At 45.4% G+C, this 71,716-nt stretch overlaps 3 protein-coding genes across 3 annotated transcripts in view; 2 read left to right on the forward strand and 1 right to left on the reverse strand.

Annotated features, from left to right (window-relative positions):
• Nucleotides 1-12,467: 12,467 nt before the first annotated feature.
• Nucleotides 12,468-35,347, reverse strand: LOC308260244 (uncharacterized protein; the record flags this gene model as incomplete). Its single annotated transcript, XM_080691553.1, has 8 exons — nucleotides 12,468-13,428; nucleotides 19,214-19,342; nucleotides 21,588-22,525; nucleotides 27,985-28,080; nucleotides 29,583-29,710; nucleotides 30,418-30,590; nucleotides 33,307-33,365; nucleotides 34,415-35,347. The coding sequence occupies 8 exons, from the start codon at nucleotides 35,345-35,347 to the stop codon at nucleotides 12,468-12,470; spliced, it is 3,417 nt and encodes a 1,138-aa protein (XP_080547679.1).
• A 15,674-nt stretch (nucleotides 35,348-51,021) lies between these two features.
• On the forward strand, nucleotides 51,022-51,966 carry LOC308260590 (olfactory receptor 10T2-like; the record flags this gene model as incomplete). The annotated part of the gene is made up of 1 exon (XM_080691979.1): nucleotides 51,022-51,966. The coding sequence occupies one exon, from the start codon at nucleotides 51,022-51,024 to the stop codon at nucleotides 51,964-51,966; it is 945 nt and encodes a 314-aa protein (XP_080548105.1).
• A 15,175-nt stretch (nucleotides 51,967-67,141) lies between these two features.
• LOC308260245 (uncharacterized protein) overlaps nucleotides 67,142-71,716 on the forward strand; it is a gene marked incomplete at both ends in the record, with an annotated part of 10,014 nt that continues 5,439 nt past the window's right edge. The window contains 2 exons of the mRNA XM_080691554.1: nucleotides 67,142-68,076; nucleotides 69,822-69,877. Of these exons, the coding sequence (XP_080547680.1) occupies nucleotides 67,142-68,076; nucleotides 69,822-69,877 (991 nt within the window). The remainder of the gene's footprint in view (nucleotides 68,077-69,821; nucleotides 69,878-71,716) is intronic.

Raw genomic sequence — 71,716 nt, forward strand, 5'->3', positions numbered from 1 at the left:
GCCTACTAGAGGTACCATAGAATATTTTATAATGATAAAAGATTCAATCTAGCAAGAAGTCTTAACAAATGTAAGCATAACCACAGAGCGCCAAAACATGAGTCAAAGACAGACAAAATGGTGGTGGGTGTGCTGGTGCCTACTTGTGATCCCAGTTCTCAGGAGGCCCAAACAAGAGGACCTCAGATTCAAGGCCATTCTCAGCAACTTAGCGAGGCCCTCTGAGACTTAGTGAGACCCTGCTTCAAGGTAAACAATGAGATAGGGCTGGGAGTGTAGTTCTGAGGTAGAATGCCCCTGTGTCCGTCCCCTGTAACACACACACACACACACACACACACACACACACACACACACACTGAGCAAAATGCAAGGGTGAAATACACAGTTCAACAATGATAGAGAATTCCATATCTCATTTCCTGTAATTGATATAGCAAGAAAATAGAAAACCATCAAGGTTGTATAAAACTTCAACACCACTACTAACTGAATAAACCTAAACTTACATAGACCACTCTATCCAACAGAGAGTACACACATTCTTTTCAAATGTGCATAAACCATCCTTGAAGATAGACCAGTTATTAAAACATAAACCTCAAATTATGAAGGACAGAAATTATGCAAAGTATACTTTATGACCCATACTAAAATAAATTAGAAAGCAACAATAAAATGACAAAAATTAAACTATGTACTCCGTGGATGAAAAATATATCAAATGAAAAATTTGTTTGGTATGCAACTAACGCAGCACCTCGAGGCCAATTTGTAATAATAATAAAATCTAAGCTTAAAAAGAAGAGAAATTCCAGTCAGGCATGGTGGTTGCAGGACTGTAATCCCAATATTTGGGAGGCTAACGCTGGAGGATTGCAGGTTTTTGGCCAGCCTCCGCAACTTAGTAAGACTCTGTTTTAAAATAAATAAGGCTGGAGTGTTGGGGGGAAAAAAAGACAAAAAAAGAAAAAGCTATCTCAAGTTAATAACCTACCTGTATGCCTTAAAAATTACATAAAAATTAAATTCAAAATGAATAGAAAAAAGAAAGTAATAAAATAGAGATAAGATTAAAGAATAAAAATAAACAATGTTGGCAAACCCAAAGGCTGATTATTTGAGAGGATCTACCTAACTGACAAATATTTAGCTAGATTAAACAAGAAAGAAGAAAGAAAAACTCAAACTGATAAAATCAGAAATTAAAAAGGAGACATTACCGCTGATCTAGAGACAGACAAAGGATTCTAAGGGGCTATTCTGAACAGTTTATGTCAACAAACTGGATAACATAAAGCAGATAAATTCCTTTAAAAAGTACTGATACTAAAGAATAAATATAAAGTATAAATAGGTATATAAGCTGAACAAATATCGAGTTAATAATCAAAGAATGATTCACAAAAGTGAGCGCAGACTCAGATGACCCCATGGGTGAGTTTTTACCAAGGATTTAAAGAATTGGCAGCAAACTTTCACAAAACAGATGAGGAGGGAATACCTTCCAACTCTCTCCATGAGACCGGCACATTCTCTATCGCAACGCTGCTGTGTAAACCACTTTTAATTTTAGTAGCGGGGCTCAGAGGTGAGAGGCTGTACGAGCGTTGGAGTTGGACGTGGACTCCTCCAAGTCTCTCGGGGGTGACCAGTGGGTCACGAGTCCTCCCTGTTAGCACCTGCCCAGCCATAGCTGCAGAGCCGGGTGTGAGCCTCAGGGCTGTGGCAAAGACGGAGGTCTGCAGTCCAGCCTCTGAGGTCGAAGACAGAACTGTCCCCTGGCGAGAGATCCAGCTCTCAGATCACCTCACAGGCCCACACCAGAATCTGCCGGAGACCGAGGCAGCAGGACCACCTCTGGGGACCCAGCTCTGTCTCCCCCAGGTCTCAGTGCATGGCGGGGGCGCTCAGACTGGGGCTAAGACAGCTGAGAGCCGAGTCTCGGGGCCCTCCTGGGGGACCGAGGTTGGCAGCCTCCTCTGAAGCACTGGCCCACTGGAGGATGGCTTTGGTGATGGTAACAAAGCAAAACTGGGCTGTGGCCAAATCCAGAGGGAGACGGGACCCTCTCTAGACACGGATCCTACTGCTGAATACTGTCAGCCAGGATGCAGTCTAGACTCAGGTCTAGATGCCATTTTTCCCAAACGGCCTTCGTGGCCATGGTCTTGGTCTCTGCTGGGGCTTCACAGGCTGCAGCAAGAACCCCAGGGGCTCCCCAGAGGTAGTGGCATCCATGCATGGCTGCAAAATCATTGTCCTGGTGGAGCATGAGTCGGACGCTCCCACGCCTCCATGGCTCTTTTACTTTTTCACTCCCACGATTATGTTTTATACAGTTTACTGGTGCATCACACGTAAGCATTATAGTGAGGTTCCATGTGTTAAAAGCCAGGCACGGTGGAGCACGCTTGTAATCCCAGCATTGGGGAGGCTGAGACAGGAGGATCACGGTTCGAGGACAGCCTCAGCTACTTAGTGAGGCCCTCTGCAACTCAGTGAGACCCTGTTTCAAAATAAAGAATCAAAAATAGGGCTGGGGGTGTAGCTCAGCGGTAGAATGCCCCTGGCTTCCATCCCCAGTAATGCAAAAAAAAAAAAAAAGTGTAATGATGGAGATATCTATTATCCACCTTCAAATATGTTGATTGTTTCTGGGTAGGTGAAACATTCGATCCATCTACAGGTTACCATGGAGATGAGAGGAGCAAGGGAGGAAGGTATACTAAAGCAAGACTTCATAACACTGGCAGGTGCTTGCCCCGCAGGTCTCCTATTTCACAGTTAGGCAAGAAAAACGCTGCAGGTAAGACTTTCACACTGTCGTGGTGGTGGGAGTGGTGCCTTGGGTCCCTTGGCTAAGGACTAATTTTGTCTCACACGGATCATTTTGTGGGGGACCTTACTAAACTGTGTGGGAGTCGTGAGCGTTGAGCCTTCTACACAAACTACAGGACAATGTTTTCCTTATCCTTCACTAAAGAGACTAAAATCATTCTTTAAGTTGCAGAGTGTGGTGGTGCACGCCTATAATCCCAGGACTTGGGAGGCAGGGACAGGAGGATCACAGGTTCGAGGACAGCCTCAGCAAATAGTGAGACTCTCATCAACTTAGTGAGACCCTGTTTCCAAATAAAAATAAAATAGGGCTGGAGGTGTAGCTCATAGGTAGAATGCCCCTAGGTTCAATCTCAAAAAATCATATATATGTATATGCATATATTTATTATTAATTAATATATAATTTAATATATAATTAATATATAATTAATATATAATTTAATATATAATCTAATGTGCATCTCTATGCCACCTTCTTTTCATACACTTGTCTTTTATCAGCGCTAAGAAACCAGGTGGGCAGACTAAAGGTCACAGGATAATTGGAGCCTTCCTAGGGCTATCAATGGTCAACGAGGCCTCGGGCCGAATAGATCTAATTTGATCTCAATTTGCCGTGTAAAATAACTCCACTGGGGGGGCTATTTCCTGTGCTCCCCGGCTGGCAGAATCCAGCGAAACCCAGCATCCTGCAGCCCTTTCTATTTTTCAAAGATTGCATTCTTTGACTCTTTTTTTTTTTTTAACCAGTGACATCACAGAGGCCCAAACTCTATTCCTATGGCCTCTGCGGAGAGTTCTGAAAATTATCCCCCAAAGCACCACTGTAGAACCTTTTCTTTTCTTCTGTCTCTTATTAGTCATGGCCTCCACACGCTGGCTGATATTTGTGGGTTTTTTTGTTCAAAACCCCAGGGAGTCATTATTGCCAAATTATTTTTGGAACACTTTTATATTTATCTCACTAAGCAAAGGGGATGCAGAAAACGCTACAGACCCAAAGCTCACAGGTCCAACCGGGTGGAAAAGAAACAGAGGGGGGAAGATTGGCATGGTCATTAGCTGGTTTTCTCTCTGGGGTTCCCTGCCAGCTCCTTAGAAGCTGAGAGCTGGGGAGCATCGAGGGGCATGAATATGGACAATCTGGATTTACAGGTTACATGGGGCTGTCTTTCTGAGTCTTTTTGTGTAGGGGAAGCTTTTTTCCTTCTTCTTCTTCTTCCTCAGACTTTACCAGGATGAATAAAGCCTCCCCCCTCCCTCTCTCTCTCCCTCGCTCCTTCCCTCCCTCTCCCTCTCTCGTTTGTGATACTGCAGATGGAACCCAGGGGCTTTCTACTCTGGGCTACATTCCCAGACCTATTTTATACTTTATTTGGAAACAGGGTCTCACTAAGATGCTGAGAGCCTCACTAAGTAGCTGAGGCTGGCTTGGAACCCGTGCGATCCTCCTGTCTCAGCCTTCCAAGCACTGGGATTCCAAGCATGCGCCACCACACCGGGCTTGATTCTTTATTTTGAAACAGGATCTCGCTGAGTTGCAAAGGGCCTCACAAAGACTAATAATAATAAACAAAAAGGGAAATAAAATGATGTATTTTGAGGGTGAAGTTACTTTTTTTTTTTTTTTTTTGGTGGTACTGGGGTTCCTGGAAACCCTTCTACCTCTGGGCTACACTCCCAGACCTATTTTACACTTATTTATTTGGAAACAGGGTCTCTTAAGCCAGCACACCTGCGCGATCCTCCTGTCTCTGCCTCCCAAGCGTGGGGATTACAAGCACGCACCACCACGCCCGGCACAAATATTTTTGAAATATAAAACCTTAGGCGCGCGGCGCACACCAGCCGGGGCCCGGGTCGCGGGACCCTGGGCCACGGGCCGAATTGCATGTAGCACGCCAGACCCCTGGAGAAACCAGGCCCAGTAAGTGGCTGGGTTCTGGGCAGGGGTCGTGCTCGGGGCATGCCAGATGGGGCCCGGGTCGCGGGACTCTGGGCCCTGGGCCGAAATGTGCATAACACGCCAGACCCCTGGAGAAACCGGGTTTAGTACCCTGGGTTCCGGGCAGGGGTCACGAGGAGCACGCCAGCTGGGGCCCGGGTCGTGGGACCCTGGGCCCCAGGCGGAATAGGGCAGATCACTCTGGACCCATGGGGAAACCAATAGGGTTACAGTGCTACTGAGTGCCTGATCCCATACCTCCTCAAACCACATATACTGTCTTCTCTTATTAAAAAAAAAAAAAAAGGAACAGAAAAAGAAAAAGAAAAATATCGGAGAGGAGGTAAGAAAGCCGTTATGGATGCCAGGACACTGGAGATGCAGATAAAACTTATCTAAATGCACTGGAACTTATGGAAAAATTCGCCGTGAAAGAGGACTGCTATTTCTCTATATTGTTAAGAATCTCAGACATCACCTGTAAGGAGAGAGTTTACCGGAGACCAAGGAGAAATGCGATGTTGAAAGAGTTCTCCGCGATGGTGGTGGAGACTTGTATTCAGGAGAAGCAGAAACCGGATCCTACCAACTTTATTTTTTTGGAGAAATTACACCAAATGTCGAATGCTACCATTACGCATGCTTAGGAACACTGGACAACATTCAGAGTGGAAAAAGAGCCTGGGAAGGATTTGAAATGGTGGAGGCAGTGGCAGTGCCAGTGGCCAATACTCAGGGGAGGCAGAGATCTGATACATTACACCTGGAACCTTTGAAATAATAACCACAGAGACAGTGATCGGAACCTGCTGAGGGGTTAGGCGGGCGCTGGGACCAGTGGCCAACATCGGAGCTTGCTGTGAGGCAAGGCCACTACTGAGGCCTCCGTGGCCGGGATTGGAACCTGCCGAGGGGTTAGACCAATGCTGGGGCCAGCGAGGCGGGCATTGAAGCCTGCCATGAGGCAAGGCTTGTGCTGGGGCCTCACAGGTCGGGTCCGGAACCTGCTGAGGGGTTAGGCCGGTGCTGGGGCCAGTGAGGCCGGCATCGAAGCCTGCCATGAGGCAAGGCTGGTACTGGGGCCTCCGAGGCCAGGATAAGAGCCTGCCAAGGGGTTAGGCCAGTGCTGGGGTCAGCGAGGCCAGCATCGGAGCCTGCCGTGAGGCAAGGCCGGTGCTGGGGCCTCCGAGGACGGGACCGGAGCCTGCTGAGGGGTTAGGCCGGTGCTGGGGCCAGCGAGGCCGGCATCAGAGCCTGCCATGAGGCAAGGCAGGTACTGGGGCCTCCGAGGTCAGGATAAGAGCCTGCCGAGGGGTTAGGCCGGTGCTGGGGCCAGTGAGGCCGGCATCGGAGCCTGCCGTGAGGCAAGGCCAGTGCTGGGGCTTCCGAGGCCGGGATAAGAGCCTGCCGAGGGGTTAGGCCGGTGCTGGGGCCAGCGTGGCCGGCATCGGAGCCTGCCGTGAGGCAAGGCCGGTGCTGGGGCCTCCGAGGCCGGGATAAGAGCCTGCCGAGGGGTTAGGCCAGTGCTGGGGCCAGCGTGGCCGGCATCGGAGCCTGCCGTGAGGCAAGGCCAGTGCTGGGGCCTCCAAGGCCAGGATAAGAGCCTGCCGAGGGGTTAGGCCAGTGCTGGGGCCAGTGAGGCCGGCATTGCAGCCTGCCGTGAGGCATGGCTGGTGCTGGGGCCTCCAAGGCCAGGATAAGAGCCTGCCAAAGGGTTAGGCCGGTGCTGGGGCCAGCGAGGCCGGCATCGGAGCCTGCCGTGAGGCAAGGCCGGTGCTGGGGCCTCCAAGGCTGGGATCGAAGCCTGCCTTGAGGCAAGGCCGGTACTGGGGCATCTGAGGCTGGGATAAGAGCCTGCCGAGGGGTTAGGCCAGTGCTGGGGCCAGCGAGGCCGGCATTGGAGCCTGCCGTGAGGCATGGCCGGTGCTGGGGCCTCCGAGGCCAGGATAAGAGCCTGCCGAGGGGTTAGGCCAGTGCTGGGGCCAGCGAGGCCGGCATCGGAGCCAGCCGTGAGGCATGACCAGTGCTGGGGCCTCCAAGGCCGGGATCGGAGCCTGCCTTGAGGCACGGCCGGTACTGGGGCCTCCGAGGCCAGGATAAGAGCCTGCTGAGGGGTTAGGCCGGTGCTGGAGCCAGTGAGGCCGGCATCACAGCCTGCCGTGAGGCATGGCCGGTGCTGGGACCTCCGAGGCCAGTATTGGAGCCGGCCGAGGGGTTAGGCCAGTGCTGGGGCCAGCGAGGCTGGCATCGGAGCCTGCCGTAAGGCAAGACTGGTACTGGGGCCTCCGAGGCCAGGATAAGAGCCTGCCGAGGGGTTAGGCCGGTGCTGGGGCCAGCGAGGCCGGCATTGGAGCCTGCCGTGAGGCATGGCTGGTGCTGGGGCCTCCGAGGCCAAGATCGGAGCCTGCTGAGGGGTGAGGCCGTAGCTGGGGCCAGTGAGGCCGGCATCGGAGCCTGCCGTGAGGCAAGGCCAGTGCTGGGGCTTCCGAGGCCGGGATAAGAGCCTGCCGAGGGGTTAGGCCGGTGCTGGGGCCAGCGAGGCCGGCATCGGAGCCTGCCGTGAGGCAAGGCTGGTATTGGGACCTCCGAGGCCAGGATAAGAGCCTGCCGAGGAGTTAGGCCGATGCTGGGGCCAGCGAGGCCAGCATCAGAGCCTGCCGTGAGGCAAGGCCGGTACTGGGGCCTCCGAGGCCAGGATAACAACCTGCCGAAGGGTTAGACCAGTGCTGGGGCCAGCGAGGCCGGCATCGGAGCCTGCCGTGAGGCGAGGCCGGTGCTGGGGCCTCCGAGGCCGGGATTGGAATCCTGCCAAGGGGTTAGGCCGGTGCAGGGGCCAATGGCCAGCATCGGACTCTGGCATGAGGCAAGTTCACTCCTGCGGCCTCCAAGGCCGGGACCAAAGCCAGCTTAGGGGTTAGACCGGTGCAGGGGCCAGCGAGACCAGAACTGGGGCCTCCCATGAGGCAAGACCGCTGCTTGAGCCAGCGAGGTCTTGATCAGTCCACTGAGTAGCCAGGCCACTACTGGGACCATCAAGAGTGGGATCGGTACTTGAAACGCAGCATGCACAGAGAAATATCGCAGGAAATATAAATCAGACGCTTCTCTTAATCAGCAATAACTAGGAGGAAAAGGGCAACAGGAAGAAGTTGAGCTATAGAAAGGGCCCTATAGTGAAGTAACTAATGTGACCAATCAGAGGGTATGTAATACTGGAGGACAGAGCCTCTTTAAAACGCAGGAGGTACATAAACAAATGTATCAAAGTAAATCACCAAAGAAGCGTGGGATGGAGGGAGGGGGAGGGGATGGGATGGGGGCTGGAGGAGGGCTAATTGTATGATGTGTGCTTGTATATCCTCTCAAGTCTTGTACTCCAATGTGATTGATATATGACTACAATGCACCAATTTAAATAATAAATTAATTTAAAAAAAGAAATATAAAACCTTAAAGAATAAAATGAAAACAAAATTGTGTGTATCTAATGTTGGAAGACTTTTTTTTTCTTTTTGGTGGTACTGGGGACTAAACCCAGGAGCATTATACACTACAAGTGTGCACAATCACACCCAGCATAAACTATATATTTTAGTGGGTGTCTTTTATTGCCTACAGACGATGTCTCTATGTCTGCTTAAAAGATGAAACATTAATAAAGGAACTTCACACTGTACATCTGATGGCAGGAAATTTTTAGAAGCAAATATAAAGAAAAGTTAATTTAGCCGTGATTTAGGAAAGTTTTTTTCAGACAAAACACATAAAGCACTAAATATAAAAATAATATAATTGTGTGGTGGCGCACGCTTGTAATCCCGGCATTCCAGAGGCTGAGACAAGAGGACCATGGTTTGTGGGCAGCCTCAGCTACTTAGTGAGGCCCTCTGCAACTTAGTGAGACCCTGTTTCAAAATAAAGAATAAGAAATAGGACTGAGGGTAGAATGCCCCTGGTCTCCATTCCCCGAAAACACAAGAGAGAAGGGATTTCAGACGGAGGAGGAGAGAGACCAGCAAGCCAAATGGCGAAGGGGTTTGGGGATGGGACGGGGGATGGGAAAGAAAGCCCGCCCAAGGGATCGTCAAGTACCTATGTCCACGCATAAACGTACCATTACCAATCACACTCTGTGCGCAGGTTTGCGTAATCAAGATGGACCAAGAAAAGTTAAAAAAAAAAAAGAGTTGTATGGTCAGAGGCCAACACAAGAGGGCGCGCGAGGACCACAAATCTGGGCTGTTTTCAAAGTCCAACTCTCCTTCCCACAGTACAAGAGAACCAATCTCAAATCCGGCATGGTGGCGCGCGCTTGTAATCCCAGCCTTCGGGAGGATGAGACAGGAGGATCGCAGGTTCTTGGGCAGCCTCAGCTACTTAGTGAGGCCCTCTGCAACTATATATATAAAAAATATATTCACTTCAATTTCTTTTAACGTACTTGAAAACACCAGACTAAGGTTTTCTTCTGCATTGCTCTTCAAGGCTCTTGGTGTTCGTATCCTTGGATAGAGCACTCTTTATTATTAATATTATTATTATTATTATTATTATTATTATTATTATTATTATTTGCAGTACTGGGGCTGGAACCCAGGGGCATTCTACCTTCAAGCTACAACCCCAGCCCTATTTTTTTTATTTTTTTGGTGGTACTAGGGTTCCTGGAAACCCTTCTACCTCCGGCCTACACTCCCAGACCTATTTTTATACTTTTCTATTTGGAAACAGGGTCTCTTAAGCCAGCACAGCTGGCTTCGAACCTGCTCGATCCTCCTGTCTCTGCCTCCCAAGCTCGGGGATTACAAGCATGTGCTACCATGCTCGGCTATTCTTCTTCTTCTTCTTCTTCTTCTTCTTCTTTTTTTTAAATCAAAGTCTCACTAAGTTGTGGAGGGCCTCACTAAGTAGCTGAGGCTGTCCAGAAACCACAACCCTGTGTTAGCCTCCTGAATGCTGGAATTACAAGCATGCGCCACCACGCCCAGCTCTGGTGTCTGTGTTTTTGACAAATGCACAGAGATACTGCAGCTGTAGCCTGCCTAGGAACTGCTGAGCAATGGTCGGGGTGTTTCTCTTTCTTTGTTTCTTTGGTCTCCTGCATGAACTCATGAACTCATGAACTCACAGTCAGACCTCGCCATGGGTCTGACAGTGCCCCGTCAATTAGGGGCAGTGTTTACTTGAAGCCTAGTGTCTCCAGATTCTCACTATACAGCTGCAGCCATTTACCACAGAGATGCCCTCCTGATCTGTTCTGTCTTTCTCATAATAACCTCTATGGGACACACTTGCGCAATGTGTTTGCAAATTCTTGTTTACATGAGATTTTGTTTTGTTTTGTTTTTTGCCAAACTGGGGATAGATTCTACCTCTTGGCTACACCCCAGCCCTATTTTTTATTCTTTATTTGAAACAAGGTCTCATTGAGTTGCAAAGGGCCTCACTAAGTAGCTGAGGCTGTCTGCAAACTTTGATCCTCCTGTTTCAGCCTCCCAAATGCTGGGATTACAGAGAGAAGGAGGGGAGGAGGAGGAGAGAGGGAGGGAGGGAGGAGGAGGAGGAAGAGTAAAGAACAAGGAGGGAAAGAGGAGGAGTGGAGGGGAGGAGGAGGGGAGGAAGGAGGGGAGGAGGAGGGGAGGGAAGAAGGAGGTGGTGAGGGGAGGAGGAGGTGGTGAGGGGAGGAGGAGGGGGAGGACTCCTTCCTCACACTCCACCCAAGGCTGTTCCCAGGCCCTCTGGGTGACCCAGTTGCTCTGTGTCTGGCCCATTTCTGTTGGGCCCCTTTCGCAGGTGCACTCCCAGCCTTCTCCCTCTGCTCAGAGCCCTGTCAGTGGCCCTGCTTTTCTTCTGTGGTTGTTTCAGCACCTCCGGGGCTCTCTGTGGATCTGCTTTCAAATGCGCCCTTTCTTGTGGTTTCCCTGCCCCACCATCACAACAGAGTAGAGTCTCTCTGTTGACTCACACAATTTATACTTAGCATTTTAAAAAGAAGATGCTGGGACAGGATTCCAAGTCAGTTGTGCTAGAAATAGGACAAATATATACAATATAAGGAATATAGCAAAAAGCCAATCAACACAGACGAAGTGGAGAATTTTAATTCAGCCCTAGGAAACCCTGATAGGCCACGGACAGGTAAAGCAAACCATGACACAGTATGAATAAAGGAGTTTAAACTGAAACAATAAAAATTCAAACAAGAACTAGAGCCCACAAAGTGTTCATCTGGGTGAAGTTTCTTCACCAGGCATAATTCAGACCGAGCCAATAATAATTTATGGTGGCGCACACTTGTAATCCCAGCGCTTGGGAGACTGAGACAGGAGGATCTACTGCACAGGTTTGAAGCCAGCCTCAGCTACTTAGTGAGGCTCTCAGCAACTTAGTGAGACCCTGTTTCCAGATAAAATATAAAATAGGTCTGGGAGGTAGAAAAGCCTCTGGGTTCCACCCCTAGTACCACCAAAAATAATAATAATAAAAAATTATAAAAATACAACCATGTGGATCACATCATATCACTAATGTCTAACAAAAGTAGAAATAAATAACAAAAGTTATTTTAAAGGTCAGCAAGGAAATATCTGTAATAAACATTTCATTCTTGAAAGTATTTGGTTAATAAAAGAGAATCGCAGCCAGGCGTGGTGGTGCATGCTTGTAATCCCAGCATCCTGGAGGCTGAGACAGGAGGATCTCAGGTTCGCCACCAGCCTCAGCTACTTAGTGAGGCCCTCTGCAACTCAGTGAGACCCTGTTTCAAAATAAAAAGAATTAAAAATGGGTCAGGGGGTGTAGCTCTGAGGTAGAATGACCCTGGGTTCCATCCTCAGTACCACCAAATAAAATAAAATAAAATAAAAAAGAGAATCACAAAATCTACTGGGGTGGAAGGCAGAATGGAGAAGCTGCCAGTCTTCCTTGCAGAGACATGGGGCGCCTTCAGGCCTTGATGACTCAGCCAGGGGTGGGAAGGAGCCTGACTCCAGCTTGCAACACAAGAAGGCCGGCCAGAAACAGGAACAGAGGTGCTCATGTCAAACATGAGAGACATTATTTGTGATTTTTAAACACTTTCATTTGAAAATCATATTCCGACTTGACAGAGAAGAACACAGATTTATCACACCTTGGGAAAGGAAGTCACTCACAGAGATAGACTTTGATTTTCTTTATTATTAAAAGGAATATTAGAGCCGGCCCGTGGTGGTGCATGCTTGTAATCCCAGCATCCTGGAGGCTGAGACAGGAGGATGGCAGGTTTGTGGCCAGCCTCAGCTACCTCGCGAGGCCCTTTGCAACTGAGTGAGACCTGGTTTCAAAATAAAGAATAAAAAATAGGGCTGGGGGTGTAGCTCGGAGGTAGAATGGCCCTGGTTTCCATCCCCAATACCGCTAAAAAAAAAAAAAAAAAGAAAGAAAGAAAGAAAGAAAGAAAGAAAGAAAGAAAGAAAGAAAATCAAAAAGGAATGGGGGTGTAGCTTGGAGGTAGAATGACCCTAGATTCAATCTCCAGAACCAAAATAAATAAATAAATAAATAAATAAATGCCCCAAATGTCACACCATTCATTCAACATCACATAAGCAGGATAAATAGACTAATTACCCTCATGACTTAAATAACGAGTAAATATAAGAGGCCGCGATGTGTATGGTCTGTCTAAAGCGTCTGTTTATACAGTCTTCAGGGAAACCCCAGTCCTTTGGATCACTTTCCGAATGGCTCTCTGAACGTCTCTGTTGCGCAGGCTGTACACCACGGGGTTCAATAGCGGGGTGATGATGGTGTAGGTCACCGTCACCAGCCTGTCTTTGCCGGTTGAGTATCTGGCCGAGGGCCTCAGGTAGACGAAGGAGGCGCAGCCGTAGTGCACGACGACCACGGTGAGGTGGGAGGCGCAGGTGGAGAAGGCCTTCCGCTTGCCTTCCACCGACGGGATGCTCAGGATGGTGCGGAGGATGAAGCCGTAGGAGATGCAGATGAACGTCCAGGGTACCACAAGCACCAAGACCCCACAGCTGAAGATGACCAGTTCATTGATGTGGGTGCCAGAGCAGGCAAGGCGGATGACCGGCGAGATGTCGCAGAAGAAGTGGTTGACCCTGTTGGAGCGACAGAAAGGGAGGCTAAACACCAGGGTGGTCCCGACCAGGGATATGAGGAAGCCACTGCCAACACACGCGGCTGCCAGTCGCCCACAGGTTCCCCAGCTCAGGAGGACGGGGTAGCGGAGAGGCCGGCAGATGGCCACGTAGCGATCGTAGCCCATTACTCCTAGCAGCAGGCAGTTGGTGACCGCAAAGCCCAGGAAGAAGAACATTTGCGTGGCACAACTCACGAAGGACAGGGTCCTGAGAACAGAGAGAAGGTTGAGCAGCATCTTGGGCAGGATGACCAGTGTGTAAAAGACCTCGGAGGTGGACAGGACGCCCAAGAAGAAGTACATGGGTGTGTGCAGACTGCGGTCCATGCAGATCACCGAGATGATGGTGATATTTCCGCTCAAGATGACCAGGTAGAAACAGAGGAAGACCACGAAGAGGACCGGCTGCAGCTCCCCAAGGCTGGAGAAACCCAGCAGCAGGAACTCAGTGACGGAGGAGGAATTCGCCATCAAGAGTTGCTCCAGAGTCCTTCAAAACGGGGAAGTGGAGATTTATCCTCATAAAGTAGCCGTGCCGAGCCGAGCGTGCTGGTGCATGCCTGAGATCCCAGGGCTTGGGAAGCTGAGGCAGGGGAGAATGGCAGGTTCGAGGTCAGCCTCAACAACCCTCAGCAACTTAACAAGACCCTGTTCCAAAATAAAAGAAAATAAGCCGGGTGTGGTGGCGCACGCTTGTAATCCCCACTCTTGGGAGGCGTAGACAGGAGGATCGCTTAGGTTCCAAGCCAGCCGTGCTGCCTTAAGAGACCATGTTTCCAAATAAAAAGTATAAAATAGGTCTGGGAGTGTAGCCTGGAGGTAGAAAGGTTTCCAGGAACCCCAGTACCACCAAAATAATAAATAAATAAATAAATAAATAAATAAATAAATAAATAAAGTACTGGGGATATAGCTCGGAGATAGAATGCCCCTGGGTTTAATTTCTGTTACCAAAAATAAAAAAATAAAAAAGTAGCTGTGCCAATCGTGTTTGAATGAGAACAACAGACATGGAAGAGAAAAAGAAAAGATTGCAACTTAATCAGCAATTATTCTAAATATAGACATCACCCAAATGGATATATTTTTTGCCCGTGATTTTAGCAATGAATCCAGACCAAGTAATCTGCTCAGATAAAGCTATGTCCCCCATCCCCGACCCTCCTTGGAGATTTATTTCATATCCGCTAAATTTTCAAAGTAATCTAATCCCCAGAAAACCTTCATCTTCATTCATTGTTATTTCAAGTGGTCAGACTCTCGTGCTGATTACTGATGCCTCTATCAATAAGAATTAGCACCGACATCTGAGAATTCCCCCGGGATGCACACGCACCCATCTCAACGTGTGTCCCATCTAGGGAGACATTGCTGGCTCTGTGTGCCTATTGCTTGCCCTAAAAGAATGCGGCTCCGGTTCACAACTAATCGTCCGCCCTATTTCTACCCAGTCATCCACTGAAACTAATTTGGTTTTGAATCAGGAAGCTAGTGTCTTAGAACTAGCTTCCTGATTCCTGTTATTCCTGCAGAAGCACACAGCTGGGGCTCTTGGGTGTGCTTCAGCATTGCCTGGCTGCATCTTCTGGCATGTCTCGCCTGGCTTGGAGGGCTCTTTCACAGGACCTGTCTCTGACATGGTGATTATTTATTACTGGTGATATATGTGTATATATATATATATGTATATATATACACACATACATATGTGTATATGTATATATGTGTGTATATATGTATATATATATATGTATGTATATGTATGCATATGTATGTATATATGTATACATATACATATACGTATACGTATATAGTTGCGGGTCTGGGAATGGAACCCAGGGATATTCTACCTGCAAGCTACACTTCCAGCTCTATTTTTTATTCTTTATTTTGAAACAGGGTCTCACTGAGTTGCAGAGGGCCTCACTAAGTAGCTGAGGCTGTCTACAAACTGCGATCCTCCTGTCTCAACCTCCCAAATGCTGGGATTACAAGCGTGTGCCACTATGCCCAGCTTATATATTTTAATCAAAATATTCTTTCCCCCTCCCACCCCCTACCCAAGAGTGTTCCTTTACCTCAATTCTGCATCTTAATTAAAAAGTTTCACTGGTCGTGGTGACGCACGCTTGGGAGGCTGAGACAGGAAAATCATGGTTCGCAGACAGCCTCAGCTACTTAGTGAGGACCTCTGCAACTCAGTGAGACCCTGTTTCAAAATAAAGAATAAAAAATAGGGCTGGGGGTGGAGCTCAGAGGTAGAATGCCCCTGGGTTCCATCCCCAGACCCGCAAAAAAAGGCCCCTAGGATATCTCTCTCTCTCTCTCTCTCTCTCTCTCTCTCTCCCTCCCTCCCTCCCTCCTCTCTCTCTCTCTCTCTCTCTCTCTCTCTCTCTCTCTCTCTCTCTCTCTCTCCCTCTCCCTCTCTCCCTCTCTCCCTCTCTCTCTCTTTTTTCTTGCGGTACTGGGGATGGAACCCAGGGGTATTCTACCATGGAGCAACACTCCCAGCCCTACTTTTTATTTTTTATTTTGAAACAGGGTCTCACTGAGTAGCTGAGTCTGTCTGCGAACCGCAATCCTCCTGTCTTGGTCTCCCAAATGCTGGGATTACAAGCGTGCGCCACCACGCCTGGCTAGAGTTGTCTTTTAATGGGACGAATCCAATCACCTTGAAATGAAATGACTTTTGGTTACCTACAAAATATTCCAGATCCTTTGTAGTCTTCCCAAATCTCCCTCTCCATGCATGGTCACCTGTGTGTATTTCTTCACGCATACTTTAGCTTTGGGAAAATGCTAACAACCATATTTTGTTCACAGTATTTCTAATATCTGAAAGTAACCAGTGCTTTAGGCTTGTTGTTCTCTTTCTCCTTTCAGCTGTATGGCTTTCTTTTGACTTTCGGTTGAAAGTGAGAGAGAGACAGAGAGAGAGAGAAAGAGAGAGAAAGAGAGACAGAGAGAAAGAGAGGGAGAAAGAGAGACAGACACAGAGAGAGACAGACACTGAGACAGAGAGAGAGAAGAGAAAGGGAAAGAGACAGAGAGAGAAAGAGACAGAAAGAGAGACAGAGAGAGGCAGAGAGAGAGAGAGAGAGAGAGAGAGAGAGAGAGAGAGAGAGAGAGAGAGAGAGAGAGAGAGAATTCTCATAGAATCCTTCCTACATCTCCATAGTCTGCTACTTACACTGGCTGGGTCTCCTGAGTAAATCGCTAGGGTCTTATTTGCTTTGATGCTGCTATTGTACATCTGCCTTTGACTCTACAAATTCCAGCTTCCAGATGCCAGACGCAGCATCTCCAGCACATGCCGCAGTGGAAAGTGTGGACAGTGCTTGGAAACTCGCTGAGAAAACATAAATGAACCCAATTTCTCCTTGACATCTTGTCAAACCTCCCAGGGAGAAGGCATTTGACCCCAAGGATTTTCTGAATTTGTTATTTTAATATTCATCTAGCATGCAATGTTAACCTTCTGTTTCAATGCTTTAGAATGAAACATCTTTCCAACATCACTTTATAAACACAGAAGCAAAAGATCCATTAAAAATTGCAAGATAACTGATCTCCAAGTGATCCCCCAATATCTCACTAAGTGTTTTTACTTTAAATGTTCCAATACCTTATTTTCAAGTTTGAAGTCCTTCCCAAAGAACCAAGTGACTATTTGTTCTTTTGCCTGGACAAAGGTTTAACAAAATTTCAAAGTCTGACTAGAACCAGAACCTTAGCTCCTATTTCCACGTATCTTTGCATTTTGAGTTTATTCTAAACATTTTAACAATAAAGTATAAGCCAGGCGTGGTAGTGCCTGTAATCCCAGCACTTGGGCGGCTGAGACAGGAGGATCACACAGGTTCGAAGCCAGCCTCAGCTACTTAGTGAGGCTCTCAGCAACTTAGTGAGACCCTGTTTCCAAATAAAACATAAAAAATAGGTCTGGGAGTGTAGCCTGGAGGTAGAAAAGCCCCTGGGTTCCACCCCCAGTTTCATAAATAAATAAATAATAAAAATAAAATATATACACCAGGAATTGGACTAGTGCAAAGCCTCACTACTATTCTTTCTGAAAGATCATCTCTACCATTTCATTTCCTTGTCTCCTTTCCACTATTAACAGCTAGGGGAAAACAAATAACTAGCTCATGGGGAAATGCAACAATTTTCAAATTTAACTTACAAATAAATTATTTAACATGACTGCTCGTCTCAGTAAAAAAAATCAAAGACCTTAAATAAAGATCAGAGTGTCACGTTCCTTCAGAGTCCTGGTGCTTCATGGCATACAGATAGATTTCTTGATTCTTGGGCACTTTCTACAAATTTCCATGAAAGTTTTTAGATAAAATTTGCCAACATTATCCCTATGATGATACCCTTGAGCTTTGTTGGCTCTTCCAGAAAGTCCTTAGATCAGCATAAAGAAAATCATTACTCCACAGAAAAATGTCACCTGTGCTTTTTGTCCTTGGGCAATTTAGATACTGTCTCAAGGAGTGTCACCAGTGGCTCTTCCTTTGTACATGAGCTGTGACCCGGATGCCTTGGTTGGTAATGAGACTTCCACCTCCACAGAGAGCTAATTACCACCCTGTGCCTAATACTTGTCCATAATTTCCCCAATTAGCCAGTGGCGCCTTGGCAATACAGTGTGAAATTTTGTTGGCCAAAGAGAAGGCCCTTGCTGATATACACGGGGATCAATTTGCTTCCTGTTAGGAATTCTCCGGGCACCCATTACAGAATGGAGTTTCCTGGACACCGTTTGTTAAAACAGACATCAATAGAACTGTTCTTTGGGTATTTTGTTTTGTTTTGTTTTAATACCCAATGTATCTAGGTTTCCATTCTCAAGTTGTATATTAAGAAAGGCTTTAATAAAACCATTTAATATATATATATATATATATATATATATATTTTTTTTTTTTTTTTTTTTTTTGCGGGTCTGGGGATGAAACCCAGAGGCAATTAACCTCCGAGCTACACCCCCTGCTCAATTTTTTATTCTTTATTTTGAAACCGGGTCTCACTGAGTTGCAAAGGGCCTCACTAAGCAGCTGAGGCTGTCTGCAAATTGTGATCCTCCAGTCTCAGCCTCCCAAATCCCGGGATTACAAGCGTGTGCCACCGCGCCTGGCCCACTCTATGTCCGAAAGCTAGAAGAGAAGAAGAGAGACAGGGAAATAGAGAACAGCATATTAGAATAGTAGCAGCAGCATGAATCTTCCAGACACATAGGAAACATTCTTGTTCCTGAAATATAGAGTGAGTTTGGTAAATGTTTGTTCAATAAACAAGGAAAGGCGTTTGGGGCCATAGAGAAAAAATGTGATAACACTCTGGCATAGATTTTAGCAACTCTACCTGTGTTTCATGGTTTTAACAACGAGTCCAGGCATTTGGGCTGGCAATGGGTAAATGGGTGAACCTCGTGGCTATCACTCTGAGGGGCTCACATGAGCTATCAGAGAAGCCCCAGAGATGGGAAGTAGGAAAAATGCCCAAGTTATAAACTCAGGAACCTTTAGTGACAGCTTTGTTCTTTGGCTGTATCAGAGATTCAGAGAGTAGCCAGCTCTTCAAACAAAACTTTGCTGAGACTGTTCATCCTAGGGCTTTATCTCTCTTCTAAGTACACAGAAGATTAAAGATAGCCATGCCTTTATTGTTTCGTGTTTCTTGCCTACAGAGATGATACATGTGCCACTTTTCTTGAATCCCCGTAGGCTGGTTAACTACTCTGACCAATGAATTTTTGCCAGAGTGATTCCGTATTTGTTTATAGACCTTGGTCTCCAGAGTTTGACAGCTTCGACATCTTGTCTCTTAGAACATTTAATCTTTGAACTCAGTCCTATGCCAGGAAAAATTCCAAGGAACTCCAAGGAAAGGGCTACATAGAGAGGCGTTGCAGCCCACAGCCAAGAGCCCAAGCTCATGCTAGCCACAGCTCGTGAGCCAGCCCCGTGAGTGGGCCATCTTGGAAGCAGGTCCTTCAACGAGTCAAGCAGTCCAGTTGACATTGAATGGACCGGACATCAGCCACCCTCACAAGTCTTCCCCAAACTGGAGATTTCTGAGCAAAATAAATAATTGTTGTTCCAAATTACTAAATTCTAGAAGGCCTGGATTGTGCTAAACTTTTCATTAATTCTACTATGGACGATTGGTTCTACTAAAAGATGATTCTGAGTAGAATCGTCTTTTTTTTTGTCAAAGAGATAGTTCTTATTCATTGACTGCATGCTGATTGTTGTGTCAGGGATTACTCAGTACACAGGTAGGATGAGGTGCTGCTTCTCAGGTTGCTAACGGCCTGGTAGAGGTCGTGATGAATGAGCCTGAGCACCCGAATACGTCGGAGTTCAGTAAATAGTGGAAGGAAGGCTTTAATTCCTCTGTGATTTTGCAGAATAAAAGTAAGAAATACATGTCCTTTATGAGACAGGTGAGAAGGAAGGAGAATTTATTTTTCTTTTGTTTTATTTTTGTTTTTTGTGGTACTAGGAATTGAACCCAGGGACATTCTACCTCTGAGCTACGCCTCCAGTCCTATTTTCTATTCTTTATTTTAAAACAAACAGGCTCTCGCGAAGTTTCTGAGGGCCTCACTAAGCAGCCGGGGCTGGCCATGAACCTGCGATCCTCCAGTCTCAGCCTCCCAAGTCCTGGGATTACAAGCGTGCGCCACCACCCCCGGTTACCATAAAGTTTAACTCCAGTTCATGTTACCAGTAGCTCTGCTGCCTTTTAACTGTATCTTGTGTCCTGAATCTTTAAAGCCAAAGGTCAATTATGTACATCCTGCTTTAATAAATAATAAGAACATAATAAATGTTATGACTGCCAAAAAATTTGAGTTAAAAAGGGGGAACAAATGGAATCTTTGGGGAAACTACTTGATTTCTTGAGGCTTTATCAACACATTGACCCCAGAATCAGGACTGATTTATCTTGTACAGGAGGTAACACACACACACACACACACACACACACACACACACACACACACACACGCAGAGCAATCCAGCATCTGAGTTCACCTTAGAAATATGAATGGAGGCGTCTGGGGCAGTTGGCTGGAGACACCTGCTCACACACTGCAAGGCAGCCCTTCGACCAACTCTGGGAGTCAGGGGTGCCCAGCTATTTTCTTTTAGATCAGATATGATAAAATTGGGGGAAGGCCATTCTGGAATCAATTTAAAAAGACTTTTCCCACTAGCCTCCCCTCCCCTGAAGACATGTGAGCCAGAGAGACGGTAAGCTTTCAGAATTAAGAAGCAAACCCATAAGCCGGGCGTGGTGGCGCACGCTTGCAAACCCAGTATTCTGGAGGCTGAGACAGGAGGATCACGGTTCGCGGACAGCCGCAGCTACTTAGTGTGGCACTCCGTAACTTAGTGAGACCCTGTTTCAAAATAGAGAATAACAAAAAAACAGGGCAGGGGGTGTAGCTCGGAGGTCAAATGCCCCTGGGTTTCATTCCCAGACGCACAAAAAATAAATAAGTAAATAAATAATAGGGCTGGGGGTATACCTCGGAGGTAGAATGCCCCTGGGTTCCACCTCCAGTACTGCAAAATAAATACATACATACATGCATGCACACATGCATACATACCTGCATACATAAGGAGCTGGGAAGAAAAAGGGTCATAAAAGGAACTCTAGGTAAAAAAGGAGAAACCATAGATGAGCAAATAAGGCGCCCTAACTGGGGGTGATGGGAGGGGAGAAAAGAGAAATTCCCTAATGTGCATGAAGTCCATTCACAAACACATCAAGTCAATCACTAAGCCAACATGAGAAGGAGGGAGAAGGAATGGAATAGGGCGGGAACTGGGGAAGGGCTAAATGAGCGATATGTGCATGGATGTCTCTACATCCTGTACCCCATTAAGATGTACAGCTACAATGCGCCAATAAAAATTTTAAAAAGAGCTAGGTACACATGTAGTTCAGAGGCAGCATGTTTCTGGGTTCATTTTTCTGAGAGAGGGGGGGGGGCTTTCTGAGATTTTTTTCTAAGAAACTGAAAACCACCAGCCTGCAGAATGGATTTAAAGGGATGGCCAAAAAAAAAAAAAAAAAAAAAAAAAATTATTTTGTGATGTGCATTTTTTTAAAGTCCTGTTATTTCAATGAACCCATTACAGATAGCATATGTATATAACAACGGAAGGCGTCATTTCTTAAGGAATCTAAGATACAGCCGGGTGTGTAGGCACATTCCTGTAATCCTCATACTTGTGAGGCTGAGACAAGAGGATCACAGGTTTGAGGTCAGCCTCAGCAACTTAGTGAGGCCCTTAACAATTTAGCAAGATGTCATTTCAAGATTAAAAAAAATACATAAAATAGGGCTGGGACCCAGTACTTGGGAGGCTGAGACAGGAGGATCCGGGTCCGCAGCCAGCCTCAGTTACTTAGTGAAGCCCTCTGCAACTTAGTGAAAGCCCGTTTCAAAATAAAAAGAATAAAAAATATTGGCCTGGAGGTATAGCTCGGGGGTAGAATGTCCCTGGGTAAAATCCTCAGAACAGAAAACAAAAATAGGGATGGGTTATAGCTCAGAGAATGGATGCCCCTCAGTGCTAATAACCGAGTAAATCACATAATATGATAGTATTTTATTGGTACTGTTTTAGAGATCCTTTCTTGCCCAACACTTTTCTGATAGCAAACTGGACCTCCTTGTTTCTGAGGCTGTACACCATGGGGTTTAGCAAAGGAGTGAAAATGGTGTACGTCACCGTCACCAGCCTGTCCTTGCTGGACACGTAGCTGGTGGACGGTCTCAGGTAGATGAAGGAGGCGCAGCCATAGTGTATGACCACGACGGTCAGGTGGGAGGCGCAGGTGGAGAAGGCCTTCCGCTTGCCCTCGGCCGAGGGGATCTTCAGGATGGTCCTCAGGATGCAGAGGTAAGAGATGCAGATGAAGAAGAAGGGAAGGACAAGAACGAGGACCCCGCAGATGAAGATCACAAACTCGTGGACGTCTGTGTCGGCACAAGCCAGACGGAGGACCGGAGAGATGTCGCAGAAGTAATGGTTGACCCGGTTGGCGCTGCAGAAAGGGAGGCTGAAAACTAAATTCACCACTGTGAGCGAGGCCAGGAAGCCTCCAGCCCCGCAGCCAGCTGCCAGACTCGCACACACCTGTCGGCTCATAAGGACGGGGTAGCGCAGAGGGTGACAGATGGCCGCGTAGCGATCGTAACCCATCACCCCCAAGAGCAGGCAGTTGGTGATGGCAAAGCCCAGGAAGAAGAACATCTGCAGGGCACAGCACGAGAAGGAGATGGTTCTGCCCACAGACAGGAGGTTGAGGAGCATCTTGGGCAGAATGACGAAGGTGTAGAAGGTCTCAGACGTGGAGAGAACCCCCAGGAAGAAGTACATGGGCGTGTGCAGGCTTCGCTCCAGGCGGATGACGCTGACGATTGTGGCATTGCCGCCGAGAATCACCAGGTACAAAAGGAAGAAGACCGCAAAGAGAGCCAGCTGGGTTCCACCGAGGCTCGAAAATCCCAGCAGCAAGAACTCAGTGATGCTGGTGAGGTTTTCTGTGAGCATCTGGAGAGGAGAGGCAAAATCATTAAAGACATTCGGGTAGCCAAGAGAAGAAGCAGGGGCCTGTGTTCCTTTCTGGAAGGGCTGGGGAGGAGGAAACATGCCTTTTGTTTATCTTGACCAGTTTTTAGAACACCATCACACCCATTGGTTCCTGGTGCCTTCCTTCCAGCTTCAATGAACAAAGCCACATCTCTTATGCTAATTCCTTCCCTCTTAAGCTCCCTTTGATTACTTTGGGCCCACCGGAATAATGCAGGACAGCCTCTCTATTTGAAGGTTAGTTTATTTCATCTGAAAACTGAATCCTCCCTCCCCCGCCGCAGCCATTTTTATTTTTTTAATTACTTTAATTTTTTGTGGTACTGGGGATGGAACCCAGGGGCATCCTATCTCTGAGCTACACCCTCAGCCCTGCTTTTTATTTTTTTAATTTTGAAACAGGGTCTCATGAAGTTGCAGAGGGCCTTTGCGTCTCTTGATCAGTGTGGCTGAGGTCAATTACAAAGGGCTTGACTACATGAGGAGTAGCCATGCTCCTGAGTTAAAGACTCAGTAAAGTAGAGGCGATTTCTTCCAAATTGAGCTATGGATTCAATGTCATTCTCTGGACATCGTAGCAGGCTTCCCTTATAAAGATGACTACAAAATTTATAGTAGGAAAAAACCATAATAGACCAATTGATTGTCAGAGAGAAACACAAAGACGAAAAATGTATACTTTCTGACTTTGGAACCTCCTCTACAGAGGAGTAATTAAGACGGCACAGTAATGGCGTACAGCTGTATATATGGGTCACTAAGCAGAGCCAGAAGCCCAGAAATTAAATACACAAAAATGGACCATCGTGAGAATAAAGAGGCATACCATGGATGAGAAACTTTATTTGCAAACCACATTTTTTTAAATACTGAGAATTAAACACGGGGCCATTCTACCTCTGACCTATACTCCTGGCCATTTATTTATTTATTTATTTATTTATTTATTTATTTATTTATTTATTTATTTGAAACAGGATCTTGCTAAGTTGCTGAGGCTGTCCTCAAATCTGCCATCCACCTGTCTCAGCCTCCCACGTACTGGGATAACAGGCATGTACCACCACATCTGGAGCAAAACACATACCTAAGAAGGGACTAAATGCATAAATAACTTTTACTATTGGGTAATAAGAGTGAAACTCAGTTTGGGGGGGAAAAAAAGGCAAAAGATTTGTACAGACAGTTCATCAAGTTCTATCAGCAGGAAGGTGGGGCGTGTGTGTTCTTGACAAAGCAGCTCATTTAAACAGCCAGGAAAAGCAAGAGGAAGAGAATCAAAGCAAGCAAAGCCTCCCTACTGCTGCAAATAGTAGACGAGAGTCAGCGATTGTCACAGAAGGCAGATCAACCAAGCAGTGAGTCCACACACACACACACAACCAATAGTCAAGGGTGCTCTGAAAGCAACTTAACTCTGTGCACTATATGGTGGGCCCGTAGCAAAATATTTCAGGAAGTCTAAAAATTAGAGAAAGAAAGACACAGAAAAACTAAAGCAACAAAAGCCGCAATCCTTTCCTAAAACTGAATTGCTTCCCTACAGCAAAGGAAACCATCAAGGACCTCAACAGGGAGCTAACAGAATGAGAGAAAAGTTTTGCCAACTATTTCTCTGATAGAGGACTAATATCTAGAATCTACAGAGAACTCAAGAAGCTCACAGCTAAGAAAACAAATAACACAATTTTTAAAAATGGAGAACCGGGCGTGGGGGCTCACACTTGTGATCCCAGCATTGGGGAGGCTGAGACGGGAGAATCGCGGTTTGCGGACAGCCTCAGCTACTTAGTGAGGCCCTCTGCAACTCGGTGAGACCCTGTTTCAAAATAAAGAATGAAAAATAGGGTTGGGGGTGGAGCTTGGAGGTAGAATGCCTCTGGGTTCCATCCCCAGTACCGCAAATAAATAAATAAATAAATAAATAAATAAATAAATAAATAGTATGCACTCTTTTCGAAAGGCAAGAAATATGAATGAATATTGACCATTAAGTCACAGCAGAAACATCAACCAGGGTAAGAAAATGGGACGAATGCAAGCACTATTTCCTAATCTCAACACAATACATCACTCATGGATAACGAAATAAAGAGGAGCTGGGGCTGGAACGGAGAGACCCTCGGTTTAATTCCAAGTACAGCAATAAATAAAAGAAAATTAATAAAACAAAAGGTGTCCACTAGAGGACTGTAAATACTTGCTGAGTGAAAGGAAAAATAAACAGTAAGATGAACACGTCCTAGAAAATTACATCAAATATACTTTAGACACTAGAATACATGCCAAGTTGAAAGCTGTCAGATGAGAGTTTATATCTTAGTTTTATTCTGTATAGAAAAAAATATTATAAGAATTTTTAAAACAAAGACCATGTCGGTGCCATCTTAACTTTTTCTGACATACTGTAGTAACTCAACTTTAGTAAAAATGAAAGTTATCTTAAATTTAAGCTCACATAATGTCACACATTATTTTATATGTCAATAAAATATAAACCATTCAAAGGATTTGGAAAACGTATAACTGGATCAGAAACCTGTCAAGATAAACAAAATGAAACATTATCCGAGTAGTAAGTAGGAAACATTTTGTCTGCATAAAGTAAAACATTTATTTACAACAAAAACAATCAGAAATATTCAGAAGCAAATAAGAGGAAAATTACCAAAGATATTGCTAGGATTTACTATTAATAACAAATGTATTACAGACTGATGGGGAAAATAAAATCCAATTTAAAACAAAAGTTGTATATCAGCATATAGTTTATGAAGTAGAAATAAAATGTGTTACACACATAAAACTTTATTTCACTCCATTTAAAAATAAACCAAGCCCGGCATGGTGGCGCACGCTTGTAATCCCCGCGCTTGGGAGGCGGAGACAGGAGGATCGCGCTGGTTTAAAGCCAGCCACGCTGGCTTAAGAGACTCTATTTTGAAATAAAAATATAAAATAGGTCTGGGAGTGTAGCCCAGAAGTAGAAGCATTTCCAGGAACCCCAGTACCACCAAAATAAATAAATAAATAAATAAATAAATAAATAAATAAATAAATAAATAAAATTAAACCAAAAGACTGTATACGCGTCATATTGGCAGTGATTAAATGGTTAGCAATGTCCGAGCTTGGTGGCTCACTCCTGCAATCCCAGTACTTGGGAGGCTGAGATAGGAGGATCCTCAGCTACTCAGTGAGACCCTGTTTCGAAATAAAGAATAAAAACTAGGGCTGGGGCATAGCTCGGAGGTAGAGTGCCTCTGGGTTCCACCCCCAAAACCACAAATAAAGAAATAAATAGCAACAAAAAATTAACTAATAAGATTATGTAAGTTTATGCAAAGAAATTTAGTAAGCTGGGCACAGTGGTGCACACCTATAATCCCAGCTACTTGGGAGACTGAGGCAGGAGGATCGCATGTTTGAGGCTAGCCTTGGCAAGTAAGTGAGATTCTTTCTCAGAATATAAGGGATAGCTCAGTGGTAGGGCATCCCTGGGTCCAATCCCCAGTAACACACACACACACACACACACACACACACACACACACACACCAAAATGTATTGAGCTCCTTGAATATATTCGTTCAATATATTTCCATAATTCTGTTTCTTTTAAACCACTCAACTAAAGCAAACTTACACAAAACTTTGGCAAAATGATGCGTTTGTGGTAAAGAAAATCTGTAAGTCCTATACAAGATTAATAGCACTGGGTTTGAGGAGGACAGGGATTATTTGTCGTGGACGAGAGCCCCAGAAATGGGAAGCAGGTAAGGGGTCCCGGTCCTTCCACTGGGCCACTGGGTGACCTGGGACAATTTGATTAAACTCTCTGTTACAGTTTTTTTCACCTAGAAAATGGACCGTCCTGAATAGTAAATGTTTTACCACAGACAAAGTATTGAGAACAGAGCCTGCTGGGTAGGGACCACTGTCTGTGACGTTTTCTTTATTATCATTTTTTCTCTCTGGTCTCTTTCCTGTCTAGACAAACTCTCCATTTTAAGACGGTGGTGTTTAAGCTCTATGGTTATACCATCGTGGGAGCATGGGATCAACTTAGCAATCAACACAGCTGTTATAAAATCTAAATAGCAGAGGAGGAAAGCAGAGAAAATGAGGAAAGTGCGTACAGTCTCAGGAGCCCTTATTTAAAGCGAATCTGTTAGTATGATATTCTTGAGTTCCATCCATTTTCCTGCAAAAGATGAGAATTTTTTGCAGGTGGGTCTGGGCATGGAACCCAGGGGCATTCAACTTCCGAGCTACACCCCAGCCCTATTTTTTATTCTTTATTTTGAAACCGGGTCTCACTGAGTTCCAGAGGGCCTCACTAAGTAGCTGAGGCTGTCTGAGAACCGCGATCCTCTGGTCTCAGCCTCCCGAATGCTGGGTTTACAAGCATGCGCCACCACGCCTGGATAAAAGATAAGATTTTGTTCTTCTTTACGGCTGAGTAGAATTCCACTGTGTGTTGATGCCAAAGTTGCGTGATCCGTTAATCTGTTAACGGATACCTAAATGGGTTCCATAATTTGGCTATTGTCAAATTGTTCTGCGATGAACACGGACGTGCAGGTGTTGTAATATTCTGGCTTCATTTAGAGACTATCATAGTAAGCGAGTACAGCCCGTCTCACACAGTGAGTAGAGCTATGTTTTCTCTTATATGTGGAAACGAGAGAGAGAGATTCAGAAACCAGGGCAACAGCAGGTGGATTGGCCAGGGCTGCAGGGGAGTGGGGGAGGGGCAGGGATGGGAGAGGGAGTCTTAAAGAGTGTAACAGAGGGTACGAGGCTACAAAGAAACGATGCTATGTAGGATTTTGAACTGGATGGGCTGAGGACACAGAGCTGACACAGAAGACACAGAGCAGCCAATTCCAATCTCAAAGACAGACACCGGAAGGCAGAGGGAGGGGAGAGGGACCCAGCGGGGAGGCCCCAGGACTGTGCGTGTGCATCTGTGTGACTCTCTTTTTACCAATACGATATCAAATTTACAATGCACCACATAAAAATAAATAATTTTTTATGGCGCTGGGGATGGAACCTAGGGACCTCCTACCGCCGGGCTACACTCCTAGACCTATTTTATATTTTATTTGGAAACAGGGTAAGTCGCTGAGAGCCTCACTGAGTAGCTGAGGCTGACTTTGAACCTGCGCGATCCTCCCGTCTCAGCCTCCCAAGCGCTGGGATTACAAGCGTGTGCCACCACGCCCGGCTAAATAAATAAATTTCTAAAAAAATGAAGCAGACCTTTTGTTTGTCTCTGCACCTGGGCACTCGCATGCCGGATGGCAAGTAACACTCAGTACTTCATGTTTCCAGCTGAGCTACAGATTGAGGGTTTGGGGCTGAGTGGCCGAGGGCCGGCGGCAGCATCCCATCAGAGGATGAACTCTCTTTACCTCTTTGGGCTCCCAGGGCTTCACGTACGGTGTTTTTCTCATGGGTGATTCTTCTCGAGAGGCAGAAGGATAGACCCTGAAGAGAACCTTGTGTTTCTGAAAAGAAAGGCAAGTGTCCGGTGACGCTTGATTCTCAGTGCTTTTTGCCTTTCTCTTTGGGTCTCAGAGTCAAAGCGAGAAATCAGAGCAGACCGACCCGTGCACAGCAGAAAAGTCACGGAGGTTTTTAATCTCCACTCGTTTAATCTCCACTTGTGGGAAGGCAATCGGAGTGGAGTTTTTTCCTCTTATTTGGGCAGCAGGGAGGCAGCAGGGAGGCCTGGCCCCTGGACCTGGCACAGCTTGTGAAGGCGGGAGGAGATGGGGAAAAAATGGCCAAGTGTGTGTTGAAGCCCACTGTGACCCACTAGCGAATATATTATTAAACCCACTCGATAATATCATGCTAAGTAAGATTAGCCAGTCGCAGAGGGCAAAGGGTCATATGTTTGCATCCCGTTTAAAGAACAGGCAGAGTCTGAGAAACAAAAGGATTTCACATTAATAAGGGGAGACACTAGAGGAATACTGGCAGGGGATTTAAGGAGGGAGGTTGGGGGAGGTCATGAAGAAAACAGCTCAGATAATCCTATAGTCCTATGTGAAGTTATCAATACAATCAATGTCTAGGGCACATTGTAATATACCTAGTACTTTCTCACCAAGTACCTTCCAACCAAATACCTTCCAACCAAGTACCTTCCAACCAAGTACCTTCTAATCCAACTCCTGCAATGGCTAGAAAAAAGTATCTCCAAGGGACAAGGATGAAAGATAAAAGATTCAGGTTCTGCCGGGTGTGGTGGCGCACGCTTGTAATCCCTGCGCTTGGGAGGCTGAGACAGCAGGACCGCACGGGTTCGAAGCCAGCCTCAGCTACTTAGTGAGGCTCTCGGCAACTTAGTGAGACCCTGTTTCCAAATAACATATAAAATAGGTCTGAGAGTGTAGCCCAGAGGTAGAAAGCCCCTGGGTCCTACCCCCAGTACCACACACACACAAAAAAAAAAATCATGTTCTGAAGAAATCACTAGATATGGGGTAAAGAGGTATAAATTCACATTTCTGTTTTGGCATTTTTAAGCAAACAACTTAATCCCTCTGAATCTTAGTTTTCATTCCTAAAATTGGGATGGTATAAGGATTAATGAGCAGAATAAGTAAAACGCAGCAACAAAATAAAACAAAAAAACAGCCAGAATTATACCATCCGAAGCCCTAATTAAGCCAGGTGTGGTGGTGGAGGTGTAAACTTGTAATCCCAGCATTTGGGAGGATGAGATGGGAGAATCATGGTTTGAGGACGGCCTCAGCCACTACTTAGCGAGGCCCTTTGCAACGCAGTGAGACCCTGTTTCAAAAAATAAAGAATAAAAAATAGGGCTGGGGGTGTAGCTCAGAGGTAGAATGCCCCTGGCTTCCATCCCCAGTATATTAAAAAAAAAAAGCCCTAATTGAATGCTGCCTGCCTGCCTGCCTGCCTGCCTTCCTCTTTCCCTCCCTTTCTTCCTTCCCTACCTCTTTTCTTCGAAAACTGACGCTAGGGAGGGGACTCTGACCATTCCGCAGCATCTCCAGCGTCCATGGGTCTCACCTCCAGACCTCAAGGTGGACACTCTCAGCCGCCCCACCCAGCCGTCCTTCCTCCCATCACCCCAAAATCCTTCTCTGTCGTGCATTTTCAGACCTGAGTTTTAAGATCCCGACAATTGCAGAATTGACTCTAGGTTGAAAGGGAAAACTAGCTATCATCTTTGAGAGGCTGTAAAGGCATCCTTAAGATTTTTAGGCCATCTGTTTTTCTTTCAAGCCATATTAAGAAGGCTGACTCAAAAATGAGCTGGTTCTGCAGGGTGTGGCGGCACATACCTGTAACCCAGTACTTGGTAGGCTGAGACAGGAGGAGTGCAGGTTTGAGGCCAGCCTCAGAAACTTAGCATGACTCTCAGGACCCTGGAGAGACCCTGTTTCAAAATAAAATCTAAACAGTGCAGCTCAAAAGTAGAAAGCCCCTGATTCAGTTCCCAGTACCAAAAAAAAAAAAAATTACATTCCCCAAAACATAAATCCTGGGGTACAGAAGAAAGCAGTTGTCCTGTCTTCTAACCATGGTCCAGGGTACTTAGGGAGCTATCTAAGCAATTTGTCACAACCAGCACATTCTTAGCTTATAAACCATCTTCCTCCTGTTCTCTTAATTTTTTTCAAAGCAGTGAAAAAAGGCTTCTTACTGCTTCGCCCGGGGTAGAGTGGCCCTGGACCTCTGTGCGAGCCCTCACTGTGATAATTCAGCACCTGTTTGAATGCTCTTCACTTTGCCCTGCAGCACCCTAGGGAGCCATTACTGTCTTGGTTCTCAATTAGCAAGCACCTGAGATCCCAGGGAAAACGGACCTGAGTCTCCTTTGCCAGATAGTAAATCACGGCATAGACTCAGGCGGCCCGTTGAATTTCCACTGTAGACGCCCAGTGTAGACCCGCTGTGGGTGCCTGGGCCCCGAGGGAGCCCTGAACACCGCCAGTCGTCCCCAGGGTCTTTTGCTAAGGTTCCTGCTCCTTCCTCTTGGCTGAAGGCAGTAGTCGTTGATTTTGAAGAACACAGAGCACTGGGCTTGCAGGTGCCTTGAGATTCACAGCAAAGGCAGCACAGAGCTCGCCCGAGAGCAGCACCGCGCGCCGGGCATCCGCAGGGCACGGCCGGAGGTAGCGCTGATGTATTTCTTCTCCCAAAACATTTCCTCAGTTCCTGGGTTCGGCCATGGATCGTGTTCTCTTGGGGCATTGCCAACTCAAGTCATTTAACCAATGATGGAGCAGACAGAGAAAGCCCAGCTCACAGGATCCAGGATGGAGGTCATGAGAGACAGACAGACAGACATTTTAAGCTAGGCGTGGTGGTGCATGACTCTAATCCCAGTACTTGGGAGGCAGAGACAGGAGGATATTGAGGCCAGCCTCAGCAACTTGCAAAACCTTCAGCAATGTAGTGAGACTTTTAAAAATAAAAAAGTAGCTGGGCGTGGTGGCGCACGCTTGTGATCCTGGCACTTGGGAGGCAGAGACAGGAGGATCGCGCAGGTTCAAAGCCAGCCGTGCTGGCTTAAGAGACGCTGTTTCCAAATAAAAATATAAAAAATAGGTCTAGGAGTGTAGCCCGGAGGTAGAAGGGCTTCCAGAAACCCCAGTACCACCAAAATAAGTAAATAAATAAATACATACATACATACATACATACATACATACATACATAAAATTTTTAAAGTAGAAAGGGCTGGGGATGTAGCTCAAAGGTAGAACACTCCTGGGTTCAATTCCCAGTACTGCAAAAAATATATTTTAATAACAATGCTTTTTATACTTGAAAATTGTGGATAGATTTCGGGTGTTTTCATCATACACACACACACACACACACACACACACACACACACAAAGTAGGCGAGGCAAGACATAAGCTGATTACACTGATTAGACTATTACATAAAGTATACTTAGACCAAAGTATCATGTTACGCACCACAAGTATATGTGAGTTTTATTTGTCAATTAAAAAATGCAAAGAGGTGTTGATGGCCCTTTTTGTTTACCTCTAACTCATCCAAATCTTTCTTATTTTAGGGCTTATCTATATATTGCTCCGGTTAAGGAATATCCTCAAACGATCTTCTCTGCCTGGTGACTCTGCTCGCCCTCAGGTTGTGGGCGAGGTGCCAGCCCCTCGGGCTGACCACCCATACCACTCAGCCCACTTTAGATTTCTCTTACTCTTTCCTCTTCTGGCTCCTGCAAATACTCTTTCTTCATAAGCTATACTTGAACCGGGGGTAAAGTCTTATGTCTCAGCGCTTGTCTGCTTGATGGACTCTCTTGAACCAGACCGCAAGGTTGACGAGGGCAGAAACCCCCCACAAAAATCAAGTTCCAGCAGCTATGAGAGTATCCAGAGCATAGTAAAGATATCATGGAAAAGGGTTAAGATGGTCAGAAGTATAATAAAAATAGATCCCCTGTGTTATGAGAACCCGAGGAAGGCAGCGGGAAGGTTTAAAGAAAGGTGGGGCGTGAGATTGTCTTGAAGTGTGAGATTGTGTGTATATAAAGTCAACAGAAGAAGAGGCACTATATCAAAGAGAAGCTGCAGCCCAGGAGAAGACAATGGCACTTTGGGGACCAGCAAAGAATTGGTCAGCTTCAGAGTCCACAGCTAGGCACGTACAGGAAACGGGTAATGACAGCTTTAGGACGGGGACTGCTGGGAGCCAGGCGTGGGGGCACAATCTGCGATCCCAGTACTCAGGAGGCTGAGACAGGAGGATCTCAGGTTCGAAGCCAGCCCCAGAAACTTAGTGAGAGTCTCAGCAACTCAGTGAGACCCTGTTTCCAAAAAAAAAAAATAATAAAATAGGGCTGGAGGTATAGCTCGGAGGTTAGAATACCTATAGGTTCAACCCCTAGTACAAAAAGAAAAAAGAAAGTAGAAAGGAAAGAGAAGAAAGAAAGAAAGAAAGAAAGAAAGAAAGAAAGAAAGAAAGAAAGAGGAAGGAAGGAAGGAAGGAAGGAAGGGAAAGGAAGGAGGAAGGGAGGGAAGGAAGGAAGAAAAAGAAGAAAGAAAGAAAGAAAGAAAGAAAGAAAGAAAGAAAGAAAGAGAGAAAGGAAGAAAGGGAGAGAGAAAGAAAAGAAAGAAGAAAGAAAGAAAAAGAAAGAAGGAAAGGAAGGAAGGAAGGAAGGAAGGAAGGAAGGAAGGAAGGAAGGAAGGAGGGAGGGAGGGAGGGGAGGGAGGGGAGGGAGGAAGGAAGGAAGGAAAGAAGGAAGGAAGGAAAGAAGGAAGGAGGGAGGGAGGGAGGGGAGGAAGGAAAGAAGGAGGGAGGGAAGGAAGGAAGGAAGGAAGGAAGGAAGGAAGGAAGGAAGGAGGCAACTGCTGGAGAGGTAGGCAGACTATGTGATAAATCTGTACTGATGAAGGCTGCTGGGCCAAGGGCGCCCATGCAGGGTTTTTCATGAACTATTCTGGCCACTATCCTGGGACTGCTTCTTTTTCTGTCAATATCAATTCAACCCCTTTCCTTGAAATTACACGAGCTACTTTAGCAATTATTTATGCAATGTCAGTAGCTCATTGGACGAAAATAAATAAGTATGATATTCAGGAAATACAGTGGGAGCGAAGACAGGACAGCACAGGAAGAAAATGCACATGCATAGGAAGGGGACTCTGCAAAGACTTCTCAGAGCGCGGCGCGGCAACCCCAGGCAGAGGTCAAGACCGGTCAGCATGTAGTTTACGGCAGTGAACTGAGCCCCAGAAAGAGCCACTGCAGTTTGGTGCCGTGGCTGCTTCTTGTCTGTAGGAAGGAAGAAGAGAGGGGGCAGATTTCTGCTCTGTTGCTGGAACTGTACAGGTGGAAGAAGAATCCTTGGGATCCTCCATTGCTCTCTCCAGATCCTCTATTTTTATTTATTTATTTATTTTCGTGCAGTATTGGATATGGAACCCAGGGACATTCTATCTCTGAGGTCCACCCCCCAGCCCTATTTTGTTTTTTATTCTTTATTTTGAAACAGGGCCTCACTGAGTTGCAGAGGGCCTCACTGAGTAGCTGAGGCTGTCTGCAAAATGCGATCCTTCTGTCTCAGCCTCCTGAATGCTGGGATTACACACGTGCGCCACCACGCCCAGCTTCCGTTAGTCTTTGACGGCCACTATTTTACTGCGGGGGAATATAATTAAACTTGTTCTAGACCTGAGTGGTTCTTTTCTATACATCACCCAGCTTATTAGAAGCCCACTATTAGGAGAGAGCCAGAATGCCTCATCTTCCTTCTTCTTGTCCAGAAAGGTCTGTAGGTTACAGGGCATTTGGAAATTAAATGACAGCCGGGCATGGTGGCGAGGCTTGTAATCCCAGCATCCGTGAGGTGGAGACCAGAGGATTACGGTTCACGGACAGTCTCAGCTAATTAGCGAGGCCCTTCGTAACTCAGTGGGACCCTGTTTTAAAAATAAAAAGACTAGCCGGGCGTGGTGGCGCACACTTGTAATCCCCGATCTTGGGAGGCAGAGACAGGAGGATCGCGCAGGTTTGAAGCCAGCGCGCCCCCTGGCTTAGGAGACCCTGTTTCCAAATAAAAATGTAAAAATAGGTCTGGGTATGTAGCCCGGAGGTAGAAGGGCTTCCAGGAACCCCAGTACCACCAAAAAAATAAAAAATAAAAAAATAAAAAGACTAAAAATAGGACTGGGGTATAGCTGGGAGACAGAATGCCCCTGGGTTCCACCCCCCCCCAGTACTGCAAAGTAAATAAACATAATTAAATGAGAAACTATGCAAGAGTTCACAGTTTCCCTGGCACATGGCAGCCGTGACTAGTTGAAGTTTGTTTTCCATTTCACAGGACACCGAGTCTGGCCCATTGTTCTTCGAAAGGCGGATTTGAACTCCTTGTTCCTCAGGCTGTAGATCATGGGGTTGAACAGCGGGGTGAGGATGGTATAGGAGACAGATATGAGGGTGTCTTGGCTGGAGGAGTAGTTGGACTTGGGTCGCAGGTAGATGAAGGAGGCGCAGCCGTAGTGCACCGTCACCACGATGAGATGGGAGGCGCAGGTGGAGAAAGCCTTGTATCTTCCAACGGAGGAAGAGATCTTCAGGATGGCGGAGATGATGCGGACGTAGGAGACCAGGATAAGGAGCAACGGGATGACCAGGACGAACACTCCCAGCATGAAGATGACCAGCTGGCTCAGGCGCGAGTGCTGGGAGGCCAGCTTGAGGACAGGGGAGATGTCGCAGAAGAAGTGGTGCAGTTGATTGGAAGAGCGGAAGGGCAGCTGGAAGACCAGAGAGGTGGTAACCACGGAAACAGTCAAGCCACAGACGCAGGCAGCGGCCACCAGCCCTGCGCACGCCCCGGGGCCCATGAGCACCGTGTAGCGCAGCGGGTCGCAGATGGCCACGTAGCGGTCATAGCCCATGGCGGCCAGCAGGAAGGAGTGAGAGCAGCCCAGGAAGAGGAAGGTGAACATCTGGATGGCGCAGCCCAGGAAGGAGATGGTCTTCCTCTGGGCCAGCAGGTCCACCAGCATCTTGGGCACGATGACGAAGGTGTAGCAGGTCTCGGAGCAGGACAGCACAGACAGGAAGAAGTACATGGGCGTGTGCAGGGCTCTGTCCAGCGCGATGGTGGACAGGATGATGGCGTTGGTGAACAGCGTGAACAGGTAGAGGAGCAGGAAGACGAGGAAGAGCAGGTGCTGCAGCCCGGCCAGAGAGGAGAAGCCCAGGAGGATGAACTCCCTCACCACGGTCTCATTGGCCCACGCCATGGGGCGGGGAGAGAGGTGGAGGCCAGGACCCAGGGTAGAAAGCAGAAACGGACAAAGACCACAGCACAATCTGCAGGCGGCAGGCGCTTCCAGATGTTTGGCAGAGTTCCTTCATTCCCCAAAGCATCTGCTAAAAGAAGAACTGGTGCTAAGCATGAGCGAGAACAACTGGGTCCAGTTGGGAGGCCGTCTCTAAAGTGAAAAGGACAGGCTGTCTCCAGCCAAGGGTGAGGATGCTCTGATAAAAATGTCCTCTTTCTCCTCCATTGGGTTTTCCTGCTCAACAATAAGCCCCAGCAAGTGAGCTCTTCCCAAAGGAAGCATGCTGTTAACTCAGCTACAGATACTATTCAGACACAAGCCTCAGGTTAACCAACCACAGAATCAGACAGGAGAGGAAGAATCCCACGATATCTTAATACAAGCACCAAGGGCTTTGTGCTTATGGTATTTACAATGCACTGCCAGGAGTGGTGGTGCACGCTTGTAATCCCAGCATTCGGGATGCTGAGACAGGAGGATCGCAGTTTGGGGACAGCCGCAGCTACTTAGTGAGCCCTCTGCAACTCAGGGAGACCCTGTTTCAAAATAAAGAATAAAAAATAGGGCTAGGGGTTTAGATTGGAGGTAGAATGTCCCTGGATTCCAGCCCCAGTGCCGCAAAAATGAGGGAGGGGGGGAGGGAGGGAGGGAGGAGAGAGAGAGAGAGAGAGAGAGAGAGAGAGAGAGAGAGAGAGAGAGAGAGAGAGGAAGGAGAGAAAAGGAAAGAAAGAAGGAAAGAAAGAAAGGAGAGGAAGGAAGGAAGGAAGGAAGGAAGGAAGGAAGGAAGGAAGATAGAAAGAGAGAAAAGGGCAGGTGCAGTGGTGACCTGTTCTATACTCATCTCTGTGCTTCTTACAATGATCTTATGTCAGTGCCCAAAACAAACAAACAAAAAAACGTAGCTCTATTTCTAATTGACTAATAAGAACACAGTCAGGGACAGTGCTGGGGGCTCTGCACATTGCCCTAAGGTGGGCACGAGATAATATCAGTTTAAAGACAATTTCTTTTATTATTCAAGAAGAGAACGCGGGGTAGAGGGAGGCTCATCGACTGGCGCCGCTTTTAGCACTCTCTGTCTCTCCTTGCTGAGGAGCCTCCGAGAAAAGTGGGGACATTGGATTTTGCAGAACGGGTAATAAAATGTGAGAAAGAGACAGAGACCGTGTGACAGATCCCAATTCCCTGCAGGAAAGCGCCAGCTTTGGGGTTTTGTTTTGTTGGGCACTGGGGATTGTCTCCCGCCCCCAGCCCTTTGTTATTTTTTATTCTGAAACTCTGCAATACCAAACAAAATTAAGTTTGATTATGTGACACTCAGTCTCCTACGTCATTCAGCTGGTTCCATTCACATGGGTTTTTACAGTGTTAAAATGACCCTGTAGCCTCGATGAATTGTGATATTTTTTTTGTTTTATTTAATTTTATTTGAGAAGACAGCACCCATCTGCTCAAGATAACATCAGACATGACCCATAGTATTTTATCATCTATACTATGACTGAAAGATATAAGTCCAGAAAAAATTAAATTTTTCCTCCAGCTGAACACCCACAGGTTATAAAACAAATATGGAAGGTCCCTCGATTTGGGTGAGGATATCTAGATTTTTAGGTTTCCGTCTATGGGACTTAGGAGGAAGAACTTCACGTGGGTGTTTGGTCTTTTTGTTCTAAAGCATAAGCAAGAACAGGAATCACTGTCGAAGGCATGGAAGAAGCTGGCCCATGGGTCCTCAGGCAGTATCTTGCAGGAGTTTTGACCTGGGTTAGGAGTTAAGTACTATGACTCCAGTCCTCTAGTTAGAGGGTCTCAAAAGTCCCCTCATTAGGATACTAGAACCCATGTATGGAATTCAGATCATGATACTTCTGTGTCTTACATTTCTCATTCCTCAGCTGTTCCAACAGGAGTGAATGTAACTTGGATGATAGAGATAGCAACTCAGTACTTGAGATTGATGGGTGCCCTCAAACAGGAATAATCGAGCCAGGGGAGGTAGCGCACGCTTACAATACCAGCACAGGCGTGGGGGCACACGCTTGTAATCTCCACGCTGGGGAGGCTGAGACAGGAGGATCGCGCAGGTTGGAAGCCAGCCTCAGCTACTGAGTGAGGCTCTCAGCAACTTAGTGAGACCCTGATTCCAAATAAAATTATAAAATACGTCTAGGAGTATAGCCCAGGGGCAGAAAGCCCCTGGGTTTCACCCTCAGTACCACCAAAATAATAATAATTATTATAATTATTATAATAATAATCCCAGAACTTGGGAGGCCAAGACAGGAGGACCACAGGTTCAAGGACAGACCCAGCAACTTAATGAGAGCCTCGGCATCTTAATAAGAACTTGTCTCAAAATTTAAAAAAATAAAATAAAATAGGGCTGCAGGTTTAGCTCAAAAGTAGAATGCTCCTTGGTTCAATCCCTAGTACCAAAGAGGGGAACAATCTACAAAGCTTTTACAATGAAAAAACTGAGAAATTCTAATATCTATCTTAGGAAAAGCATCAATTAAATAGGTAAGGGATGTTATGTAGCGAAGCCTCGGACAGTAATGAAGTACAACTTGTATCTCTTATAGACACACACACAACATTTTAAATTTCTTTAAAGTGCCTAGTTCAAATGAAGTTAAGCGTCATATTTCATATAACTGAAAAAAAAAAGCATTCTCGGGTACGGACTTAGGGAAGGGGGAGAGGTGGAGCCTCTGGTTCGTGTAATTTATGAGTCTATCACTTGAAAAGAAATTGGGAAAGAAAAAGAGAGAGAAGAGAAAGGAGAAAATCTAGCTGGGAGAAGAACTGCCCACAAAAAAATAAAAAATAAAAAGCCGGGCGTGGTGGTGCACGCTTGTAATCCCAGCATGGGGGAGGCTGAGACCGGAGGATCGCGGTTCACGGCCAGCCTCAGCTGCTTAGTGAGGCCCTCTGCAACTCAGTGAGACCCTGTTTCAAAATAAAGAATCAAAAATAGGGCAGAGGGGTGTAGCTCGGAGGTCGAATGCCCCTGGGTTCCATCCCTTGTACCACAATATAAATAAATAAATAAATAAATAAATAAATAAATAAATAAATAAATAATAAATAATTTAAAGATCTCTACAGACCATTCCTAAGCAGCTACTGAGATTAAAAAAAAAAAAAAAAAAAAAAAGAGTCAGGGGCTACTTGTCAAGGATTCTCCTTTGCACATCCACCGGGCCCCGCAGAGCCCCAGACTAGCCCAGAGTCCCCTCAGCTCAGCACGTACCTACATTGCTCTCCGCCTTCCAACTCAGATAGAAGCAGCTGGAGGGTGTGGAGGGTTCCCTGGCAAGTAGATTCCAAGCCGCAGAGACAGCAGAGGAGAGCACTCTGCCTCAGGACAGAGGCCCTTCTGCCCACAGGGCTAGTGTCCCCCATCCACCAGGCTGCCTGGCATTTCCAGATATATCACCGTTTTCAGAGGCCGCCGCAACCAGCTTCAGCCATGGTTATGAGAACCAGGTTCTCTGATCGCTGGACCCCAGAGGCTAGTCCTACTGCCCCGGAGACATCGTCTTGGGGTTAATTAGAAGTCAAGTTTATTTCGGGAAAAAAAATTATGCCACCAGTTTCTCAGAGGGGGCCTTACTGGAGGAGTTTGGGATAGGCGCCAGGCGTCTAATCTACCTGCTGGAAGTCGAGTTCATCAGGCAAGTGCCTCGAAGGCGAGCCCACCACAGTTAAGACTACTGCAGCAGGCCAAGCGGAATTTTTTACTGAATTCCAAATCAGTAGACTGGTGCCTTGGTACAATGACTCCCTACCTCGGTGTCTTTTATAATCCAAAGGGGTTTAATTTACAAAATTGTCTTCCCAGGGATCTGCTTCCAGAAATTCCAATTAGAATTGGGATGTTCTGGGAGGGGGTAACTAACTCTTTAATAAATATTTCAAATAGAGTTGAGGTCTATCATTAAACTATTTATTGTATGAGTTTTTTTTTTTTTCTTCTTTCTTTCTTTGCAGTACTGGGGATGGAACCCAGGGGCATTCTACCTCTGAGCTCTATCCCCAGCCCTATTTTTTATTCTTTATTTTGAAACAGGGCCTCACTGAGTTGCAAAGGGTCTCACTAAGTAGTAGCTGAGGCTGAATCTGTCCTCGAACCGCAATCCTCCTGTCTCAGTCTCCCAAATGCTGGGGTTACAAACATGTGCCACCACACCTGGTTTGTATGAGTTTTCTGAAGTAACTAAATGCTAGATAGTTGTCATTTTCATCCAAACTCATCTGTGAAGTCAATATCGCTCCATTAAAATTCCTGCATAAATTGAGAAGTCAACCTGACAGGTTTCTTCCCATAAATTTACATGTAAGGAAAACACAATTTTGGAGGACAAGTAAACTAGGTGTGTAATCCCAGTACTTGGAGGGCGGAGACAGGAGAATCTCCAGTTCAAAGCCAGCCTCAGTAACTCAGTGAAGACTCTGATTTTTTTTTTCCGCAGTACTGGGGATGGAACCCAGGGGCATTCTACCTCAAAGCTACATCTCCAGCCCTATTTTTTATTCTTTATTTTGAAACAGGGTCTCAATGAGATGCAAAAGGCCTCACTAAGTAGTAGCTGAGGCTGTCAGCAAACTGCGATCCTCCTGTCTCAGTCTCCTGAATGCTGGAATTATAGGCATGCGCCACCACGCCCAGCAGATTCTGATTCTGAATAAAAAATAAAATACTGCTGGGGGTGTAGCTCAGAGGTAGGATGACCCTGAGTTCTATCCCCAGTCCCACACACACAAAGAAGGGAAGAGTAAACGAAAAGGCAAGACAGGTGATCCAGCAGGGGCTGACTTTCCTTATTGTAACAGGCCTGAGAAGGGGGCAGTGGGGAGGAGCTGGGTTAAGCCCTCCAAGTGCCCTGTGCATGTATGTCAGTATCTCTGCGAACTCCATCATGATGTGAGAGTACCATGCACCAATAAACGTATATTTAAAAATCAGCATAAAGAGATGAAAAGGAGAAGTCAGAAATTGTTCCGTGTGTGTTTGGGAACTCGGTCTTGTGCAGAAGTGATCTCATAGGTCAGGTTGAAGAGTGTGATTATTTGGTGAACGATATTGGGAAAGAAACCTCATTCCACGGAGAAGCCGGCCCGTTACCATGGTGACATGGCTTGCTTCAGCATCCTTTATCACTCCAGCCCTGCAGCAGCCCCCGAAGGACCCCACTCATCTACCCAACAGCGTCTATTCTGGAAACATCAACCAAGGAATGTTCTAGCATTCTCTGAAAACAAGAATAGAGCCGGGCGTGGTGGCACACGCTTGCAATCCCAGCATTCAGGAGGCTGAGACTGGAGGATCGCGGTACGCGGACAGCCTCAGCTACTTAGTGAGGCCCTTTGCAACTCAGTGAGACGCTGTTTTAATATAAAGAATAAAACATAGGGCTGGGTGTGGAGCTTGGAGGTAGAATGCCCCTGGGTTCCATCCCCAGTACCACAATAAAAAGAAAAAAAAAAAGAACAAAACGGGTCTCACTAATTTACCGAGAGCCTTGCTATGTTGCTGAATCTGGCTTCAAAGTGAAATCCTCCTGTCTCAGCCTCCCAAGTATTGGGATTTTAGGCATGTGCCACCACACCTGGCCCAATATCTCTTAACCCACTAGTGTATATAAATTATCTTTTTGTTAAGCCGGGCGTGTTGGCGCACACTTGTAATCCCCGCGTTTGAGAGGCGGAGACAGGAGGATCGCACAGGTTCGTAGTCAGCTTCGCTGCCTTAAGAGACCCTGCTTCCAAATAAATAAATAAAAGTTCTGGGAGTGTAGCCTGGAGGGAGTAGGGCTTCCAGGAACCCCAGTACCACCAAAAAAAAAAATATCTTTTTGTTGTTTACTGCACCTTATAACTTCATCATTAAGGAAAACATCAAAGACCAATTAGTGAACCCGTGGAATTTGTCTTCTTTTTTGGGGGGATGAATGGCGGCCCCCTTTGTATGAGACGTATTTACACCGTATTCATTACTCCTGTTTGAGAATTGAACAAGAACAGAAAGGTGTGCAAGAATGCTGGAAATCCAAAGGGGAAAACTACTGGCTAAATATTTTTTGTTTATAGTATCATACTTATGCTTCTAAGTTCTGCTGGGCACAGCAAGATAGGAATAAAAATCCTAGTAATTCCAGAGTTTCTTTTTCAGGTCTCCTTGCCAGAAGAGTTTCTCAAATGAGAAGCACGGATCACATATCTGGAGGATGGAAGAATAGGAAAGCCAGCTTTTTCTGAAAATATGGCACGCCACCCTTCTCGGATGGAAGATGTAGGCTTCTGTTCCGGCATAAAGATTTCCTGAGAATCACCCACCACTGCCCCAATCACTGAGACCATTGGTGGGGCTTCCTAGCATCCTTAAAATCCTGAGAGTCCAGAACAACCTTCCAACGGTAGCTTTTCAACACGCGTGTAAGCATCCATTTCTCTCGTGACTCCTACTACTTTATACACTTAGAGGTTTCCAGGCTACTCTTAAAAACAATCATATCTACGCCTACCCCAATGTTTGCAATAGGTAAAGAGACTGCAAAACTTGTGTCTTGTATAAAACGGATAGTCACTGGCTAAAAATCTAAACTGAGCATCTCTGTCTTTTAACTGAAGTGTTTAGACCATGTACAGTTAATATAGTTCCAATTACATTTTCCAGCTTTTTATTCCATTTTATTAGGTAATCCGAAGTTGTGACGCTTGAGGAAGAAAACTGACAATAACAAATAATGTTACGTTCCTGTATGAAGGTGTCACCACCAATATCACTAGTGTGTCCTAGAAGGGAGGGGGCACCAGGATGAGGTTGTTTTATCTGTTCCTTTTTCTTAATTTCCATGGGATTGAATAATTTTTAATATTCTGTTTATCTTTTATCTCTTCTGTTAATTAATTAGTATTAACTTCATTTACATTTGGAAGCTTTTTAGGCTTAACATATCTATTTTAACTAATTATAATCAACCTTCAAATAAGATAATAATCTATTTAAATTGGGAAATTTAAAACAGGATACTTTTAATTTCTCTATTGAGTTTTATACTATCATTGTTGCATATTCCAGTTCTAAATTATATAAATCCCACATCACTTTGTGATTTTGCTTTTGATTTTATTCTTTAAGTGTTTGGCTATCTGTGTGTGTGTTGGGGGGGTACTGAGGGTGGAACCTAGGGGCTTTTCTACCTCCAGAATATACTCCCAGCCCTATTTAATATTTTATTTGGAAACAGGGTCTCACTGAGTTGCTGAGAGCCTCACTAAATAGCTGAGGCTGACTTCAATCCTGTGCGATCCTTCTGTCTCAGCCTCCCAAGTACTGGAATTACAAGCATGCACCACCATGCCCGGCTGTATTTGGCTATCTTTAAAAAGCTTCAAGCCAGGTGTGATGGCTCAAACTTGTAATCCCAGCATTTGGGAAGCTGAGACTGAAGGATCATGGTTTGCAGTGAGTCTCAGCTACTTAGTGAGGCCCTTTGCAACTCAGTGAGACCCTGTTTCAAAATAAAAAATAAAAAATAGGGCTGGGAGTGTAGCTCAGAACTCGAATGCCCCTGGTTCCATCCTCAGTAACACACACACACACACACACACACACACACACACACACACACACACAGCATTTTATTTGTCAAATATCTATTTGAAATCATATTTGTCAAATATCTATAGTTTATTATTGGCATGTTTGGCATTTCCAGAATTCTGCATTCCTTCAAGATCAAGTTTGTAACCTGCAATTATTTTATTTCAACTTTAAAACTTCCTTCTCTGTTAATTTAAGTGAATTCTGATAAGCAAACATTTTCTCAGTTTTGGTGAGTTGGGCAGAGCTCCTATCACACCTTCTATTTAACACTTTTATTTTTGAGGGATCGCTTCCTTGGATGCCAAATTCCTTTTCTTTTTATTCTTTCAACTTTAGTATGAAGAGCAGCTTCTGGAACACAGATCCAGTAGCCATCATCCTTGGCTCTTTCGCTCCTGTGATCTTCCTCTCTGAGCTCAAAGACATATGCTTGATGAAGCAAAAGAGAACAAACGAACCTAAGTATAAAGGGGGGGTCTCAGGTCTCAGTACCAGTGAGATAGAAAGAGGTTAGAGCCGGGCGTGGCGGCGCACGCTTGTCATCCCCACACTTGGGAGGCTGAGACAGGAGGATCGCACGGGTTCGAAGCCAGCCTCAGCTACTTAGTGAGGCTCTCAGCAACTTAGTGAGACCCTGTTTCCAATTAAATATAAAATGGGTCTGGGAGTATAGCCTGGAGGTAGAAAGCCTCTGGGTTCCACCCCCAGTACCACACACACAAAAAAAAAAGAGGTTAGAAGGTGAGCTTCCAAAGGCCTCCAGCCCTCTAATCTCAGTTTAACAACTTACTCCCAGCTGGGCGTGGTGGCGCATGCTTATAATCCCAGCACTTGGGAGTCTGAGACAGGAAGATGGCAGGTTCATGGACAGCCTCAGATACTTAGTGAGGCCCTCTACAACTTAGTGAGACCCTGGTTCAAAACTAAAAATAAAAAGGACTGAGGCTGTAGCTCAGAGGTAGAAAGTCCCTGGGTTCAATCCCTAGTACCACACCAAAAAAAAAAAAAAAAAAAATACATTAAAACCCAAAAAATCTATGTTTTTTTCCCTCTTAGGATAAAATCCCTGAATCCTTCAAGGGGAGAGATGTTGCAGTATGGACTAGAAGCGTGGGGAGCTTTGGAGAGACCCAGCAGTCTTGGCACGGGTTCAGAGGACCGTACTCCTTCCCAGTGGTGCAGTGGTGCCTGTCATTGTCCCTACCAGATTCCTCTTGGTATTTTGTAATTCTCCATTCATGTCTCCATATTTCCCTGTAAACATCAAGCTCTTTTCAGAGAGAAGCCAATAGTCCAAAGCTTGCTGAGAGCTGAAGAAATCATGTGAACTAATTGGAAAATACTCCAGGTCTCCCAGAAAAAAAATGGTGATTATTCCGTGAACTCTTGATAGAACCCAACAACACATATCAGCGATGTACCTGGGGAGGCCCGGGGGTATGTGGTCCATGACCATCATCGGCACAGACTGTGTAGATCTCGTCCCCCAAAGCAATCCCTCGTAGTGGCGCAATACTGTAGGTCTTCAGTGTGTGCTGGTTAAATTAATACATGAAACTCTTCACGGATGAAAGTATTTGAAACCAGGCGTGGTGGCGCACGCTTGTAATCCCAGCATCTGAGAGGTTGAGACAGGAGGATTGAACAGGTTCTAAGCCAGCCTCGGCTACTTAGTGAGGCCCTTTGCAACTCAGTGAGACCCTGTTTCAAAATAAAGAATAAGAGATAGGACTGGGGGTGTAGCTTGGAGGTAGAATGCCCCTGGATCCCATCCTGAGTACCATAAAAAAGAAAGTATTTGAATAGTGAAACCTAGCATGTAAGGGAATATTAAAGTAACCAAGTTTTTGTGGGTCATAGAATTAAAGAATAACTTAGGTGCATAAAAGATTTTTTTAGAAAAAACATCTGCTTAATTTTTAAATCAACCCAACGAACTAGGTAAGATTATTCTTAAGGGGGAAGAGAAAGCTCTATGTAATATGTCAAGAATATCATTTATTCAACCTCTTCAGTAGATCTTTACTTAGGATCTATACAGCTAATGATGAAAGGAGTGATAGTTGATTACAATAAAAGTTACCTTGATCAAACTAATGACCCACGACAAAGGGGGCAAAAAATAGAATTCAAAGCTATTCCTTTTGTTTTACAGATCATAGATCAAATGAACCAGCTGATTTCCTCCGGTTTTTTTTTTTCTTTTAGTGAAAAGAAATATTAGTGAAAATGTCCTTTTTTTTTTTTAATTGTGTGGGCTGCAAAGAAGGACTTTCCTCCAAACCCTGGCTCCCCTGGGTGCCCCAGCTATTATAAGGCCAAGGGATTCCACTAGAGTGTGTTCCAGGAGGGACACGGAGCTGCGCGGGCAGCGGCTAGGCCAGCCGGTTCCAGCCCAGTCACTCAGCTGAGCCGTCTTTCATCTTTAAAGGTTCACGGTCCCTACACTTTCCCCCAGTCAGATCCAAGAAGAAAAGTGCTCCCTGGTACCCTTCAAACCTTAACCTTTCTCTCTTCTCTCTAGACTGATGGCACACAAGATAAAGGATCCTGGAAGGTGCCAAGGCTCTGCGTGTGAATGTAAGTAGCCCCTCTGTATTAAAGTTACAAGAACCCTCTTTCTTATTAATAATATCATCTCTCAATACTCTCTAACAATATTCTGGGTGCCGAGAGTGATGGCTCTCATCCCAGTACCTGGGAGACTGAGACAGGAGGATCGAAATTATGAGGCCAGCCTTAGCAAGATCCTGTTTTAAATTTACAAAAGGGGGGAGAGTAGGCTTGGGGGGCGCACACTTGTAATCCCAGGACTTGGGAGGCTGAGACAGGAGGATCACGCAGGTTCAAAAACAGCCTCGGCTACTTAGTGAGGGTCTCAGCAACTTAGTGAGACCCTGTTTCCAAATAAAATATAAAATAGGTCTGGGGATGTAGCCTGGAGATAGAGGCCTCTGGGTTCTATCCTCAGTACCTCAAAGAAAAAAGGAGAGAGAGAGAGAATTTAAATGACTGGGGTTGTATCTCATAGGTAGAATGGGTTCACCCTCCAGTACTTCCCTCCCTGCCAAAAAAAAAAAAAAAAATACTTTGGGTACTAAAGACAGATTCAGAGACAAACTGGTGGGAACCTTGTACAGGCGAGGTGAATCAGAATATCGGGGTCTAGGATGCAAGACAGAGAGAAAGAGACACAGAGGGGACAAAGAAACAAAACCACCTCGACTGTGTGAATATGGGAGAGAGGAGAGAGAGAGAGAGAGAAAGGAGAGAGGGGAGAGGAGAGAGGAGAGAGGAGAGAGGAGAGAGGAGAGAAGGAGGAGGAGGAGGAGGAAGAAGAGGAGGAGGAGGAGGAAGAAGAGGAGGAGGAGGAGAAAGGATAGAGAGAAGAGAGAAATAGAAGGAGAGAAAGGAAGAGAGAAGGAAAGAGAAATAGGGAGAGAGAAGAAGAGATAGAAGGAAGGAGAGAAAAGGAGAGAGAAAATAGAGGAGGGAGAGAGAGGAGAAAGAAATAGGAGAAATAAGGAGAGATAAAGATAGAGAAGGAAGGAGAGAGAAAGAGAGAGAAAGAGAGAGAGAGAGGAAAAAGTTAAGAGAATATAAAACAGCAAAATAGTCCCTAAACAGATCTAAACTAGGCAGTAGGAAGAAACTGTCTGAACCACAGTATGGGTAAGTGCCACAGAAAGGTGCATGACAGGTAACAGTGGAAGAACAGGTGCACTGTGCTGAGCCTGTTGATGCAGAAGGTCAGGGCACGCGGGGTGCAGAGTCAGCTCTGCTCGCTAGCAGCTGGGCGGCTGAGAGCTCCTGGTTCACTCCTCTGGCCTCCGTTTCTTTGTCTGTAACGTGAGGGAGGTAGACCAGATGGCGCCAACAGCTGGCACCTGTTGAATGCGCACCCTGAACCAGGAGCTTGAAGGTACGTGTTCGGTACCGACAGGCAATTCTTGGTTCCAACTATTAGGATCGCCCTTTCAGAGATGAGAACAGCAGACGCAAATACAAGACTTGACTCCCCCAAGATCCTGCAGCAGCGGGGCCATGGCACCAACCCGGGCAGTCTGACTCTCACGCCTGTGACCTCCTGAGTCTCACTGTGCTGTTCCTCCAACACCAGCTCTCAGAACCCACGGACGGCCAAGTAGAGAACACAGTAACCCACACCATCTCAGAGCTGCTCAGAGAAGCTGCCCAGAAGATAAGTAGTAAGCCGGGATCTGGCGGGAGAAATCAACGTGTGTTATGAGGGATAAAGAACTAAAGAACCGTAGGAAGCCAGGCACCATGATACACACCTGTCAGTCCAGTGCTTGGGAGGCTGAGACAGAAGGATCACAGATTTGAGGTCGGCCTTACCAACTTAGCAAGGCCCTCAGCAACTTAGTGAGATCCTGTTTCAAAATTAAAAAAAAAAAAAAAAAAGATGGGACTGGGCACATATCTCCGAGGTAGAACACCCTAGGATTTGACTCCCAGGACCATAAAAAGGACCCTAAAAAAAAAAAAGAAATAGAATTTGATGTATAGAAACAGAAAAGCAGAAGTTAGCTAGGCACAGTGGTTTGTCTACAGCTGAGGAGCAGGTGCCTGACACCGTGCCAAGGACTAAAACACTTGCGTGGTGTTTAGGACAGAAGGCTTTCAATGAACAGCAACAAAATTCTGCTGGAATGTTAGGAGAAAAATAAGACCCACAAGGAATATGATCATTTTATTACAAGAAATAAAGGGCCATCGTTTATTTTTTAAAATAGGAATTACTTCTTTTTTTAATTTATTTATTTTTTTTACTTTTTGGTGCATTGTAGCCATACATCTTAATGGGATACAGGATGGTGGAGGCATACATGCACACACCACCCAATTAGCCCTTACCCAATTCCCATCCCATTCCCTTCCCCTCCCTCACTCTCATGTTTGGCTTAGTGATTGACTTTGATATGTTTGTTAAAGTGCATCAGAATTTCCCTCTTCCCCCTCCCCTCCCCTTAAGTTAGGTCGCCTTATTTGCTCCTCTATAGAATCTCCTTCATCGTCTAGAGTTCCTCCTGTGACACTTTTTCTCCCTAGCCTCTGCATATTATGGAGAGCATCCAATTTCTTATTTTTGTGACTGACTAATCTCACTTAGCATAATGTCCTCCAGTTCCATCCGTTTCCCTGTAAATGACGTAATTGTGTTCTTCTTGATGTCTGAGTAAAATTCCATTGTGTACATAATCCCACAGTTTTGTAATCCATTCATCTGTTGATGGACATCTTGGCTGGTTCCATAGTTTGGCTATGGTGAATTGTGCAGCTATGAACATAGATACACATGCATTAGTTTGGTAGTTTGGTTTCCATTCTTTTGGCTAGATCCCCAGAAGTAGTATTGCTGGATCACATGGTAAGTTCGTTCCCATTCTTCTGAGGATCCTCCGTACTGTTTTCCAAAGTGGTTGTGCTAATTTGCAAACCCACCAACAGTGGAAAAGCAGTTACTTCTTATAGTTTTATTGGTGTATTGTAACTATACATCAATCCTGAGGTATAAAGTGATCAGAATATACATGCACTCGGCGCTCGGTGTTTCCCTCCAGCCCTCTCCCCAGTTCTCCCTTCCCCCATACTTGTCATTGATAGTTTCTGTACATAGAATTCTTTTTTTTATTTGTTATTTTTATTTTTGCGATACTGGGGATGGAACCCAGGGGCGTTTTACCTCCGAGCTCCACCCCCAGCCCTAATTTTTCATTCTTTATTTTGAAACAGGGTCTCACTGAGTTGCAAAGGGCCTCACTAAGTAGCTGAGGCTGTCCGCAAAACCGCGATCCTCCTGTCCCAGCCTCCCGAATGCTGGGATGACAAGCGTGCGCCACCACGCCCAGCTGCATAGCGTTATTTAAACTGTTATCTTCATTACATCTCGTCTCTATCTCCTCTCTTCCGTTCCCTCAGCCCCTTTCGTCACTCCACTGAAGTCTCTGCCCTTCTATTCGAGGTCTCTTTCGTTTCCAAATTTCTCTCTAGCTTCCCCATATGAGTGAAAAACCTACAATTGTCCTTAGGAGGCTGGCTAATCTCACTTAGCATGATATCCTCAAGTGCCATCTATTTTCCCACAAATAACATATTTTTGTACTTCGGTAAAGAAGTACAAAATTTTACCCAGCTGGGTAAAATTCCGTTGTGTGTGTATACCACCCTTGTGCGAGCCCTTCATCTGCTGATGCACAGCTAGGCTGGTTTCATAATTTGGCTATTGCGAATTAGGCTTCTTCTAGGTGTCTGCAGAGAAAAAAAAAATCAAAGTTAATGCTTGGATATTTCTTGGAGCCATAGTTCATCTCAAAATAAGAAGGTTCTAACCAGATGAGCTAGCTAGCAAGGGAGCAGCCTGTTTTGTGAGACAGTGAGCTCCTTATAACTTATTCTAAGAATTGGGGACAGGTTTAGTTATAATATCCCTGATCTTTTTTCCATGTAAAGATGGCCATGCTGGGTACAGTGGTACATGCCTGTAATCCCAGTACATGGGAGGCTGAGGTAGGAGTATTACAAATTTTAGGCCAGCCTCAGCAACCTAACAAGACCCTCAGTGAGGCTGTGTTTCCAAATAAAAATAAAACAGGGCTGAGGAGGGTGCTAATCTCAGAGGTAGAACACCCTGGGTTCAATCTCCAGTGCCACAAGAAAATGAAAATTATTCAGTTACCTAACCTTGGAAACATTAGCATTATGTGGTCTCCAAATCAAACTACAGATCTTCCCACAAAAAAAGGTGAGTTATTCTGAGAATATTATGGAGCTAATGGAGGTTTTGACAGGACCAGCAGGGTACAGGTCTCAGCTCAAAACTTATGATACTCCAAGGTTAACTGGAACTTTAATTAGGTTCTTAATCCCTGATGCTATGTACAGATAAGAGAGACTCCAATATATGAGCCATGTCAAAGGCTTCAGAGTTGACCAGGCATATAGATAGCATCTGAACACTTTCACAAAAATTAAAATGCATAATTGCATCACAACAAGCAGCCTATTAGCCAGACATTTGAGGGAGGGTATAGACTAATCTTCACCTGCTTTTATTTTCTCAATCTAATTTTTATACAATGGCTTTGGAAAGGAACAATTTCCAAAGACCGTTACTCTCGAATGGGTTTAGCAAGTATTTTATTTTATTTTATTTTATTTTATTTTATTTTATTTTATTTTATTTTTGGCCCGGGGATGGAGGCATTCTACCATCAAGCTACACCTCTAGCCCTTTTTATTTCTTATTTAGAAACAGGGTCTCGCCAAGTTGCTGAGCGTCTTGCTAAGCTGCTGAGGCTGGTCTCAAATCTGCGATTGTCCTGTGTCGGCCTCCCAAGTACTGGGATTACAGGTATGCACCACCATGCCCGGTTAGCAAGTCTTTGATTATCTTCTTGAGTATCTTTTTCTTCTTCCATGAGATGGCACAGTCAGATGCAACGTGCTCTACATCACATGTTGATTGTACACAGTATGAATCTTCTACACACCTATAAAGGCAACTATCAGAAATATCCTAAAGAGAGATTTCTTCAGGCATTTGTGAACTGGGTATTAAATGTGTCCCACCCATACCTCATCCCCCCCACCCCACCTTCTCAATGGTTTTTGTTTTGTTTTGTTTTGGGGGGGAGTTTTTTTGGTGGTACTGGGGATGGAAACCAGAGGCTTTCTACTTCCGGGCTATACTCCCAGACCCATTTTATATTTTATTTGGAAACAGGGTCTCACTAAGTTGCTCAGAGCCTCACTAAGTAGCCAAGGCTGGCTTTGAACCTGCGCAATCCTCCCGTCTCAGCCTTCCAAGCGCGGGGATGACAAGCGTGCGCCACCACGCCCGGCTCCTTCTCAATGTTTAATGCGTTTATTTCTCCATTCAGATTGGTACCACCAGCTCTGTACAGGAAACATGGTCTGTTGGGGGAACGTTTATTTTTGTCAGAGTCTCCGTGTTCTCGATTTCAGGCTTCCTGGATCTGCTACCCAACGACAGATGAAGAGACAGAACCAGAGTGTGATCACCGAGTTCATCCTTGTTGGCTTCTCCAGACTCGGGGACCTGCAGGTCCTCCTTTTCTTTGTCTTCCTGCTAGTCTACGTGACCACGCTGATGGCCAATACCACCATCATGACTGTCATCCGCCTGGACAGGACCTTGCACACGCCTATGTATTTCTTCCTCTTTGTCCTTTCCTGCTCCGAAACCTGCTATACCTTGGTCATCGTCCCCAAAATGCTAACCAACCTGCTGTCCACAATTCCCAGGATTTCTTTCTGCGGGTGTGCTGCCCAGCTTTATTTCTTCGTGGGCTTAGCCTGCACCAACTGCTTCCTCATTGCGGTCATGGGGTACGACCGCTACGAGGCCATCTGCAACCCCCTAAACTACACGCTCATCATGAACCGAGCCACCTGTGCACAGCTCACCCTGGCCTCCAGCTGCTGTGGTTTCCTGATCTCTGTGATCGTCAACGTCCTGGTGTTCACCGTGCCCTTCTGTGCCTCGAATCGGATCGACCACTTTTTCTGTGACATCTTCCCTGTCATTAAACTGGGCTGCACAGACACCAACCTGAAGGAGATGGTCATCTTCCTCCTCAGCATCCTGGTGCTACTGGTCCCCTTTGTACTGATCTTCATCTCCTACGTCTTCATCGTCTCCACCATCCTCAGGATCGCCTCTGCCGAGGGCCGGAGGAAGACCTTCGCCACCTGCGCCTCCCACCTCACCGTGGTCATCGTCCACTACGGCTGCGCCTCCTTTATCTACCTGAGGCCCACGTCCCTGTACTCTTCGGATAAGGACTTGCTTGTAGCAGTGACCTACACCGTCATCACCCCCCTCCTGAACCCCCTTGTCTACACTCTGAGGAATAAAGAAGTGAAGACATCCCTGAGAAAGGTTCTGAGTAGATACTCATTTCCCAAAACTGTTTAAGGGAGCCAGGGACCAGGACTTGGCCGTCAGCAAAGGGCCATGGGTAGCCCTTTCATTCTGGAAACAGATCTGATTCTTCTCTACGACTCCTTGACAAACGAAGAAAGAACTAAAGACTTGGGTCACCTTGAACCTTTTGAGTGGAAATTTCATCTCCCATGTAGAAATGACACCAGCTGGTCTCCAGAATGTCACAGAAACTTTCAAGGACTGAAGCCGTGCTGTTTTCAATGCATGGTAAATGTCAGTTTTCTAGGATCAGTACTAAGCATGCAGTCCTTTTGAAAATTCCCAGCCAGGCGTGATGGTGCACCACTCTCATCCCAGTACTTGGGAGGCTGAGACAGGTGGATCGCAAGTTCGTGGCCAGCCTCAGCTACTTCGTGAGGCCCTCCACAGCTTAGTGAGACCCTGTTTCCAAATAAAAAATAAAACAGGGGCTGGGAGTGTAGCTCAAAAGCAGAATGCCTCTGGCTTCAATCCCCAGGACACAGACACACACACAAAAGAAAGAAAAGAGAAAGAGAAAGCACAAAAGAAAATTTCCAGAATGCTGAACTCCTCTCAAAACTGAGAGGACAGTGGAGAATGATGTCTAAGTCTCAGAATCCTTTTAGAAATACGTGGGAGTTTAAGAGGAAATTTTTGCAATAAAATATTTCATGTGTGTGTGTGTGTGTGTGTGTGTGTGTGTGTGTGTGTGTTACTAGGGATGGAACCCAGGGGCATTCGACTTCTGAGTATACCCCCAGCCCTATTTTTTATTCTTTATTTTGAAACAGGGTCTCACTGAGTTGCAGAGGGCCTCACTAAGTAGCTGAGTCTGTCTGCAAACCATGATCCTCCTGTCATAGCCTCCCGAATGCTGGGATTACAAGCATGTTCCACTACGCTGGGCTACAATAAATTATTTCTGAAGAAAAAGAATGAGTTTGTTTGTGGGAAAATAAGGTGGGAGATGAAGATTTCTAAGAGGTCGATGGTAGAGCAGAGAGCACAGACCCGGGTGTCAGGAGCAGAGTGTGAGTGTTTATTCGGATCACTTCATGGCTCAGCGCCATGGGCCGGATTCAGCCGCTCTGGGTATCTGTTCATTTCCATGCATCATGGAACTTTTACTACCTCCTCCTGGGTCAGTGTAAGAACAAGCAGATCAATACTTCTAAACAGATTAGTCCCATGCTTGTTGATAGACAGCAGTCAAAATCCAATCCTCCCACCTTCCCTTTCTTCTGAAAGTTAAGATTGAACTGCGTGTACAAGTAGATTCACTGTTCAAAGCCCTGACTTGTTCATGATTCTGCTGTTCTGTGCCAGTCATCAAACCAAGGGCCATAGGAGAGACAAGAGCTAGTTCTTTCTTTCCTTCATGTCTCAGTATAAGAAACTGGTCAGCCGGGCGTGATGGCGCACACTTGTAATCCCAGCATTTGGAAAGCGGAGACAGGAGGATCGCAGTTCAAGGACAGCCTCAGCTACTTAGTAAAACCTGTTGAAACTCAGTGAGACCCTGTTTCAAAATAAAAAATAAAAAATAGGGCTGGGTGTGTAGCTTGGAGGTAGAGTACTACTAGGTTCCATCCTCAGTACCGCAAAAAAAGAAAGAAAGAAAGAAAGAAAGAAAGAAAGAAAGAAAGAAAGAAAGAAAGGGAGGGAGGGAAGGAGGGAGGAAGGAAGGAAGGAAGAGAGGGAGGGAGGGAGGGAGGGAGGGAGGGAGGGAGGGAGGAAAGAAGAGAGGGAGGGAAAAGAAAAAGTTGGGATTGAAAGAATAAGGAAGCCGAGCGTGGTGGCGCACGCTTGTAATCCCAGTACTTAGAAGGCTGAGACAGGAGGATCACAGGTTTGTGGGCAGCCTCAGCTACTTAGTGAGGCCCTCTGCAACTCAGTGAGACCCTGTTTCAAAATAAAGAATAAGCAGATGTGGTGGTGTACACTTGTAATCCCAGTATTTAGGAGGCTAAGACTGGAGGATCCCCATTTGAGAACAGCCTCGGCTACTTAGTGAAGCCCTTTGCAACTCAGTGAGACCCTGTTTCAAAATAAAGAATAAAAAATAGGGCTGGGGATTTAGCTTAGAGGTAGAATGCCGCTGGGTCCCATCCAGAGAGAGAGAGAGAGAAAGAGAGAGAGAGAGAGAGAGAGAGAGAATAAAAATAGGCCTGGGAGTATAGCTCAGAGGTAGAATGCTCCAGGTTCAATCCCCAGTACTGAAAAAAAAAAAAAAAAAAAAGGAGGAGGAGGGGAGGAGAATGAGCAGGAGGGGAAGGAGGAGGAGGAAAAACCTCAAAAAGAGATGAATACAAGTAGCAAACTCACTAACATACATGGTGGGGCAGGTTGGGATTCAGAGGAATCACAAATGCTGTGTGCTCAGATGTTTATATCCCTTTGACCCTTACTCCGATGTATAATTACAATGCGCCAATAAAAGTATTTTTTACAAGAGTGGCAGCAAGCCTAGTTGAATTTGTGCTATGCCAACAGTGATTTTTAAACTATCCAGAATTCAGTTTTCACAAGCTATACCCAATGCTTTGGTAGCAAGTGCCATTAGGATAAAATTAAGTTACTAATTTATCCCTAGCTCATTGGAATGCAGTGTCCAAAACACCCTCAAAACACGCCTTTATTAGAACGGCTGAATGAGAACATGTACATTTAATTCGTCTGTTTTATTGTTCAGGGGTTTTGAGCTTCGTTGTTGAGATAAGGCTGATGCCATCCTGGTGAAAGGGGTTTGGGAATTCCCAGGGCTCCGCCCACAGTAGAACAGATGGAGCTAAAGACAGCGCGAGGTGGCCTTCAGCTGTGGCCTCGGGATTCCAGAACACCATTTCCCCCCAGCTCTGCCCACTCAGCACACACATACTCTGCCAGGTGTACTACCGCTAGACTGGTATATGCCACACAAACTTCTCTGCCTGCTGGGGGTTGTACAGCGAGTGTTCACAAACCCGCCTTGGACCTAGAGTCCCTGATGGCTCACCACTCGTTTCTGAGTCTGGCATGACCCACTCAGGGCGATGAAGAGGAGCTAAGACCAGGCCCTTGTTAGGCTTCCAAAGATCTCTCTCTCTCTTTTAAATTAACAAATGATAAAAAAAAATTTAGGCTGGGCGTGGTTGCGCACGATTGTAATCCCAACATTTGAGAGGCTGAGGCAGGAGGATCCTGGTTCACGTCCAGCCTCTGCTACTTACTGAGGCCCTCTGCAACTCAGTGAGACCCTGTTTCAGAATAAAGAATGAAAATAGGGCTGGTGGTGTAGCTTGGAGGTAGAATGCCCCTGGGTTCCATCCCCAGCACCACACACACACACACACAAAAAAAAAAAATTAGATCATTTTAAGTCTGCTAATTTATCTGTTGCTATAGATGATCACAAAATTGAAAGTACATCTGGGTCTTTGGTGCTCCCTTTAAGAGTGACTTAATTAAATACTGATTAAAGATACTTTATATCCTCAGTCCAGAATGCTTTTTCCACTTTTACGCATTTACCTAGCAGGTAAGTATTTAGCGTCTGTCCCTCACCAGCACAGTGAGAGAAAATCAAGCATGGGGTTCACAAACCCGCCTTGGACCTAGAGTCCCTGATGGCTCCCCACTCGTTTCTGAATTTGGCATGACCCACTCAGGACGATGAAGAGGAGCTAAGACCAGGCCCGTGTTAGGCTTCCAAAGATCTCTCCTCCTCCTCCTCCTCCTCCTCCTCCTCCTCCTCCTCCTCCTCCTCCTCCTCTTCCTCCTCCTCCTCCTCCTCCTCCTCCTTCTTCTTCTTCTTCTTCTTCGTCTTCTTCTTCTTCTTCTTCTTCTTCTTCTTCTTCTTCTTCTTTCTCTCTCTCTCTCTCTCTCTCTCTCTCTCTCTCTCTCAAATTAACAAATGATAAAAATTTAGGTTTTGCAGACAGAGAAGGACACAATTTCAATGCAGTCTGAGAAGCATTGGCTCTGTAGAGCGTAAGGGTCTAACCAAATCTTGTGAAATCAAGACATACTTCCCACAGTGAGTGATGTTTAGTTAAAGCCCAAAAGAGAAACTAAGAAAGGTTAAGAAGGAGAAAAACAAGAAGGTTGAGAGAGTAACAACAAAGGGCCTGTCAGACATGTGCACACTCTCAGAGAAAGAGTACATAAATTCCCTAAGTAATTTGAGTTCCGTGTGCCTACAGATAGCCTTCCAGAGTGAAGAGCAGGAGCTGAGACAGATGAAGCGGAAAGCAGAATCCCATCAGAGAGGGCTTTGTGGAGGCAGGCATCATCGTGGTGCATGCCTCGAATCCCAGCAGCAGGGGAGGCTGAGACAAGAGGACTACACGTGAGAGGCCAGCCCGGGCAACTTAGAGAGGCTTCGTCACAAAATGAAAAATAAAAGGTGCTAGAGATGTAGTTCAATGGTAGAGCATCCGTGGGTTCCATTCCAAGGAATGAATCTCTCTTTTTTTTTTTTTTTTGAAAAAATAAAGAGAAATGGTAAAAAAAAAAAAAAGATTTTGTAAATTAAGTTAAAGAAGTCAGGTTAAATCTAATTATGTGAATAAGTGGGGTTTATTCAACTGTGGCTTGCCTTAACATATTCTATATTTGAAAACGATTTTTCTGGATAAAAGAAGATAGATACACAAGACAAATAGCAGAAAGATACAGAATATAATATATATGTTCATATATAATCTTATATATTCATGTATTATATTTAATATAGGTATGTGTATATACATGTGCAAATAGAATGTGTATATCTTTTTGTGTGTGTGGTACTGGGGTTCCTGGAAACCCTTCTACCTCCGGGCTACACTCCCAGACACCTATTTTTTATATTTTTATTTGGAAACAGGGTCTCTTAAGCCAGCAAGGCCGGCTTCGAACCTGCGCGATCCTCCTGTCTCCGCCTCCCAAGCGCGGGGATTACAAGTATGTGCCACCACGCCCGGCTGAATGTGTATATCTTAATAGATGCAAAAAATCTGTATTGTTTAGCATGCAAAGACAATTGGAAAAAATAAAATAGGAACATTTTTTTTCCTTTGGTATTAGGGATTGAACCCAAGGATATTCTACCTCTGAGCTACATCCCTAGACCTTTTATCTTTTGTTTTGAAACAAGGTCTCTCTAGATTGCTAAAAGTCTCACTAAGTTACTAAGGCTGGTCTCAAACCTGCAATCCTCCTGTCTCAGCCTCCCAAGTACTGGGATTACAGGGCAGGAACATTTTAAATTTCATAGAGTATCTTAAAATTTACAATAAGCACACTTAATGAGAAAATAAGAGAAAATTTCCCATTGATCTGAGTACTGAGATGACCATGGCCACTCTTTCTAATTCTGTTCAGTACTGTGCTTTAGTTCTTGCAGTGCTGGAGAGCAAACCAGGGCCTTGCAGGTGCTAGACAAGTGCTCTGCCATTGAGATACATCCCCAGCCCTTTTATTTATTTATTTTTATTTTGAGACAGGCTCTTCCTAAGTTGCCCAGGCTAGCCTCAAACTTGTGATCCTCCTGTCTCAGACTCTTGAATAGCTGGGATTCTAGGCATGTACCACCATGTCCAGATGGCAGGAAAATGCATATAATAACAGTTGCTTGAAGGAAAACATTTAAACTTTGGTCATTGAAAAATACTATTTGGGTCATAGAAATCATATAATAATATCAAGGATGACTTCCGTTGATGGGAGGAATTTTTTTGCTTGATGTAGCCCCATATTTTGCTTTTATTGCAAGTGCTTTATTGCTGGGCTTAGAATGATGTTCTCCTTCAAGATGCCTCAGGCTCCATGTTCCTTGGGTTTGGCCCCTTTGGGTAGTTTGGGGTCAGATCTGTGCCAGGCATGTTCATTTTACAGCCCAGGTTACAAGGCCGGGAGTTCCTTGGGGAAAACTTCTCACGGAGACAGCAAATCATCTACAACACTTCCTTTGGCCAAGGTTTGAAGTGGTCATCATTCCAGCCTGTATTTTATTGGTTGGTGTAAATTCTAATACCAGTAAACCCAATGTGTAGGGGTAGGTGTGCATGGCAAAGGACCCACAAGGGAATAAAGAACCATGGATAAAACTTTCATCCACAGCACTGGAGTAAGACCAGCAACTCCACTGCCTATGTAAACCAGATAACAGGAACCCTAGGTTACCAAAGGCATGTCGAAATCGGCTCTTAATGTACTTTATAGTACATCCCCAACCTGGAAACGACCTAAATAGCCATTAAAAGTAAAAACAAGCCGGGCATGGTGGCGCACGCTTGTAATCCCAGCGCTTGGGAGGCTGAGACAGGAGGATTGCGCAGGTTCGAAGCCAGCCTCAACTACTTAGTGAGGCTCTCACAACTTAGTGAGCCCCTGTTTCCAAATAAAATATAAAATATGTCTGGGAGGATAGCCCAGAGGTAGAAAAGCTCCTGGGTTCCACCCCCAGTACCACAAAAAAAAAATAAAGTAAAAACAATAAACCAGGCATGATGGTTCACACCAGTAATCCCAACTACTTAGGCGGTGAAAATGGGAAGGTCACGGGTTTGAAGACTGCCTCCGCAATTTAGCAGGACTCTCAGCAACCTAGCAAGATCCGGTTTCAAAACTGAAAAGGTCTGGGGATGCAGCTTGGAAGTAAATAAAAAACACAAACCCTGGGTTCAATCCCCAGTATAAAAAAAGAAATGAAGCCGGGCGTGGTGGCGTGGTAATCCCCACGCTGGTTCGAAGCCAGCCTCGCTAGCTTAAGAGACCCTGTTTCCAAATAAAATATAAAATAGGTCTGGGAAGTGTAACCCAGAGATAGAAGGGTTTCCAGGAAACCCAGTACCACCAAAAAAAAAAAAAAGAAAAAAAAAGAAAAGAAAAGAAATGAAGACCTAAAGAGTGTAACGGTAAATTTCTGTATTATTATTATTATTATTATTATTATTATTATTATTATTATTAGGTGGTACTGGGGTTCCTGGAAGCCCTTCTACCTTCTACCTCCGGGCTACACTCCCAGACCTATTTTTACATTTTTATTTGGAAACAGGGTCTCCTAAGCCAGCGCACGCAGCTGGCTTCGAACCTGCGCGATCCTCCTGTCTCTGCCTCCCAAGCGTGGGGATTACAAGCCTGCGCCACCACGCCCGGCTAAATTTCTGTATTATAAAATTACCAATTCCCACCTCAAAGACATGTCTGGGGAGGAAGGAAGGGAGCAGGACCAGGAGGGTAGTGCTCCAAGGGTTGTGTGCATGGATGTTTTTATGGCTCCATACCTCAGTGTGATGTATAATTACAGTGCACCAAATAAAAGTATATAAGAAAAGTTAACTTAAACTAGCATCCATCGGTACACAGTTACTAGCCATTTTACCCCATTATCTTTTGCAACACGGATGCTCTGGCTATGGGCCATCTTGGCTATAACCCAAAGACGACATAAAACTTAGGAGAACCAACACCTACTTCCTTCTCTCCTTTCCTTCAGCAACTACGGTCATTTCAGGCTGGGATTCGTTCTCTGGGATGCACAGAAGAATTTGGAGGCTGCGGGAGGAGAACAACTACGCAAAACAGGGTAAATTCGACTCTCCCCTTTCAGTTCTTCTCGGGGAGATGCCTACAGAAGCAAGGACGTGAGATGCTTATCTGAAGTTCCGGCCAGAGAGGAGAGGAAAGTGAAGGTGTGGAGGGATGCCGAGCACACACTCAAAAGGAGGAACTCTGACGCAGACCTGGGCAGCCCCGTGAAGATGCCCAGCGCCTCAAAGCCACGCTCGCGTCTCCCTTGGATGGAATAGAGAAGAAAGACATGAAGACAGTGCGGAGAGTTTGGGGAAGAGGCCACAACACGTCCTCATGCCCTGTGGCTTCTCATCCCAGACCTGAAGCCCTCAAAATGCCACAGAAGGGAATTTTTACTTGAGGAAGGTCTAGGCCATCTTAACCCAGCATAGCTATCCATAGAAACCAGAGACCTGGGTAAGCTAAGAGTAGATGAATAAACCTACGTGTGTGTGTGTGTGTGTGTGTGTGTGTGTGTGTGTGTGTGTGTGTTATTGGGGATTGAACCCAAGGGCATTTTACCTCCAACCTACATCTCTAGCCCTTCTTTGTTTTTTGCCTTAAAACAGGGTCTTGCTAGGTTACTGAGAGTCTCACTGCATTGCTGAGGTTGTCCTGGAACCTGCGATAGGACTTCCTGTCTTACTATTAAGATTACCCTCCCAAGGCATGGGCCACCACATCTGGCAGCTAAGGCCTGGTACGATCACATTACTTTCTCAGCTTTCTTATATTTGTTCAGCCAGCAGTCATTGAGATTTTCATTACTATGATACCATATTTGTTGGAAGTCACATCTCCAGCATATCTTATATCTGTGAGTAACATGACTTAACTACTCAAGCTATCTCTTTAATTAGGTAGTATGGACTCTTTTGGTTCACTTTCAAACAAAATTAACAAACACTTTGGGGTTCATGCATACGTTGTTATACCATGATTTCTCCTGGCTCCACCTTCTAAGTACACTGTTGTTTACCTTTGCTTGAATGCTTTAATAAATTTACCTACTATATTTTTGCTTGTCTTAATAGTATATATTGGAAGTCATCTCAAACTCCTCCTGGAATGAGATAGGTTCTTATCGCCTAGGATTCTTTAGGTTGTAAGTAACAGATAACCCAACTCAAACTGTCACCAGCCAGAAATGAGTCTCCTGGAGGGTGTAAGCTGAGGAGTAGTCCAGTGGCACAATGGATTCAGGTACAGCTTGGTCCAGAGTTCAGACTAACATCTGGATACAGGTCAGGATTCTGCTTCTTCTGCCTTCTCTACATTCAGCCTAAACACAGTCATCTAACTCAGGATCTAGGATGGGGAGAGGACTCCAGCTCTTGGTTTATTCTGTCTAGGACCTTCAGTCTCTACTCTCAGACCAACAGAGATCTGCCTCCTCATTATATGTACAAAAACAGATTCTTAAGCCAAAAAAGAAACCACATTTCACAATGTACCTATTATCATGAATTATCTGAGTAAATGGTCTCGCTTGTCCCTTTAGGAACATAACACATTGAGAAATTAGCCTACGGTTGGCCAAGCGTGCTACAATTGCTGCAAGTCTGAGAGTGGCGAAGGGCATGCTATTCCCCAAGCCCTACGGCCTGGGCCCAATTTTCAGCAACCGGCGTTTGTTGACTTGTCTCTCTTCTCCACAATCAGCTCTCCTGTTAATTAAACCCAGTGCGATATCTCCATGGTAATGGCTGTGGCATCCAGAGACCCACAGAAGAACTTCATGCAACCAATAAATGAAACAGAAGTGCTGCCTGCTTTGGTCATCATTCGCTGTGGCTTGTGGACGTTGGCCAATTGGCACAACATGGCAGGAGGGGGCTGAGTATATTTTCTTTGGTCTGGGTCTGAGACCCCAGACCCCCATTACATCTCTACCCCTGAAAAGGCTGAGCAGCCGCCTGACTGACCCATTTTGACCTCTCCTTCTCTTGCCACTTCCACTTGAATTCTGTCTTGGAATCTCTGCATCTCTGGCTTCTGTTGGGGAAAGAGAAAAATGGGAGGCCACCTCTAAACAGCAGAGGAGCCTCCCGGACTGAGAATCCAGGCCACTGAGACACTGAGCACCGGGCAAGAAATGAGAGTAAACACCCGCCTCTGCTGAGACGTGGGTTTTCACATTTCAGGTAAGAAACAGAAAAGGGGCAGGCAACAGAACAGAGCTGGAGCCAAGCCAATAGCAACGCGAAACAGAACCACGTTTGAAGGCACAGACTCCATCAGTGGGAGCCAGGATCAGTTAGCCCCTGATCTGCAACACGGGACCTACAAAATGTATACATATTCTAAGTTCACTAACTCACCCTCATTTTACAGGGGTGTTTCTGGTTCTGATTTCTGATTTAACTCAACAGGGTACTCAACACTGTTTCAACTACAAAATCTTTTTTTGCTTTTTTGCAGTTACTGGGGATGGAACCCAGGGGCATTCTACCTCTTAGCTCCACCCCCAGCCTTAATTTTTATTCTTTATTCTGAAACAGGGTCTCACTGAGTTGCAAAGGGTCTCACTAAGCAGCTGAAGCTGTCCTCAAACCACGATCCTCCTGTCTCAGCCTCCCGAATGCTGGGATGACAAGCGTGCGCCACCACGCTTGGCTCAACTACAGAATCTTAAATAATGACTGTTTCACAGAAAGAGTTCTTTTTGATGGAACCTCAACCTCGTTATGCCACGGGACTCAGGGTAGAGCACTTAGTGAGGGTTCTGCAAATCATTATAGATGGTACATATGGAGGCACAAGAAACCCCTCGCTCTGGTCATATAAAATCAGGCACATAGTGTGTAGAGAGACGGGGAATACTCTCCACAAACACAGAAAGTTGTTATCCATATAATTAACCTGTTCAGGAAATAGCATCAGACAGTGGTGGTCATGTTCATTTGAAGGAGAAAACAGCTGTTCTTTTGCCAAACAGCCATTCAGTTGCTTTCTGGTCTTGGGATCCTCAGCTTGATTTCTTCATCTGTCAAAAGAGACTACTAACCCGGCCGTGGTGGCACACGCTTGTAATCCCAGCATTCGGGAGGCTGATAACAGGAGGATCGCGGTTCGAGGCCGGCCTCAGCTACTTAGTGAGGCCCTTTGCAACTCAGTGAGACCCTGTTTTGAAATAAAGAGTTAAAAATAGGACTGGTGTTGTAGCTCAGAGGTAGAATGTCCCTGGATTCCCCCTCCAGTACTGCAAAGAAAAAAGAGAGAGAAAGAGAGAAAGAGAGAGAGAGAGAGAGAAAAAGAGAGAGAGAGAGAGAGAAGAAGAAGAAGAAGAAGAAGAAGAAGAAGAAGAAGAAGAAGGAGGAGGAGGAGGAGGAGGAGGAGGAGGAGGAGGAGGAGGAGGAGGAGGAGGAGGAAGAGGAGGAGGAGGAGGAGGAGGAGGAGGAGGAGGAGGAGGAGAAACTATTAGACTAGATGGTTAAGATCATCTGTAGGTCTTCCTTGGCCTCAATCCTCCTGCCTCAGCCTCCTAAGCGCTAGGATTATGGGTGTGTGCCACCTTGCCAAGCTCTGAAGCCAGGCATGATGGGGCATACTTGTAATCCCGGTACTGGGGAGGCTAAGACAGGAGGATCACAGATTTGTAGCCAGCCTCAGCAACTTAGTGGGGATCTCAGCAATTTAGTGAGATTCTGTTTCAAATAAATAAATAAATAAATAAATAAATAAATAAATAAATAAATAAATAAATAGGGCTAGGAGTATAGATCAGAGGTAGAATGCCCCTGGGTTTAATTCTTAGTAAAAAAAAAAAAATCAGCCCTCTGGCTTTCTGGAGAGCCTCCTGGATGTGTGATAAGCCCTACTGAAGTATGCTCCTTCCAGTCCTGCAAAGGGAAACTATCTCTATTCCGTTCAATCTTTCCTGAAACCAAGGGAGGTGCAGGCGATGGTGTGAAGGGTATATGATAAAAACCATCAGCCCCCTGCCTTTTTTTTTTTTTGAGTCTTAACTTGTAATTGCAGGACCCATGTATCTGTGTTTAACAATCATTGCCAAAGCATTGCCGTGTTCGTTTTAGAGAGATCTCAAAGGTTAGAACATGATGGATTGGGGACCTGAAGCCATGACAAATTGTAACAGAAGTCTTTTTCTTTAAATACCTTCGTATGTGGGAGGATGGCAGAACACACACACACACACACACACACACACACACACACACACACTACACGGCAGTCTGGTGTTGTACTGATTCCACCTGCTCTGGGAACTTAAAGGGAATCAGTCTCCAATCTCAGTATTTTCATTTTTATAAATGGAGCTGTTGAAGGCAATAGCTACCACTGAGGTCATTGTAGGACCCAGCTGAGGGAGCATCTGTTAAGTTTTTTCACCCTCTCCAGGACATAAAAAACATATCCTAAATGTTAGCCTGTGTGACATTTTTAAATTGGCAGATACAACTGTTTGCACGTATGCAATATCTAGTGTTATTTTTAATATGCTTTTATGGGAATATTGGAATCACACCTCATAATGAAGTTCAGAGTGATTTTCAAAGTATATATACGTTGTGGGGTGGCTAAATCCAGCTAATTAACATAAGCATCACCTTATACAGTGTGTGTGTATAGTTGATATCCACTTTTTAGTATTTTTAAATAATATAATATATTGTCACTATTTATGAATTTGTGACCTCAAAATGACGTTTATTTTAAGGAAGCAGAAGAGGGGAAGAGAGGAGAAAGTGTTCCTATTTTACAGGCCTGTGTAAAATTATGCTTTTGCTTTATAAATGGGACGTCTGTGTGTGTATACGCGGCAAAATAGTGAGGTACTTTTTTCAACTCAACGGGGCAAATCAGTATTAAAAGAGATTTAATCAGTTCAATCAAAATGCTCACATGAGTAATGCCATCTACTCTTGGCCCATATTTTTTAACAAAACATTTACGGGTGATATTAAGAGATTACTCATTCCTTAAACCCTTCCATAAAAATACCTGCTTTCCCCTCAATATTTTCAGGATATTTAGTTGGTCTGGAAACTTTTTCTATAAAGTTGATGATGGTCTGTCTTATCATACGTCTAGCTATTTGTGTCTGTCTTCTCTGCAGAAGGAACCACAATTTTATTCATATTTCTGTCTGTAATACTGGGAACATAACGAAATTGTAAAATATGAAAACTATTAGACAATCTCCTCCAGTCTTCAGGAGCTCAATAAATAGTGGGTGCTTAAATTTGTGTTTTATGAACTATGTAGCCTTAGCAATTATAAAGGATCTGTAGAAATAAGACTATCAGTGTGTGACCGGGGTTACTTATAATCTGATCTTCTAAGCTTATTTCCCAGCCCCTGCCCCCATAATAGAAAACTTTAGATTTCTCCTTTTCTCCTGGGTCGACACACCACACAGTCTTGGGCAGGTTCACAGCCTTGAACCAGAGCCATCTAGCGAGCACCCAGCCTTTCGAAGCTGGGCGCACTTGTATCTCCCCTATGCAGAGCGGACTCCATGGAAAACCAGGTGCTTCTGGTCAGAGTGGGGCCCCGACCGAATGGGAAACCCTCGCATGTTCCCCGTCTCTGGGAAAGCACCAAGAACATCCCAATAAAGCAACAAAGGGCAGGTGTTTGGCGAGCCCTATCTGTGTGTTGAATGGTTTTCCTTCTCATACACAATCTCAGCCAATCTTGTGATTCTCCTCAAAGTACAGGTGAGAAGAGTGGGCCTTTTAGAATTTAAGTTCTTACAGCTAGAACATGTGGGATTCGGGATTAAAACCTCTGTCTTCTATCTAAGCTCAAAATCTGTTATATTTACCGATTTTACATGTGCGTCTCAGGGCAAACTGGGAGATCATATGTATAGAAACTCACTAGTATTGCTGAAAATGATAGAATCTAGAGTTTAAAAGATCCTATTAGGCAGTAAAAGACCTTAGATTCAGTTGGGGGCAAATAACTACAGGAATAAAAAGGAGGAGGAAGAAAGTATTTGTCTCTCGTAGGATTTCTGCTTCTGTGGAAGCAGAAACATCGAGACCAGAGAGCACGCGTTCAGACGCAGGGAGAAGCCCCGGTGCCTCCCAGACCACGTCTGCCCCAGGATTAGAGGTCGCAGAAACTGAGGACCGCTCAGTCTAGTCGCGCTGGGCCAACCATGCTTGGCTCACCCTTTTTATAGTAGATGTAAAGAAAACCAAAAATAAGTTAAAAGAAAAAACATATTTTCTCCCAAGGATGTAAACAAGAGATGTGTGTGTTCTGGGCGCTCCCCTGATTCCAAGTGCAAGTCTACCATTTAAACCACTGCATTTTATTTATTTACTTATTTATTTATTTATTATTCTCTCTGTGTGTGTGTGTGTGTGTGTGTGTGTGTGTGTGTGTGCATTTTGTTGGTGATTAAACCCAGGGCCGTTTACCTCTGAGCTATAAACCCAGCCCTTTTTTTTTTTTTTTTCAATACCAGGGCTGGAACCCAGGGGCATACTACCTCCAAGCTCCACCCCAGCCCTATTTTTTAATCTTTATTTGGAAACAGGGTCTCACTAAGTTGCAGATGCCCTAAGTAGCTGAGGTTGTCCCCAAACCATGATCTTCCTGTCTCAGACTCCCAATGGCTGGGATTACAAGCGTGCGCCACCACTCTGGGCTGGCCCTTTTTATTTATTTTTCTTGTTTTTTTTTTTTTTTATTGTGAAACAGGGTCTCTCTAAGTTGCTGAGGCTGGCCTCGAACTTCGACCCTCCTGTCTCAGCTTCCCAAGTACTGGATTTCAGGCCTGCGTGTATTAATGTGCCAGGCTGAAGGCCACATTTAAAATACCAACCTCCTCTTGTGACTGCATCAAAACTGTGAGTAGCTTGAAGTGTCGGGCTAAGGCTTAGCAATGCATGCACCACTACCACACACTGGCGTTAGCTACAGGACTGTGATCGCACTGATAGATATTTGTTGTCCATTGTCTGATATTCTTTTTTTTTTTTTTTTCTGGTACTGGGAATGGAACCTAGGGGCATTCGACCTCCAAGCCACACCTCTTCCTTACTGTATTCCAGGATGCTCCAGATAGCAACAAGTGCCCCAGGAATCTAGACTGATTCTAGGTATAGAGAATTCCAAAAAAATACAGGGTTCCCTCCTGGGCCACCTGTTTTAAACTGAGATGTTTCTTTTAGGTTTGGATGGGTGGTGTCTAGGGCCATGTGGTACAGAAATTCTTTCACATTTCTGATACTGAGGAATCTTTTCCCCCAGGGTAAAACTGAGGGATTCTCTTACTAGCTTTGCAACTGTGAAAAAATATTCCTTTTTCAAGGGTGATGCAAGAAAGCCAGATGGACAGACGCTGCGGGTAGCACCAAGAGGCTCAGAATCTGAACGGCAGGTCGGGGCACCGTGGGGATGGAGACGAGGGCAGACTGAATTGAGATGCCAAGAACGTGTTGGCTCTAGTGGTAGAACAATGGCAGAGACTCAAGTCCGGCACACACTTACTTGACTTTAGATTCTTCATCTCTTGGAAAAACAGGAAGCAGAGAGAATGGTGTGTTGAGAACCCAGCCTCTGAGCATCACGCTCTGGGACAACCCATTTCCTGCTAACTTCCAGGAATTACTTCCGGTGCGCTCTCCTCCTCTCCCCTGGACCATTTCCTGATGATGCCCGCCCCATGGCGTGGGCCAATGACACCGTGGTGAGGGAGTTCGTCCTCCTGGGCTTCTCCTCTCTGGCCGGGCTGCAGCGCCTGCTCTTCCTCGTCTTCCTGCTCCTCTACCTGTTCACGCTGTTCACCAACGCCATCATCCTGTCCACCATCGCGCTGGACAGAGCCCTGCACACGCCCATGTACTTCTTCCTGTCCGTGCTGTCCTGCTCCGAGACCTGCTACACCTTCGTCATCGTGCCCAAGATGCTGGTGGACCTGCTGGCCCAGAGGAAGACCATCTCCTTCCTGGGCTGCGCCATCCAGATGTTCACCTTCCTCTTCCTGGGCTGCTCTCACTCCTTCCTGCTGGCCGCCATGGGCTATGACCGCTACGTGGCCATCTGCGACCCGCTGCGCTACACGGTGCTCATGGGCCCCGGGGCGTGCGCGGGGCTGGTGGCCGCTGCCTGCGTCTGTGGCTTCACCGTGGCTCAGGTCATCACCTCCCTGGTCTTCCGGCTGCCCTTCCGCTCTTCCAATGAACTGCACCACTTCTTCTGCGACATCTCCCCTGTCCTCAAGCTGGCCTCCCAGCACTCGCGCCTGAGCCAGGTGGTCATCTTCATGCTCTGTGCCACGGTCCTCATCGTCCCCTTGCTTCTTATCCTGGTCTCCTACATCCGCATCATCTCCGCCATCCTCCAGTTTCCTTCCACCCTGGGCAGGTACAAGGCTTTCTCCACCTGCGCGTCTCACCTGATCGTTGTCATTGTCCACTACGGCTGCGCCTCCTTCATCTACCTGCGACCCAAGTCCAACTACTCCTCCAGCCCGGACGCCCTCATATCTGTGTCCTATACCATCCTCACCCCGCTGTTCAACCCCGTGATTTACAGCTTACGAAATAAAGACTTCAAGTCAGCCCTTCGCAGAGTTGTGGGAAGAACGATTCCCCCTCCGTGCTGATCTGGATCCCGGCTTTCCAAACAGTGAGATGCAGAAATATAGCGGGAAACTCCAGGATAGAAAGAGTCAGGCAACTCAGCGTCGTGTTCAGGAACACAGATGGTGTCTTCCTTATCCCAGCTACCAAATCCAGAAAACCACAGCGTCTTGCCAGGATCCCATGAATTATTGCCGGATGAAATTTTTGTTTGGTTTTAGTTTCGATTGAACGAAGAAATGATGAATGGAAATCATAGGAAAACATGTATATTTCAGAATTTTAGGTTGAGCACTCTCCCCCGGTATCAGTTAGCATAGAAACTAAAATATAACATAAATCTAACTCTGTTCTAGGGACCCAGGAGACCCCCATGTCTATACTATACTTTTTCTGTTTACTGAATTTCAATATTTCAATATAGTAAAGTCACAAATTTGATTTTTGGAGGGTACTGGGGATTGAACACAGGAGCATTCTAGCCCCAAGCCACGCCCCCAGCCCTTTTATTTTTTATATTTATTTATTTATTTATTTTTTGCAGTACTGGGGATGGAACCCAGGGGCATTCTACCTCCAAGCTACACCCCCAGCCCTATTTTTTATTTTATTTTTTATTTTGAAACAGGGTCTCATTGAGTTGCAAAGGGCCTCACTAAGTAGCTGAGGCTGTCCACAAACCACGATCCTCTTGTCTCAGCTTCCCAAGTACTGGGGTTACAAGCGTGCGCCATCACACCTGGTTTGAATTTCTTTTCAAGATCCACTTGAGAATAAAGATTTCCTGATTGTGTACATATACCACAGTTTTGTATCTATTCATCTGTTGATGGACATCTTGGCTGGTTCTATAGTTTGGCTATGGTGAATTGTGCGGCTATGAACATAGATACACATGCATTAGTTTGGCAGTTTGGTTTCCTTTCTTTTGGGTAGATCCCCAGAAGTGATATTGCTGAATCAAAGGTAAGTTCGTTCCCATTCTTCTGAGGAGCCTACATACTGTTTTCCAAACGGGTTGCACTGATTTGCAATCCCACCAACAATGTTATAGAGTTCCCACTTCTCCACATCCTCACCAGAATTAGTCATTGTGTTTTAATGATTGCCATTCTAGTTGGAGTTGGGTGAAATCTCAGGGTAGTTTTGACTTGCATCTCTCTGATTGCTAATGATGTTGAGCATTTTTTCATGCACTTATTGGCCATTTGAATTTCTTCTTTTGTGAAGCTTTTTTTTTTTTTTTTTTTTTTTTTTTTTTTTTTTTTTTTTGGTGGTACTGGGGGTGGAACCCAGGAGCTTTCTACTTCCGGGCTATAATCCCAGACCTATTTTATACTTTATTTGGAAACAGGGTCTTGCTAAGTTGCTGAAAGCCTCACTCAGTAGCCGAGGCTGGCTTCGAACCCGTACGATCCTCCTGTCTCAGCCTCCCAAGCGTGGGGATTACAAGCGTGCGCCACCACGCCAGGCCTCTTTTGTGAAGTTTGAGCACGTTTTTGGAAGCGCATCTTCTCCTCAGGTTGAGCCTCTTCCCGGGTATTAACATCACATCCTCTGTGTCACCAATAAAGAAACAGGCATAGAGAAGTCCAGTAGCATGTCTATGATTACACAGCAGAAAGCAAGAAACCCCTGAGTATTAGAAGGTAGAGAACATGACTCCAGAGTTCCCAGCTGAAGCATGACCGTCATCTCACCCTTAAGGGGCTTTGGTCACCATGAACACCACTGTGTCCTTCTGTCTCCTGCTGCACACAGTCCTGGCAGTCTGTCCTACCGGGGCAGTCAGCCCTCACAGTTCTCACTTTTCCTTGGTAGCACCTAATAGGACACTTTCCAAATCATGGTGCCCAGTGAGCGCTGAGTAAAAGTAACTGTCCTGCAAAAATCCCATGCAAGGGATTAAAAATCCAGTCGTCTGACTTGTTCTTCAGACTCTGTGTATAGAAGCAGGATCGAGTCCACCGACCCAAAGTGCCAAGCCCGTCTGTGCTCACCAAGTTGCCTAAATTTCTGCTTTCTCCAGTTAGCCCTCATGTCCAGCTGCTGGGTGAGAAATTTCCTTTCTCTTTCCATCTCAGTGTTTTGTAACATTTTCGTCAGAAAATAGCTAAGCGTCCCCTCTTCCCCTGTTAAAAGGATACTTGTCTCCATCTTATATAGAAAGATTTTTTTATAGAAAGATATAGAAAGATTGTTTTCTTTTGTTTGTTTTTTGTTTTCGCAATCTGAATATCTCTTCTAATGTTAAATAAGATGCCCTTATCCAAGTTCAGTCACTTATTTTCTCTGCCTTGAGAGCTCCCTGAATCTCAGAGGTCCCCAGTCCTCAGAATCCCAGAAGGTTATAAATACTCTCCAACCCAATTATAGGATCTGAATTGACCTATGAATATAGACCCGGCTATTTTGAGCCTCTTATTTAAAGCAGAAAGTTGTGGACATCTGGGCCTTGGACAAACCCTGTAGGAAACATGTCAGCGCGCTCTCTCTTAGTCATTTAACCTTTCAAGACAGATGTCATCACGGGTGCAACTATCATTATACTCAAAGTCACGTGTCGGCTCCCTTGCTCTTTTACACATAAGTGGGTAAGTGTATTTACTTTGTCATTTACTATCTGAAGGAAGGTGCCTTTTCTGCCAAGATCTCAGACTTGAATACATTTTCTTTCTTTCTTTCTTTCTTCTTTTTTTTTTTTTTTTGGTCGGGGAGGGGGGAAGTTGTACTCCTAGTACCAATCCCTGGTTGAACCCAGGGGCATTCTAACACTGAGCTAGGCTCCCAGCCCTTTTTATTTTTTTGTTATGAAAACAAGATCTCCTTAGGGTGCTGAGAGTCTCACTACACTACTGAGGTTCTTCTCCAACCCTCAGTCCTCTTGTCTCAGCCTCCCAAGTACTGCAATCACTGGCAGTAACGCACCACCATGCCTGGCTAGCTTTTAAAACATTTTCATATGAGACAGGAGGATGGCACAGGTTAGAAGCCAGCCTCAGCTACTTGGTGAGGCTCTCCGCAACTTAGTGAGACCCTGTTTCCAAATAAAGTATAAAATAGGTCTGGGAGTATAGCCCGGAGGTAGAAAAGCCCCTGGGTGCCACCCCCGGTACCACCAAAAAAATAAATAAATCATTTTCATAAATGATTTTGTTATGAAAAAGTCTGCTCCAAAGTAAAACTTTATTTTGTTCTTTTCGTGCAGCAGCAGAAGCTTCCATTATCAATTCACACACAAAAATACAGACGCCTAGATGTATATGCCACACTTTAATATATCAAATATAAACACTGAGGAATCAATTTTAAAAAGCAATAGGGAGCAGAAAAGCTCATCAACGTATATTTCTCTTTGTTTCAAAAAGAATGATTAGTTTGATAAACAGGAAACTTAAAAGTGACGCTAACTATGGTAGAAAAGCAGACACTGCATTTTAAGAAAAATAAAGTCATGATGTATGTGACAACTCAGGACCGAATAAGGGAGAATTAAGCCATGCCATCCATTGTTAAGTATTTATTTAGAACCTGTTATATCCCAGTGCTGTTATAGGAGGTGCAGATCACTTAAAATACATTGATGTGGCATAAAATACATTGTTCATGGTGGTGCCTCAAAGAAACAATGTAGGGACAAGGGACACCTGTGCAGG

Source organism: Muscardinus avellanarius (assembly GCF_963383645.1).
Source record: "Muscardinus avellanarius genome assembly, chromosome: 3".
NCBI classification, from domain to species: Eukaryota; Metazoa; Chordata; class Mammalia; order Rodentia; family Gliridae; genus Muscardinus; species Muscardinus avellanarius.